The sequence below is a fragment of the Lygodium microphyllum genome, chromosome 1 (genome assembly GCF_053477565.2).
Source record: "Lygodium microphyllum isolate KBCC chromosome 1, Lygodium_microphyllum_v1.1.10, whole genome shotgun sequence".
NCBI lineage: Eukaryota > Viridiplantae > Streptophyta > Polypodiopsida > Schizaeales > Lygodiaceae > Lygodium > Lygodium microphyllum.
Genome location: NC_141135.1, coordinates 40,421,946 through 40,494,034, shown reverse-complemented (window position 1 = coordinate 40,494,034; position 72,089 = coordinate 40,421,946). Strand labels below are relative to the sequence as shown.

The window sequence follows — 72,089 nt, the reverse complement described above, 5'->3', positions numbered from 1 at the left end:
ATGTCCTATGAAAAACAAAAAAAAATGCAATTTTTTATTACAATGCGTTTAACAAAATATGGGTTGATCTAAAAAAGGTGCAAATTGCAATGGTTCACATGTATAAAATCACAATAGAAGAAAGTTATGGTATTCTAAAGTTTGCCTTGAAGTTGGATGAAGCACAAATTCAAAAGGGACAGAAGATAAAAAGAATTAGCATTTGCCTCACGAACATGGCATTGGACCATAGCAATGGTGAGGGCCAAGCTCCATTGCATAAGATTCAATCCGAGATGGAGATTTGGTGGATTGGTGCAGCCCAGGTACCAATTGAAAATCATCAAACATTGAAATGGTTGTTCAACCATACAGGTATTCCAAATATCATTAAGTCTCAAAGTGAAGGCGAAATGTTGGTAGTTGATGGGGTTGGTAATTTTAATGTGGAATGGCATATGAGTGCTGATTTAAAAACTATCAAATGTATGCTTGGAATATGTAATGGTGCAAATGCAAAATATCCTTGCATTTATTGCATGGAAAGTATTGGATCCAAAGATTGGAGTAGTTTGCGACCATTAAGAAGAGCCCCAAATAGAGACTCTATAGATTTGAGTAAATTTAAAAACATAGAAGACATCTGGGATCCCATTCTTTCAATCTCTCTTAAGAATGTTCATATTTGTACTTTGCATGCAGAGATTAGAATAATCGATAAGCTTCTCAGGTTGCATCTTGACTACGCATATTCCATTAAGCCATTAACTTTATCAGATGAGTGTATTGATAAATGTGAGGCATTACTATCGAAAATGGGATTTCATGGGGGCCAAGTTCACTTGAGAAAGGATCCAATAGTTTCAGGAAAAACAAGAGATATCTTGGCCGATGTCTCTATGGGAGGCTCAAAAGCTAGACGATTCTTAGGAAACCATTCAGGAAAGCAGGTGAATGCGGCTTGGGAGTGTTGGAGAGAGCTATGTGAGATCACAACAAATGTTGCAAGCACATCGAGGCTTGCGTTTCTTAGAATGGAGGTCTGGATACACCTTGATGTTTTTCTAAAACTCCTCAGGCAACATAAGACAACATATACATATGCAGAAGAGTTCAAAAGATCAATCACAAATCTTGTTCAGGCGATAAAAGAGGCATGGGGAGAAAAAGATGTCACTTTTTATCTAGTAAAGTAACAATTATTTAATATGGATTTATTTTGACAGGTTTTTCAATTGGTATAAAATTAGTGTTACTTTGTATTGCAGCATATTCTTCATATTCATGGGCCTTACTTTGTGGAGGAGCATGGCCCCTTAGCAACTTATAGTAACCAAGGCATGGAAAAATCCCATTATCAAGCACGCACAAGTTATTTTCGAAGCACAAGGCATGGGGGAGGAGTTACAAAAAGCAATGCTTTGGAGGAGCTATTCAATTGGTTTTTTCGATGACAACTTCAAAGAATGCAGATAAAAGACGGCAATGACACATGAGCAATCGCACTTTTATATATAAGAAAGAATATATACAAAGCTAGCTTTCCAAAACTCTCACATTCTCTTCCTCCTCTGGAATCTTTCCTCTATAATGTAGAAATTTTTTTATCTTGTAGCCAGCTATAGATTTTACATCAGTTCGATTTGCAGCCAAGGCGTAGGATGTGAACGCCAAAAAGTATCCTGCTCTAGAAGCAGAGTAACCTGGACCGTAGCCAAAAATCCTAATTGCTGCAGTCTTTTCCAAAAACATTACTTTGTGGGCATTATATTGTAATCCTAAGAAACCTAGAAGCCTTGTAAGAGCTTTAATACAAAGTATGGGCCATGCTACATCCTCTGAGAAACTACTATGAAGTACTAAAAAGGAATCAGGGTCAATCCTAGCCAAGTAGTGGCCGAGTGCAATGTCTTTCAATGTACTACCACCAGCTCTCGATCCTTTGCCACGTCCCAAGAAGTTATCTGTATCAGCAATCTCCAACTGCAAATAAAACCCATACTGAATGAGTGTGAAATGCAAACCTACCAATGTGTAAAAGCAAATTCAAAATTATCTTACCACTTGGTTTTCATCGTACTCCAATTTAGCTGGATTCCATAAATTTATTGATGATGATGTCTCATTGGTGTTAATCAATTCTTTAACATATTCAAACTCCTCTCTTCCAAAATTGGAAATCCCAAGTTGGCTTTGAATGCGATCGAAGTCCTCATCAGTAATACTCAACTCTTTCTCAGCTTCTTTGGCCTTTTCAAAGCAAAGAGAGAGGGCCTCACCAGCATCAATAAACTTATCGTCTAGAGTTTCTTTATCAAGTTTGAGTATCTCTTCCTTTGATTCATTCTTTGTGTCAATTATCCCATTTGCAGCATCAGAAGCCTCTGCAATAATTGCTAAACAACAATCTTCCCTGAGATTGAAAAGTTTTTGAATATCTGACAGTAAAATGTACTCCTTCTCCTTGAAAGGTATAGATGGTAGAGAAGGAACAGTATGGTGAGAACTCTCATCAGTTGGAGGGTTTGTATCTCCTTGGCTCTCCTCAATGATAGTCTCAGCTTTGAAGTGAGCAACATCCAAATTCTCAGCAATAGAAGCCTCAAAATCTGCATCTATAACCTCCTCTGTTTCCTTTTCATCTACCAGATCATCTAACATGCAAAAGCTAGCAGACTTTGCTTCTTCCAACTGTTGCTCATCAGCTTTCAAAGGATATTTGACAAGGGTGAAAACAATAAAAGCAGTAGATTTTGTCATCATCTTGCAGTTTTTGGAATGAGTGGAGCACAATAAGTCTCTTGCATAAAACCTGTCCAGAGAGTGGGCACCACACTTCTTAGTAAACACTGACTTTTCATTTTCTGTTGACCCAATGGGAACATGGACATATTGTACCAACTTCAATAGAAGGACCTGCTAGATTTTCAAACTCCAAAAAGTCCTCCAAGATATATTTTTTACAAGATTTCAAAACACTGTCAAGGTCCCAATCAGGATTAAAGACATTCTTCACAACTCCATAGAAAGAGAGATCCATGCCATTCTGAAGGATAAAATCAAGAAGCCTCTCTGATGGAGTGATGTCAGTAAGCTCTGATACTCCAAGACCTCTCATTGCCGACTTTCGCTTCCCTGGAGATGTGCTTGGCATTCTGACACTGGTGGCAGAGCATGGAGAAGAAACAGAATGCACATGCTTATCACAAGTTGAAGCCCTTGAGCCTTTTGAAAGCCTTCTTCTTTTACCAGTTCCTGGCAAAACCTTGGAGCCTAGAAAATCTGTGGGTTCAGACATGTTTCCAACTTGTGCTTGATATGGCATGATAAGACTCAAACTCTAGACACGAATGTTCGTACTTGCACCGTATCGGTAATTCAAACCAACAACTTTTACCAAAGGGCCCCAACCGTAACGACGCGAGAAGAGAGAGCCAAAATCAGTGATCACGCAACCTCGGGCACTATCAGCTTAGGAGGCACGTCGAAGGAAGACTCTGGAGAACAAGAAAGCCCAAAACGACGCGAACAGACGAAAGTGCGAAAGACAAACACTCACTCTCGCTCCGTATCAGGAGAAGAGACAGAGGTCCACAAAGAAAGTGAAAAAAGCCGTACGGATGAGGGACACCCCCTTATGTAGGCACGCAATAATGCCACTTGGCACTATCCGTTGGGCTTCGACACGTGGCACTAGCTGTTGGCCAACACGTGGCCAACAAACACGTGGCAAACACGTGGACCGATCGTTAGTCGACACGTAGCATATGCATGATATACGAACACGTGGCACAATCAGTGCCAGACACATGTCTGACACGTGTCATGATTGACGAGGGTATATAAGGGGTTATTTTGCCTACGTGTACACTTTACATTTCTCGAGCTCTTGCGCCTTGCTTGCCGATACGGTGCGATCCAAGTGTTGCGTCTACTGCGTTTCTATTCTCTCGCATCGTATCGGTTATCGTCCTTACTTCAGAACAAGTGTGCCTCTTTGCTGATTTCCTCACTTCTGTGGTCTTCAGTCGGTGCACCGATATGGAGCGAGGACGTCCTTCCGTAGTTTTCGTAACCTCCATCTCGTGCCATGTCGGCCTTCTTGTCCTCTCCGATACGGAGCAAGGGTGTCCTTCCATAGTCTTTGCAATCTTCATCTCGCGCCATATCGGCATTTTTGTTCTCATCTCTGATATGGCGCGAACGTGATGATTCGTTTGTTTTATTTGTTCCTTCTTGCGCCATATTAGGCCTGTTGCGTTTTGAGTAATCTCCTATATCACTTCTTCTCCTTCTGGCTCTTCTATTTTCTTCTTTGTATGGCAAGGACAAAGCAAACTGCAAGAAGAGTGTATGTGGATAGGAAGGACAGTGGGGGTAGAAGAAAGTTACAATTTGATGAGTCTGAGGAGGAGCCCTCTTCAAATATTGCTGAAGCTGGGCCATCATAGGCCCTAGAGCATTTTGCCACAGAAATCCCCCCTACACCAGGTGTTGGCCTAACATCTTCCATGGATTTAAAGCATTTCAGTGCAGTGAATGTTTCTTCTCTTGAAGTTGAAGAAGCAAAGGGTGAGACTTGCCCTAAGAAGGATTCATCCCCTCCAATTGCACCTGAGCCTACATCTGCTGAAGCCACTGAGCCTCCCAAGCCACAAAAGAGAAAGAGGAAGTCCCGGTTCTTCTACATGCATAGGTGTTTCAGTGAGATTAGAAAAGCCCAGAGAGCTACAGAGCATGTGATTCCAAAGGCTGCTTTCATAAGAGTTGTTAAAGAGATCTCTGATAGATTGTCTCAAGTGGCAACTGTCTCTGGTCTAAATAAGAAGTGGCAACTCTCAGCCATTCTTGCTCTACAAGAGGCCACAGAAGATTTTGTTATTGATTTCATGAACGATGCTTACATTGCTGTTGCGCATGCTCATAGAATTACCCTTATGAATAAGGATTTCAGCATCATCAGCAGAATCAGGTATAGGTTCGATAAAGTGCTGAGGCCCTTGCCTTCCAACGATCAAAAAGCCCTTGAAATCCTTAACATTCCCCCGAAATTGTCCAGGAAAGGGAAAAAGCTAAAGGTTGAGGATGTAACTCACCTTTACTCTACAAGGAGTGCCACCCAGCAGGAGTCTTTCTTGAGTGAAAAAATTCAGGAAGTTTTTGAAACTGAAGACGAAGTTTACAAGAGGAAAGCCGCATCACTTGCTCCCATCAACAATGAGAGGATGGGTAAAGTGTATGGACAAATACTTGTGAATGTTTCTGCGGAACATGAGGAGGAATACCTTAGTATATCTCCCGAGGAGAAGCCCATGTTGGAGAAAAGGGATGTCCAACTATCTGACTCCGTTGTTTTTTGTTGCATAAGGTAAGGCTTATATTTTTTGTTTTTTTTCTGCATAAGGTAAGGCTTATAGGTTCAAGTATATTTTATATGTAATTTGTATTGATTTTGATCGATTCAAATAGCTTTTGCTATTGACTGTAGGGCATTGGTCTCCTCTCTCACTCTCGATATCCGTAGAACCATATATATTGTTGATCCACTTCTCTCTATGAAACTGTTTGCAAGATCTGGGTCTAATATTGCACCATTCTTTCGTACTTTCGATAGTGTGACAAATTACCACATCTTTTTTCCTTATGTAGAAATGTATTTTTCTTTTCTGTAGAGGAAAATTTATATTCATTTTCTTTCACCCTTCTGCTCACCTCTATTTTGAATTTGCAAAGGGCATTGGAGTCTCATCTATATTAATTTTCTTACTAGAGAAATTATCTTTAAGAACTCTCTCAGCGGTGTTCATGGACAAGCACGAATATATGTTGAAAGAAAATTACTTGCTTTGATTTTATTTACAAAAAATATTTTGAACTTACAAAGCTTCCTTTTGCAGTGCTGGTAGACTTGTTTCTACATTTTTGGATACTACATATGAGGATCTTGCTGATCCTCAAAAGCCTTATATGTTTCTTCTACAAGAAGTTCCATTGCAAAGCGATGCACATTCTTGTGGATGGAGAGTTATATCAAATATTTGCAGAACAGTGGATTCAAAGTTGTTACAAATAGAAGGAGTGAATGTAAGTTAATTTCATTTTATTTTTGTGTAACCCTTATCATGATTTCTTTTCACTAACTTATAACATTTATTCTTACAGTGTAGAGACTATCCTGATTCATATGTTTGGTGGATAAGGGAGAGATGCATTGAGCTGATTTTGGACAAGGTAATCACACCATATGATCCTGACTCCCCTCTTCCTCCCAAAACTTCAATGGCCAAGGGCACAAGCAAGGGAAAGGGCAAGGGAAAGGGTAAAGGCAATGGTAAGGGCAATGGCAAGGGCAAGGGCAAGGGCAAGGGCAATGGCAATGGCAATGGAACCACTGCTGCAGAGTCTTAAAAAAAAGGAATGCCAATGCTTTCTCCTGTGAAATTTGATCCATCCCCTCTTAAACCCCAAGAAAAGAGACTATATGTAAAGGTGAAATTCTTTCAACAATCAAAGAAAGGCCCTGTGAGAAAAAACATCTTTGAAGAAATCGATAAAGAAGCCACAAAGCCAACAAAGGAGAAGGCAGCAGATAAAGAATCAAAAGAGAAAACATAAGCATACACGAGCCTTATTATTTTGGCTTTGTACATTTATATGACATTTTTGTACCTCATGATGTAATGAAATTTTTCACTTATAAATCGAATGTAATGTACATTTTATTTATATACATTCGAAAGGAAACTTGCTTCATGATAGCTTATGAGTTCCCACTAAAAAATATCTTAAGGACAGTCTATTAAGATAAATTCCTGCAAAGTTTTCATTCTCAAGGCTCAAAACTCACAATTGTGGGAGACAAACAACTCATACAAGAGAAAGAGCGCTCGGCTCTTTTACCAATTGTTACGCCATTCACTTTGAACTTATATCTAGGGGATGTATTGTCTAGAAATTCCAAGGTATCCCTCACATCTTTCAGACTCCAATTGGAAGTAACATTCACCTTCTTTACTTCTTCATGCGGCAAAACGTGCACCGCAAGTTTATATGGTGTGTAATTTGTATCGGAATCCAAGGGAACCCAAATACCCAATCTTAGTTTGTATCTCCTGTAATCAAAGCCTAAAGCAAGAGTTTGGTGAGGGATACTGTAAGCCAAAGCCAAGGATTGAGGGCATGCACTGCACCTCAAGATATCACCCTTATGGCCGCACTCTCTAGATTTCCAAAGCGTCCCTATAGTGTTGTCCAAATCCTCTTTCGAAAAGTTTCTACTTAGCCAGGATACCTTTGTTCTTTGTAAATTTGATGTTTTGAAGCAAGCCATGAAGATATGGAGGGGTACAAACCATGATAAACGTATTCTTCTTGAGATCCTTCTAGTTGTCATGGACTTTTTAATATCCTGAGATATTTTGAATTTGAAACTCTGCACCGTTACCTTATCAGGAATCTCCTAGTTTAGAGATGAAAGACTTGGCAATGGCAAATCTTCGATATTCCCATACCTATCCGCTTTAGAGGGAACCACATACTGTGCATAATATATAAAAACCTTGCATTCACTAAAAAAAGACACAGTTTGATCGGCATAAATAATGTCTACCAATACCTTACGAATGGCACGGAAAGTCCCACTTAGGCTTTCCACAGGTTGCCATTCAATACTTGTTGATGGAAAGATATCTACAATGACGAACCGTTTGTTAGAACTTGCCTAAATGGAAAAGAATTATATATGTTATTCAACTAATAACTTACAATGTGTTTGTTGGGGAACACATTCGTTTGGAGGCAAGTGCATATCCTTGGCCATGTAAACATGTTGCACCTTGACAAACCAGCCTTCGGGCATAATTTTGAAGGCAATGATACGCCCCTTCCAGTGATGTTTTATATCATCTCGTTTTCTTCTTTTCACCTTATAAGAGCCCTTGCAAGATGGCAGCATGGTAACCCAATTGTTTACAGTAAAGGTTTTGGGCTCCCAATTTCCATCTGCTCCCTGGCTATAGACTATGCAAGAGTGTATTAAACGATAAGGGCGCCTAGAGGAAGCCATGAAAAGAATGAAAGCGTAGAGAAAGAAGCTCAAAGAGGGGTGAATGAACTAAAAAGTAGTGCCAAGAACACAAATGAGTATGTATTGGGTGCCAAAAAGAATATTGAAAGATCTCTCGACTTTCAAAAAACTCATTATTAATTTCATCACATCTCTATCACGTATTTTGTCAGATTTGTAAGTAAATAACGTCTTTGGGACTCCAAAACATGTCAAACTTTAGGGATTTTGGCTAAAAAAGAAGAGAGAATCACGAAATGGACTCCACTATCTCTAAAAAAGAGGAGACAAGAATACCATATTCTTATACACGTGGCGAACTCTCTTTGGCCCTTTTCTTAATCTCGTGATTAACAAAAGTGCATTTTTTGAAGCGTTTTTGGCCCTAATGAATTGATATTTGTACTTTCTTTGTAATAATATTTAAGATATGAATGCAAATATCCATGTAAAACTATAATATATAATTAAGGATGGCAAACCATGGCTTTTTCCATGGGGGAAGTTGGGCCCAATCGTGTGTTTTTCTCATCTTTCTCAATCTATTGAGTTATTCAAATCCTCTTATGTATTATGATGTGTCATAATACATAAGAGGATTTGAATAACTCAAATTGTTATTCAAATCCTCTATTATGTGCGTCATAAAGTTGTTTATGATTGAGATTTGATTTGCTAGATTTTGCATGTGTTTCACTTCATAACAACAGGGCATGGGTCCATAAACAATAGAATGCACAATAGCCAATGGCTCACCTATGTGTGACACACCAGACTTCTTATGCAAATTCTTAGTCTGCTTGCCATATAAACAATGATCACATGACTCAAAATGTGAGTAGTCAAAAGGCAAGATATACTGCAAAGCACGAAAGAGTAGAACCACATACAACCAAGGGATAGAGGCTGCTAGACTTAGCACCTCTTGCAAGAACAAGCTTGCCACGAAATTATCTTCCATACAGAATCACTAAATCATATATTATAACCTACATCATCATGTTTCCCTATAGACATAAGGGTTTTAGTCAGTGCGGGTACATGGCGTACATTATGTAGAATAAAAGTGCTATTACAATGTAGTTAAGAAAGCAGAGAGTGCTTGGCAGCTTTGGGATAAGATTAAGAACCTCTATGACAAGCAAAGTCCTACAAGTCAAATCTTTTGGCTAAAGCAGCTTATGGATCTACACATGAAAGAGAATGTGACCATGTCAGCTCATCTGAGCTAGTTTCATGCTATTCTTAAGAACTTGGTTTTGTAGGGCATTGATTTAAAAGAGGATGTCACCCCATTATTCTTGCTTGGAACTCTTAATGAGTCTTGTGATGTATTCCGCACTGCCTTATGTGCTTCTGCCACTACTCTAAAGCTATCTGATGTTGAGAGCTCTCTTCTGTAGGAAGAGATAAACTATAAGAATTTGGATGCCTCTTGTGTGTCTCATGCTTTGATAGTTAGAGGTTGACATGTCACCGACTTGTTAGCTACAGATGCAGTTGGTACACCGCCCATGAATAATAGCTAGATGATAGCTATCCTTATCTACTCTAGTTCGTGGCTTAGTTAGTATGCCACCTTAGTTAGTTGAGTTTGGTTTGAGACCCATATATAGGGTTCTTCTATTTCTCTATACTAGAGTTCTTTTGGCTTACACAACTAAGAAGAGGAAAACTGTTTTCAGCCTCCACCTTTGTGTGTATTCCCCCATTGTGTAAGTGAGAAAGCTACAAGTGAGACTCCTTCCTTCTCTCCCATAATCTTGACAACATTGACATGCAATCTCATGTCCACTCGATAGCTTGATGACGCAGGATATCATGTATCTTTTGGATACTCTACATGGAAGATTACTTGTGGAAAGCTTGTGCTTACGAGAGGTGCCAAGGCTAGTAGCCTCTACCCCTTAGTTGTTTCTGGATCTACAATTGATCATGCTTTGTAGCTTGGGAAGGCAGAGTACAAGGGTGCAGTAATGGCTGTATGTGTGGTAGCTTGGTTGCATAAGCTACTTTATGATATGCATCAGCCTACAAATGGGCCAGTTGTCATTTATTGTGACAACATGAGCAGTATACACTTGGCAAATAACCCAGTCTATCATGCTAGAACAAAGCACATTGAGGTGCATTATCACTATGTGCGGGAGAGGGTTTTACTAGGTCTTATTGATCTAGTTTATGTCAGCACAGAGGATCAGATAGCTGACATATTCACGAAGGCATTGGGCACAGAGAAGCTGTGCAAGTTCAGAGACCTACTTGGTGTGTAGGAATTGGGATTGAGCTCGAGGGGGAGTGTTGAGATATCGAGCTCCACTCGTGATATGCAAGGGTGATCGTTGTGCATTTATGTCATCGACTTGTTAGCTGCAGATGCGGTTGGTACACCGCCCATGAATAATAGCTAGATGACAGCTATCCTTATCTAATCTAGTTCGTGGCTCAGTTAGTATGCCACCTTAGTTAGTTGAGTTTGGTTTGAGACCCATATATAGGGTTCTTCTATTTCTCTGTACTAGAGTTCTTTTGGCTTACACAACTAAGAAGAGGAAAACTGTTTTCAGCCTTCACCTTTGTGTGTATTCCCCCATTGTGTAAGTGAGAAAGCTACAAGTGAGACTCCTTTCTTCTCTCTCATAATCTTGACAACATTGACATGCAATCTCATGTCCACTCGATTTGATGACGCAGGATATCGTGTATCTTTTGGATACTCTACATGGAAGATTACTTGTGGAAAGCTTGTGCTTACGAGAGGTGCCAAGGCTAGTAGCCTCTACCCCTTAGTTGTTTCTAGATCTACAACTGATCATGCTTTGTAGCTTTGGAAGGCTGAGTACAGGGGTGCAGTAATGGCTGCATGTGAGGTAGCTTGCTTGCATAAGCTACTTTATGATATGCATCAGCCTACAGATGGGGCAGTTTTAATTTATTGTGACAACATGAGCAGTATACACTTGGCAAATAACCAAGTCTATCATGCTAAAACAAAGCACATTGAGGTGCATTATCACTATGTGCGGGAGAGGGTTTTACTAGGTCTTATTGATCTAGTTTATGTCAGCACAGAGGATCAGATAGCTGACATATTCACGAAGGCATTGGGCACAGAGAAGCTGCGCAAGTTCAGAGACCTGCTTGGTGTGCAAGAATTGGGATTGAGCTCGAGGGGGAGTGTTGAGATATCAATCTCCACTCGTGATATGCCAGGGTGATCATTGTGCATTTATGTCACCGACTTGTTAGCTGCAGATGCGGTTGGTACACCGCCCATGAATAATAGCTAGATGACAGCTATCCTTATCTACTCTAGTTCATGGCTTAGTTAGTATGCCACCTTAGTTAGTTGAGTTTGGTTTGAGACCCATATATAGGGTTCTTCTATTTCTCTGTACTAGAGTTCTTTTGGCTTACACAACTAAGAAGAGGAAAACTGTTTTCAGCCTCCACCTTTGTGTGTATTCCCCCATTGTGTAAGTGAGAAAGCTACAAGTGAGACTCCTTCCTTCTCTCCCATAATCTTGACAACATTGACATGCAATCTCATGTCCACTCGATAGCTTGATGACGCAGGATATCATGTATCTTTTGGATACTCTACATGGAAGATTACTTGTGGAAAGCTTGTGCTTATGAGAGGTGCCAATGCTAGTAGCCTCTACCCCTTAGTTGTTTCTAGATCTACAATTGATCATGCTTTGTAGCTTGGGAAGGCTGAGTACAGGGGTGCAGTAATGGCTGCATGTGAGGTAGCTTGGTTGCATAAGCTACTTTATGATATGCATCAGTCTAGAGATGGGCTAGTTGTCATTTATTGTGACAACATGAGCAGTATACACTTGGCAAATAACCCAGTCTATCATACTAGAACAAAGCACATTGAGGTGCATTATCACTATGTGCGGGAGAGGGTTTTCCTAGGTGAGAAGCTGCGCAAGTTCAGAGACCTGCTTGGTGTGCAGGAATTGGGATTGAGCTCGAGGGGGAGTGTTGAGATATCAAGCTCCACTCGTGATATGCCAGGGTGATCGTTGTGCATTTATGTCACCGACTTGTTAGCTGCAAATGCGGTTGGTACACCGCCCATGAATAATAGCTAGATGATAGCTATCCTTATCTACTCTAGTTCGTGGCTCAGTTAGTATGCCACCTTAGTTAGTTGAGTTTGGTTTGAGACCCATATATAGGGTTCTTCTATTTCTCTGTACTAGAGTTCTTTTGGCTTACACAACTAAGAAGAGGAAAACTGTTTTCAGTCTCCACCTTTGTGTATATTCCCCCATTGTGTAAGTGAGAAAGCTACAAGTGAGACTCCTTCCTTCTCTCCCATAATCTTGACAACATTGACATGCAATCTCATGTCCACTCGATAGCTTGATGACGCAGGATATCATGTATCTTTTGGATACTCTACATGGAAGATTACTTGTGGAAAGCTTGTGCTTATGAGAGGTGCCAAGGCTAGTAGCCTCTACCCCTTAGTTGTTTCTGGATCTACAATTGATCATGCTTTGTAGCTTGGGAAGGCTGAGTACAGGGGTGCAGTAATGGCTGCATGTGAGGTAGCTTGGTTGCATAAGCTACTTTATGATATGCATCAGCCTAGAGATGGGCCAGTTGTCATTTATTGTGACAACATGAGCAGTATACACTTGGCAAATAACCCAGTCTATCATGCTAGAACAAAGCACATTGAGGTGCATTATCACTATGTGTGGGAGAGGGTTTTCCTAGGTGAGAAGCTGCGCAAGTTCAGAGACCTGCTTGGTGTGCAGGAATTGGGATTGAGCTCGAGGGGGAGTGTTGAGATATCGAGCTCCACTCGTGATATGCCAGGGTGATCGTTGTGCATTTATGTCACCGACTTGTTAGCTGCAGATGCGGTTGATACACCGCCCATGAGTAATAGCTAGATGATAGCTATCCTTATCTACTCTAGTTCATGGCTCAGTTACTATGCCACCTTAGTTAGTTGAGTTTGGTTTGAGACCCATATATAGGGTTCTTCTATTTCTCTGTACTAGAGTTCTTTTGGCTTACACAACTAAGAAGAGGAAAACTGTTTTCAGCCTCCACCTTTGTGTGTATTCTCCCATTGTGTAAGTGAGAAAGCTACAAGTGAGACTCCTTCCTTCTCTCCCATAATCTTGACAACATTGACATGCAATCTCATGTCCACTCGATAGCTTGATGATGCAGGATATCATGTATCTTTTGGATACTCTACATGGAAGATTACTTGTGGAAAGCTTGTGCTTACGAGAGGTGCCAAGGCTAGTAGCCTCTACCCCTTAGTTGTTTCTGGATCTACAATTGATCATGCTTTGTAGCTTGGGAAGGCTGAGTACAAGGGTGCAGTAATGGCTGCATGTGAGGTAGCTTGGTTGCATAAGCTACTTTATGATATGCATCAGCCTACAGATGGGCTAGCTGTCATTTATTGTGACAACATGAGCAGTATACACTTGGCAAATAACCCAGTCTATCATGCTAGAACAAAGCACATTGAGGTGCATTATCACTATGTGCGGGAGAGGGTTTTACTAGGTCTTATTGATCTAGTTTATGTCAGCACAGAGGATCAGATAGCTGACATATTCACGAAGGCATTGGGCACAGAGAAGCTACGCAAGTTCAGAGACCTACTTGGTGTGCAGGAATTGGGATTGAGATCGAGGGGGAGTGTTGAGATATCGAGCTCCACTCGTGATATGCCAGGGTGATCGTTGTGCATTTATGTCACCGACTTGTTAGCTGCAAATGCGGTTGGTACACCACCCATGAATAATAGCTAGATGACAGCTATCCTTATCTACTCTAGTTCGTGGCTCAGTTAGTATGCCACCTTAGTTAGTTGAGTTTGGTTTGAGACCCATATATAGGGTTCTTCTATTTCTCTATACTAGAGTTCTTTTGGCTTACACAACTAAGAAGAGGAAAATTGTTTTCAGCCTCCACCTTTGTGTGTATTCCCCCATTGTGTAAGTGAGAAAGCTACAAGTGAGACTCCTTCCTTCTCTCCCATAATCTTGACAACATTGACATGCAATCTCATGTCCACTCGATAGCTTGATGATGCAGGATATCATGTATCTTTTGGATACTCTACATGGAAGATTACTTGTGGAAAGCTTGTGCTTACGAGAGGTGCCAAGGCTAGTAGCCTCTACCCCTTAGTTGTTTCTGGATCTACAATTGATCATGCTTTGTCTGTGGGGTCTTTACCTCATGTATCTCTTTGGCATGCCCGTTTGGGGGACATGTCCATTAAAGGAATGAAAATGCTTTCTAGTTTGCAATACTTACTACCCCTTGACTATTCTCATTTTGATTCTTGTGATCATTGTCTTTATGGTAGGCAGACTAAGTCTACGCATAAGAAGTCTAGTTTGTCATGCATGAGTAAGCCCTTGGCTATGATTCATTCTGATTTTTGTGGGCCCATGCCCTGTCAGTCTATGGGTGGTGTGAAGTATTTTGTTACTTTCATAGATGATTTTTCACCTAAAGTACGGGCTTATCCCATAAAGCAGAAGTCTAATGTATTGGCAGTTCTTCATAGATGGCTTGCGTTGGCAGAAAACCAAGCAGAAAACCAGTCTAGGAACAGGTTGAAATTCCTAAGGACAAATAATGGGGGTGAGTATGTCTCACGTGATTTTGAGCAGTTATGTGATGAGGGGGTATTAAGTATTAGTTGATTGCCACCTACACCCCTCCCCAAAATAGTAGAGCTGAGCAGATGAATAGGACCATCCAAGAGAGGGTTCACAGTATGTTTAGCCATGCAGGCCTATCCCATCACTTTTGGACTGAAGTAGTTATACGACTGCCATGCATATCATTAATAGATCACCCTGTAGTGCCATTGATTTCCAAGTTACAGAGGAAGTATGGACAAGAAAGTGTCCCCCTTATGCACATTTACATGTCTCTGGATGTGAGGCATTTTGCCATGTGCCCAAGGACAAGCGTAACAAGCTAGATCTTAAGAGTGTCAAATGCATATTTCTTGGCTATGGAGATGTAGGAGAGATGAGTTACCATCTATGGGATCCGTAGGCACAGAAAGTCATCTGCAGCCATGATTTAGTCTTCCATGAATACAAGATGCATAGACATCCTGAGAAGATAGTGGAGATATGATGGGTTATATTTCATGAGGAGCCACGAGCTCCCATACAGCCAACTAGACAGCCTACATCAGCAACAAGTACTCATAGCCAGGGTATTGGACAGAATGTTGGGTAGGTAGTAGAGCTTCTTGCAATGTGACATTCTACTAGAGATAGATGCCCCCCTAATAGATTTCAGTCCTCAATGCATTATGTCTTGATTACAGATGTAGGAGAGCCTTTCACTTATGATGAGGCTATGCATAGGGATGACAGTCACTCCTGAGAGAGGGCTATGTAGTTTGAGATAGACTCCTTGCATAAGAATGAGACTTGGGATTTGGTTTCCTTGCCTAGTGGCAAGAAGGCTCTACTATGCAAATGGGTGTACAAGTTGAAGAGAACCCCTGGACACCCCAAGAAAGCTTATAAGGCAAGACTTGTTGCTAAGGGTTTTAAATAGGAGCATGGAGTTGACTTTGGTGAAGTTTTTTCTCCTATGGTTAAGATGACCACCCTTTGCTTAGTTTTGGCCTTAGTTGCGTAGCTTGACTTGGACTTGTATCATATGGATGTTAAGACGGCAATTTTACATGGGGATTTGCATGATGAGATTTACATGGAGTAGCCTAAGGGCTTTGCAGAGCCTGGCAAGGAGCACCTAGTGTGTAGGTTGAAGAAAAGTATTTATGGCTTGAAGTAGGCACCTAGGGAATGGTACCATAAGTTCGATGCTTTTATGCAGTCACAGGCCTATAGCCATAGTGCTATGGATTCGTGCTTCTATAGAAAGAAAGCCTGTGATGGATCTTTGCTTATTTTGGTACTCTATGTGGATGACAGGCTATTAGCAGGGAAAGCTCATGATGAGCTAGATGCTCTTAAGGCTCAACTCAAGAAGAGCTTTGAGATAAAGGATATGGGACATACCTCTCACATACTTGGTATGTGCATTAGACGCGATAGGCATTAGTGATTCCTCTACTTGTCACAAAGGGAGTACATTCATAAAGTCCTTGAGTGCTTTTGCATGCCGGACGTGAAGCTTATTGACTATCCATTACCTTCTTATGTGAAGGTATCACATGCCGATTGTCCAGAGATAGATGAGCAGAGGACCAAGATGGAAAAAATTCCCTATGCATCCATAGTGGGTAGTCTTATGTATGCCATGATAGCCACTTGTCTAGATATTTCCTTTTTGCCTTCCTGACACGAGATTGATGGGCATGGGATGCGATGAAGTCTTTTCTCATCCTGTTGTACATGTGTATATGTTGTACTGTCTTTTCTTTTTCTTTTTCACTCCTCACTAGGGTAGATTCGCCTTTAAGTGGGAGGTTGTTGGAGGTAAGGCGCCTCCGCCTAGTCGCCCGTATATTACTACATTGACAATACCCGCACCTGTAAACTGCAGGTGGTGGGTGCCCGTCACTATCACTTTATTCTTTATTATTTTAGTGACAGATGAATAAAGGGAAGGCTAGTCGCACATTGTGACTATTGGAGTTCCCACATTGTGACTCTCTCTCTCTCTCTCTCTCTCTCTCTCCATGATGTTGCAAGTCCTGATCATTGTACATCGCCTCGACCAGGTCGTATAATGCACAGGTCGAATCAAGGGCAGCGAATGTGCCCAATCTCTCTCTCTCTCTCTCTCTCTCTCTCTCTCTCTCTCTCTCTCTCTCTCTCTCTCTCTCTCTCTCTCTCTCGCCATAGCTGGCTCTCGTCAGCGAACTTTTGCGAACTGCAGCATTCGTTAGGATTCTGCCAATCCGTCTCGAATTCTTGTCAAACTCCTGTATTGCTGCAGTGACAAGCATGGCTTGTAGCTTTTGATAGACCATTGATCGGCTTTTCGTACGGGATTGACGCATAAATCATAGCTTTTTTTATGAACGCGTGGAGCAGAACAGTGTAATAAGATCCCATTGATGAGCTTCGCCTAATGCCTTGTTTGAACTTGTCGGCAAAGGAATCCCTTGGCAGAGTGGCGCATCGTAATCCAAAAAGGATAAGCAGACATTGATAAGAGCAGCTTACTTAACTCATCTATCCAGCACAAACCAAAGAGGCCTTCATTTGCAAATCCAGCCGCGTATACTGCTGCCGCAAGGAGGCCTGCACAATGACCGACTTCTCGGCCTCCCCTGGTGACCTCCTTTGACTCTCCTCCTTCGCCAGGGTGACCATATCAGAGTACAAAGGCGAATCCCCTACAGCTTGCGCATTGTGGCTGAGATCGCAGCCAGGGAGGGCTCTGCAGGATGGAATGATACACAGCAGTTCACAAGACAGTTCGAGCAAGCTGTTTATAGATAGCAGAGGCCAGGGCTTGAGAAGGGAAGAAAAGACCCTGCGCTGGTCTGACGAGAGGTCTCAAACAGATCAAACGGCTGTTTACAAATAGACGAGAGCAAGGCTCAAACAGGGCAGAAGAGACCCTGCACTGGTCTGACGAAGGTGTCAGGCAGCGCTGGAGGTAGGCGACATGCGGCTTGAGCTCCATAACGTGGAGCTTCTAATCAGCCAGGCTATCAAGGAGGCGAAGAAAGATTTCAAGAAGGATGCGGATAATGCCTTGAACCAAGAAACCCACTGGCTCCATGAGAGGATCCGGCGATTGGAGGAGACGGTGAAGACACTCACGGAAGAGAAGAGGGATCTCAAAACCGACCTGGATAAGCTACAAACGGAAGTGTCACATCTACGGGAGGCAAGAGAGGACGCGGATTTCAAAGCGGGCCTCTGAGAGGCTATCACGAAGGAATGCCGAGAGGACCTCCAGGTATGCATTAAAACTGAAGTTGAGGCTTCGAGAGAGGGATGGGAGGAAAAAATCAAAGCAAACATGAAGGAAGAATTAGAAGGGAATAAGGAGGGGTGGATTGAGGTAGTGAAGAAGAACATTAAGAAGGAGGTCCAGGAAGAAAATAAAAAGGAGGAGGTAGTCCGGGTTCAGGAGACCTTAGAGGAGGAGAGGCTCAGGAACGCGCGTAGATTGAACGTGCGTATTACCGGGCTCCCCGAAGGGGCCTCTCCGGAGGAGGACGCATGCGGGCTATGCACCTGACTAGGGTACACGAGCATGCCTTTTACTCAGGCATGGCGTGCAGGACGAGATACTACCAAGGTCAGAGCTCTGATATTACATATGAGCACACCAGAGGACAGAGCCGCTTTCTTTCGGAAGCGGATTTCGCTCCGAGGGATGACTGGGGCTCCCATCTTCATGGATGAGGACCTGACTCAGATGCAGATTGCACACAGACGAGCATGCATGCCACAGATACTCCAAGCACGTAGAGAAGGCCGTAAGGCCTTCTATCGAGATGGCCGGATTTTTATAGATGGACGCCCCACCAAATAGGGGGCGTGGCCTATGAGACGGGGCAAAGGACTGTACAGGAGATCCCGATACGTGTGGCAGTTTGGAATTGCAACAGGTCCCTATGGTCACGACCGGACAGACTTGAGGAGATTTTACCCGACCATGATGTTATATGCCTCACAGAGACACATGAGAGCCTAGAGAGAGGGCTTCCACGCATTACAGGATTTGAGTGGGTATCTGCATACCGGGCTACAACTAGGCAGAGCACATCCAGGGGCTCAAGAGGGGTGGCAATTCTATTCCGTCAAGGGATACATAGACATATCCAATTAGTGAGACAAGATGAGGAGGCCAGTTACATATGGATCAGAGTGCAGATATCAGATGAGAGATGGATCTACATGGCAGTATGCTACTTTCCACCACGAGGGTCCAGATATGCTACTATGCAGAGTGATATTCAGGCCAGAGATTCCCCCTCCCCTTATTCACAGCTCTAAGAGGACATTATTCTGTATTCTAGTTTGGGTGAGGTCTTCCTTATGGGGGACTTCAACGGGCGCACACAGAGCCGACAGTGTGAGAGTTTTGATATGGAGCAGCCAAAGATCATGAGAGCATTAGACCCTGAGGAGTTGGGGATCAGTCGGGAGTCAGCAGATACTGGACCAAACACCACAGGGTATGGAGGGCATTTACTTGAGCTTGGTAGTAGACATCATCTCGTTATTTATAACGGGATGGCATGATGGCCATATTCAAGAGGTCTTACATGCTTCCCACATGGGGGGGCGAGAGTACTGTAGATTATCTACTCGGACCGATTGATGGGATGCATACTATCGAGTCCTTTGGCCTTGGAAGACTTCCACTCGGTGCCGATCACACATTTCTCAGTTTCTCACTCCTCACCTCATTACCATCACCACCTGCAGATATCATATCCCACATGCATACTACCACACACTTCACTCATGAGCTCTCACATGTTTACTCACAGCATCTGGAGGAGCACATCACGTCACTTGATCCATACGCACCCCTTGATACACTGACCACTGATATCACATGCATTCTGCATGATTCTGCTACACTCAGTTTTCCACATCACACATACACGCACCCCCCTCGGACCGGTACCATGCCACAGAACAGGTGGTATGATGATGAGTGCAGAGATCTACGTCGACAGCTACGCGATTTGGAGGTCAGAGGAGAGATCACACACAGACAGGCGCAGAGACGCATGCACTGCTTGACCCACCGTAAAAAGCAGGAATGGGAGGAGGAGAGATATTGGGATATATACCACCTTCTTATGAGCAGAGATTGTGTAGAGGCATGGAGGCAGATCCGAGAACCACGCTCACCCACACCGATACATGACCCTACAGTATGGCATGGATACGCACAGAGTTTATATCATGTACCTGCACAGCCGTTGATACCCACACCATGTACACCGAGACCGGGTATTTCATCCTTTTTCACCACTAATATGGTGAAACATGCTATCTCACGGTTACAGCATGGCCGTGCTCGAGACCAGTTTGATCTTCAGGCAGAGCATATTATATATGGCAAAGACACATTGGCTCCACTCATTGCTCACCTCTTCAACCGTGCATTGTCTGAGGGGTTCCCTAACTCATGGACAGAGCACACCATTGTACCTATCCACAAGTCAGGGGATCCTATGGATCCTAACACGTATAGGACCATCATGATTGGGCCAGTTTTGGCCAAACTTTATGGCACGGTGATGGAGGAGGAGCTCAGCACGCTGGCAGAGAGAGAGTGCATGCGCACACCCGGACAGGTAGGGTTCAGACGGGCATTTTCTACCATAGACCACATCTTCACTCTCCGTTGTCTGATCGACTAGACACGAGTGAAGAAAGAGAGATTGTATTGTTGCTTTGTGGATTTCCGCAAAGCCTTTGACACGGTTCCGAGAGAGAGGATTTATGCACTATATGAGCGGGTTACTAGCAGAGTCAGATGTCCAGGAGGTATATCAGATCCTCTTGTGAGCACCATTGGTGTGAAACAAGGATGCCCACTCTCACCGACTCTATTTGGGCTATACATTGATGAGATAGCAGAGTTTATTCAACAACGAGCCAGTGGAGGTATAGATCTCAGTGGAGCCACAGTTCATATCTTACTATATGCAGATGACATTGTGTTGGTCTCAGATTCAGCTCAGGGATTACAGCAGCATTTATTAGCATTGGATGATTTTTGCATACAGAGAGGCATGACAGTGAACCTTGGTAAAACCAAGGTTCTTATATTCCATACATCAGCTCAGATACGCAGACAGAGTATTTTCATGGCAGCAGGAGGGAGTATTGAGGTCACTGGATCATGTGTATTTTTGGGAGTCACCTTTACAGCAGCTTCAGGGATTTTCTCAATGACACAGGTAGCTCGTGACCGCCTCACTAGAGGATACTCAGCATTGGCTCTTATGGAGCGACAGTGTCATCAAGCACATTTCCAGGAGCCCCGCACCAAGGGGTGGCTCTTTGATACTCTAGTCACTCCAGCACTGATGTATGGAGCAGCTATATGGGGGCCAGGCCTTGCCGATTATGTATGGACATTGATGGAGAGACCTCAGGTGATCATGATATCTAGATTGATTCGTAGCAAGGCCTCAGTCCCACATGACATTGTGCGAGCAGAGCTTGCCACACTGCCCATGCTAGTAGAGGCACTATTTCAGACAGTCTGCTTCCTACACAGATTTCAGGATATGGACAGAGATCGCATTGCATACAGAGCATATATGGCATCTCAGGAGATGGCTCAAGTGGGGGATACCACATCATGGTATGCACAGACTAGAGCTTGGTTTGACAGACATGGGTTGGACATTGATAGACTCCCACCTCTTCTATATGATACTCAGGCTCCCACTTACACCCTCTCTCTCTCTGAGAGGAACAGAGTCATCAGACAGGAGATATGGCATATTTATATACAGAGGACATGGGTCAGCCCTGCACAGCCACTGCCATCGAAGATGGCACATTATTATACACAGTTCTTGAGCATATCAGAGCAGGGATTCATAGAGATTCCAAGATATATGCAGATCTATATGCCACATCGATTGAGAGTTCTTATTGGACAGCTCAGGGTATCATCACATCAGCTTATGATTGAGAGTGGCAGAGCTAGTAGCATCCCACGGGAGGAGAGCATATGTCCCCTTTATAGATCAGAGGTGGAGAGTGAGGACCATTTTGTTCTCAGATGCCCGACATACTCAGAGTTGAGATCTAGATACACATTGAGCAGCTCACTTCAGGGATGTATGACTGATATGGATCAGAGATCATTTGGCCATTTTCTGGGAGAGGCATGGCACATCAAAGAGCAGAGCACACAGCGGGTCCCAGTCAGAGAGGGGCCCACCCAAACGACTATTACACAGTTCTTTCAGACAGACAGAGTGAGAGCTACTGTACCAGCCTCCAGCCAGACCTCCGGGCTCACACTACAACAGGCTGAGGACCAGCGTACCCGACGCCGCACGAGGATCCGTGGGTTTCGGATCCCACAGCCACACTGACAGGAGATCCGGAGGATTCTTGATCTACATCGACAGCAGACTGAGATCCGACGACACTCGACACACTGGATCTCAGACCTCCAGTTTGCTCTTTCTCCACCGCCGATGTACCACATCCTGCATCTAGGAGGGATCACCTGCTATTAGCGACTTCGACGACTGCTACTACATCCCAGGATAGTATATCTCCCTGCTTCTATTACATATACACATCGCACCACTTTATCACAGCCGACAGTTGTTCCCCTATCACAGCCGACATTTGTTCCCCTTTTGTAGCCATTAACTGGAGTACCAGAGCTACATACGCACATACACATACACGACACTTATCACACTCACAGCACCGTATTTTCAGTTTCCAGTTTTTAGCTTTTCATTCAGCACTTTTATTTTGGATAGCTGGACCTCATCAGTTGTCTCACAGTTTGTCTCATAGGCCAGTTTTGGTCTTTAGAAGATGTTAATATAACTTTCTTTCTTTCTTTCTTTCTTTCTCTCTCTCTCTCACTCTTGCTTTCCCACCATAGCTCTCCCGTGCAAGCTTCAATCCTTCTTACCTTTCAAAGGATGCAAATTATCCTGAAACTCAATACCTTGTTGAATCATATTCTTCATGATAGAATGAAATTGACTAAAGTGAGCAAACAATGGGGTCCCCTCCTTCATGTGGAGATCCATCAACTATTTAAGCCAATACATTTGTGAAGCAGGGCTCTGCTTTGCATAAAGTTCTAGAATCTTTTCCCATAGATTCCATGCACTCTAATCTTCATCTTCAACAACATTATCATGGACCTCTTCAGAGAGTGATAAAATGATAGTGGACTTGTATAGTGCACCTAAATTAGCCCAATTATCATCATCCATATTCTCGGATTTAACACCTTTGTTTTTTAGTGGCTTAATCTGCAATTGCTATACTAAAACCTGCCATATTTGAGATTTTCAGTAGCCATAGTTGGTTCCATCCAACTTGGCAATGTTAAAAAAAGCCATATCTTTGAGATGACAAGCAATAATGAGTCAAACAAAGGTAGACTATGCAGAAAACAGTCTTTTGTAATTAGCACTAAACATGCCAAAACCACTGCCAAAACAAGTTGAAAATAAGAGAAACTGTTAGAATGACCAGTTGTCCACCAAATAGTACCGAAAGTACATCAAAAGGACATGATTAAGCTTAGTAAATACATCGTAGTCCGCATAAAACAACTTGATTTAATAAATGACATCAATGAGTAAATGAGAGCAAACAATGAGCTAATAGAGATCCCATGACAACATTGACTACCGAGTCCAAATCTACATCAAGCGGGTATAACAGAGGCACTATGACAGCCAATGAACATGAGCTAAACACCGAATGTGTCAAGAGAGTTCATCAGTACAACCGATACATCCCGTGAGTAATAAGCACGATGTACACACCATTGGCAAGACCTGACAAAGGTCGGTGTATGCTCAATGAATATGGATCAAATCATCTCATAAGCATCCAAGAGCAGACATGGAAGCATCTGCCAAGCAAATATCATAGTCAAGGGCGTGTAAGAGATCCAAAAATCCAAGACCATAAGCTTAAAAAAGTCAATTGCAAATGAGCAACCAAGTTCAGAGATATCATGTAAATATAGAAGACATCTCATAGCCAAGACTGTACATGATGAGAGCACCAAGAGCATGTAAGCAATCAAGCATTTGATAGCATCCAAGTACATCATGTATGAACCCAAGTCAATCTCTAACAAGCCAAGAAACATCCAAAAGAGGTTTCAAATTATCCAAGTACAAGCCTAAGTAAAGTTCCAAGTGGCAAAGAAGCTCAAACAATGTAGGTAGCATGCATCACTGACATATGCTTCAAAGCATGTACCAACGGGTCATGCATAGACCATAAGTATAACCTCTGTCACAAAGCGTTCCAATGTACTCCAATGTCAAGTAAGTGCCAACCAATACAGAGCTCAAAGGAGGCTCAAAATACATTCCCGAGCCATTCAAGACATTTGCCAACCTTCGTATACATCCGTGTAGTCATATGAGTCACCCGGGAAGCACCCATGACGAATAGGTAGAGCATACACTAACCAAATAGGATTTAGCCTTGGTTATTACATCAATAAATTCATTGTCAAAATTGAGTAAACCATTCCTCAAATGAAGCTCAAAGCCACTTCAAATCATGGGCATATGATATACCAATGTACTAGCATCGATAATACACATCAGGAGTGCATATAGAACACCCAAATCATAGCCATACGCAATAGGCACATAAAATCCCTATTAAAAGAGGTTCAATCCTGTTGTATATAGCAGTGAATACACTGTCAAACCAAGCTATTTTAGTACCAAAATCAGCTCCAAATCCAACCTATAACATGGGCATAGAATTCCCATACATGTAGACATCACTTCAGCATAACCGGGCATCATAAAACCAACAAAGCTGACCATAGAAGCATCAAATAGAGGGCTACCTTGTATTTCCATCTAGCAAACCTCAACCAAAATAGAGTAAATGAAGTGGTTAAATCAGTCCAAAATCAACTCCAAGCAATGACATAGCATCCTCGAATATATAAGCATCAATCGGAGCATAACTGGGCATCATCTAACCAATGGCAATGAGTGTAGACATCAAAGGTAAGTGCTTCCCTATTTTATGATATAACAGTCCAAAACTAAAGCTTATCACTCAAATGGAATGCCAAGAGTGGAAGGATCAGCATGCCAATTAGACTACTATCTCCTCAGGCTATAAAAGAAAGACCGCTCTAAAGTCATTGTCAATCTATGTTTCACCGAGTCAAAGTTCTTACAGCTACCCTTAAGCTCTTCACCTATCATGTACCTAGATTGCCATCTAAGCTTCACAATGGAATCACACTGGTGGATAGAGCCATCTTTATATCAACTCATTTGAAATTAAAGCAATCTATGTTCTTCTCATATTTGTTGTGTGCTTTCTACTTCTTGCTCGAATTTTGTCTGTTGTGCTGTGTAATTTCTACAATAGCCAAAGCATAAGATAATCAATAAAGAGCTCAACCCTACTCTTCTCAAAGCAAAAGACTACAAACAATAGGAAGAGATCATTGTACCTAGGATTCTTGCAAAGATGGTGAAGATGATGATGGAGCCAATGTCTTTTTCTCCTCACTTACTCCTCTTCTATCTCTTCTTACTTCTCTCCCTCCCTCCCTCCCTCCCTCCCTCCCTCCCTCCCTCCCTCCCTCCCTCCCTCCCTCTCTCTCTCTCTCTCTCTCTCTCTCTCTCTCTCTCTCTCTCTCTCTCTCTCTCTCTCTCTCTCTCTCTCTCTCTCTCTCTCTCTCTCTCTCTCTCTCTCTCTCTCTCTCCTATCAAATAATATGGCTACTCTTCTTTATTCCCTAAAAGCAAATAGTAGGAAGCTTTTTCTCCGAAGCAAAAATTCATCACATGTTGTAATGAATTATTTGAATTACAAGCATAAGAAAGATCTCCTTTTCTTGTCTTATCGATATAACACAATCAACTATCCATGATATCTTAGAAGGACACAAAAATCATACTTTGACTCCTCATTGTGCTCACTCTTCAATGACCTTCAAATCACAAACCCAATGCTAATTCATTTCTTTCCAAGCTCATATGCCTACTCTTTTCTCTATTATGCTCTGAGATAGTCTTATACATGTGGCTAAGTATAATCTTGTGATGGAGTCTCATGGGTTTTATAATGAGTTATCTAGAAACAATAGACTCGTATTTTTTGGTATTTTTAGTATTTTTGAGTTTTTATGTGTCATTTTCTATTTCAAAATCATCAATCCTATCCTGATATATTCAAAAAACCAAACAATAAGCAATCCAACAAATTGATACCATCTCATCTTTGTAAGCTAGTCATGAACATTTTAGAGTACCTCCATTATTGACGAGTCTCATGTTTTGTCACATGGTAAGAGTATATGTATCCTAACAAATTGATATCACGTCATATTTCTAAGCTAGTCATGAACATTTTAGAGTATCTCCATAACTGATGAGTCTCATCTTCTATCACATGGTAAGAGTATATGTATCTTAACATGTTGGTTTGTCTCTATCCTAGCAATAGGGATAAAACTTTTGGTCTGCTTCTCAATGGTAGGCTTTGATGAAACTCTTATTGGTTCAATAGCTTTAATTATATTGGCTATGCTATCTCTCATCTAGCTACAACCACACTTTCTCTATCTAACCAAGCATTCATTGATCTACCAAGAAAATAAATGTGCATGACTAGATTCAAGATATAGGGAGCTCACCTACTCACCTATTGCATTGTAGTCTTCGTCACTCGATGGCTTGCAAATGGCTCGATAATCCAAGTGTCGCCTCTCGATACACTACTCCATGGTTTCAACTTGATCCACACATTCTCCAAGTGATTATGAATGAAGAGAAGATGAAGAAAATGGCACAAGGATTGGAGAATAGCTTCTCCAATGGCTCAAATGGATAAGATAGAAGCAAGAGAAAGAGCTCTAGAAGTTGCCATACACAATAATAACCTCTTGTTCAAATTTCAACATTTTATACATGGACTCAAAATTTAGGACCTTCCCCCAAAAGTTAGGTGACCTATCATCTTGATCGGTCCTTATATTTCATGCATACATTTAGAGGTTTAACCTTGAACTCTCTCCTAACTGAGAAGTGATATAATTTTGCACATGAGTGAGCTTGGCTCTTGAATAGCACAATTGAAACTTAATAACTAATTAAAAGTTGCAAGTATTCCAAATTCAAATTGATAAAGATCTATCACATCTATCCATATAATTGACTCTTTAAAAATTTTCACTTCTTTTATCCTTCAACTTTGCTCTCTAAGCATTGCTCTCTAAACATGAGCTTAACACACAACCACATACACATAGACACATCCCTACTCATCCATCCATACACATGCATACACACATACAACACATGCACATAGACATCCACAATATGGGATGGGAAAATGTGTAATGTCCCACTAATAAACACATTAATACACATATTAAGGGGACAATGATATCACTATATATAGGGTTTAAGGCATGCAATTGAGAATAAATAACCAATAAAATATTTATGAACTTTGTAGAAAAACATACAACTGGTAAATTTGAGAGTCCAACATCTATAGTAGTTTGTGCCTTTGGTTAGAGTGGTGGTAAGATACACTTTATTCATAGGTCTATAGTGGATGTTTCCAGTATCTATGGATTAGCAATTTTCCATTATTACTTTAATAAGCATACCCACAAGTTTTAGCCATCCTAATGTAATCCTATAAACTCTAGAATGTATCTAATACTTAAATTTAATAATAGAAAGATATGTTATAGTTAAGGGTGATGAATGAGTAGTAGTAAAGACTAGGGTTAAGTATCCATTATAGTTGCCTATTTCCTAGTAGGATCACAGAACAAAAATGATAAGGAACTATGATAATTAGAAAATATTTGTAATAGCTGTTGATTTTTACATTCAACTTTAATTCTAGATGTAATAGTGTAAGTGTTTTCCAAGGTTGATTGAAACATTGGTAGAGGAAATGTACAAATAAGGAAGCAAGGAATATTGTATCAGGTGTCAAATAAAGAAGTTAATAATAACATTAGCTTTTTTAGGGTGAGTTACTAATAACCTTATCTTTTGTACCTATGCGCCCTGCTTGGTGTAGAGCTTGGGGTATCAAAGGAAAAGTTTATCAAAATGTAAGGCTCTCAAAGCATAAGCTATTAAAGCATAAGATTTTGAGAGCATAAGCAGGTAAATATCTTTTTCCTTGTTTGAATCATTGACTTACTAAAATAATTGAGCATTTATTTGAATTGTTTGGGGGAAACTTATTCCATGTCATTCCAAGAGGTCATGGGTATTGCTTAAAAGAATTTTAATTGAAGGATCGTAATAAAGAAATTTAACTCTAAAAAGAAATATTTTCCACTATTGTTTATTGATTTGTTTTTCTTAAAGAACAAGTAATAAACCTTTTGTAAAGGGACAATACAAGAAAATTGATTTTATATATTTAACAATTTATTAATATGTACTTCTATAACTAAAGGATGTTCAAGTGTCTAGTATGGAAAGAAAGTGCATAATGGTTATGACATCCTTATCCTATAGAGAGGTGAAACCAATTAGTTAAATGGCTTTAAATGTGATCGATCATAACTATCTAAGCAATGATTATAGGACCCAGCTTAGTAGTGTTTTAGGATAATGAAGTATGTTTGAGTACTAGTCCCAGTGGCTATAGAAGTCTAAAAAAGAGCTCTACTCACTATGAACCAAGCGTGACATTAGCCCACTCTCATCTTTGATTGTTTACAAAGAAACCCTTCTTGCATGGGTGTTAGACTGCCATCTAGGAGACTTTAGAAATTTAGGGAACCTCAAGTCGATCCTTTGAGTTGAGGCCTTGTCGCTCATTGTGAGGTAGAATTAGGTGGTGAGGTAGATTCACCACCTAAGTCCATGCATCCTAATTGGTTCCAGACAGCACTAATCATGGAGAGATGTCCAAGACACTATTGTACATTTTCTTCTCTAGCATAGCTAGGGGTAAATACATCATATTCATTAACTTCAAATGTCACTCCTCTCTTGCATCAACATTCTCTTAATATTATACTAGGGGTGTATTCATCCAAGCACCAACTGAGACAACACTCAATGGTCCTATATACACCGTTGTTCTTAAATTGCATTATGACTATGATAAGGAGGAGGAAAGAATGAAATGAGACATGGATGATGGGTTGCTAACATATACTCCATTTTTCTTAAATGACATTATGACTATGATAAGGAGGAGGAATGAATAGGATGAGACACAGTTGATGGGTTGCTAATATATACAATGTACATAGAGCCGCAATAAGTAAAAAATGATAGATGTGAGTGAGTATGTTTGTATGTTGGAAAGTAGTTAGAGACTAGTTATCACCACAAATAATATATTTTAGTATGTTGAAAAATAAGTTAAAAATGATAAATTTGAGTGAAGAAAAAGAAGGTTATGTTTGTTGCTCGTATGTTGGAAAGTAGTTATAGACTAGTTGTCACCACAAATAATATATTTTAATACCTTGAACAACTCGGCTTGTATATTACTTAAAAGGACTTGCTCTTTGGCTACCTTTAAGTAATGAGTAGACCAATTTTTGACTACTTTACTAATTGCTTTAAAGTAATCATGTTGACCACTTCAACATATAAGGTGACAAATTTGAAGTGGTGTGGGAGACCACTTTCAACTAATTTTTTACTACTTCTAGTACAACAAGAAACTAGGTTGAAATGAAATAATAAGTTTCCAAAGACTAATGAATGACCAATGATAGAACTTAAAAGTGATTAAGAGTGAAATGCAAAAAGCTTGTAATACAAGCTATTGAAGTACTGGGTTACAACTCAGATGTAATTGACAAGGGATTATTGAATCAAACCTTCGTACTAATGTAATAAAAATCATTTTATCTTAATGTCATCTTATTCAACTCATTTTTCTTAGTTACATTTCAACATATGAAGATAGCATTTTATATAGAAGCTATGGATAGTCATCCTAAAATTCCAACATGAATGGGGTTGATTGTACTGATAATAATATTTTCAATGAAGGACGAATTGAAATTGTACTTTTTTAGGACAATGAACATTAGAGCGAATTTAGAGGAAAAATAGGCCATTTAATTACTATTCACTAGTGATTAGATTAGTGAATAGGCAATGAAACATTGCCATGTGTAATCCAATGTAACATTTGACTCTCTACTAGTAATTCAGCCAAACCTCTTCTAGCACTACCAAAAAGTTGAAAATGAGCCTCCAAACTTAGCCTTAAGAGGCAATTTTAACCAAAGAACTTGTTATTGATAATAATGTTTTTTCAAATCCTTTTTATTAGTTTCAACACTTTGATGTGACTTTTTGAAAAGTGAGATCCTTTAAAGTAATCTAAAAATGGTAAAAATTAACATTATTTTAAGTTTTTTCTTGAATTAAGGGATTTTAAAAGTTCTTGTAGCTAGCATCATTCTTATCTACATTCTCTCATATCTCTCATTGTTTTCGTACCTCATCTCCTCCAAACTCCCTTTTACATCACCTCTAATCTATTCCAACCTCATTTCTCATCATCAATACCTTAGACTTCTTCTTCATTGACTTCTTCTAGTTGTCCATCTAACTGTATATAGATGTGTACATGCTACAAACAATAGAGGATGATATATGGTATCCTACAACATACAACCTCAATGATTGGATAACAATGCTTCCCTCTTGTAAAGATCTGCACAAGACTAACAACTAGAAAAGAGAAATGTGAGCTTTCACTAGAAGGGATGAATTATATTGTTTAAGGTATAGGTTTAAAAATCATATGTAAAAAATTAACATGTTTATGCTACAAAGGATCTTCACTTTGCACCTTCCATGTGGTGCCACTTCCCATCTCACTGTAAGGCAATGAAATTTACCTTTCAAGAAAGATTAACATTTTGTATGTCTTTTCATTTTAGTTTGTATTGTTGCACTCGACTTGTAGACTAAGTTTGAGTACTTTGTGAAGATGTGTTTCCATCAACAAGCATGAAATAGTTGCCATTGGATTCACTCACAAGTACATTCAACGTCGTGCTAAATTTGGCAACCTTATTTACCCTGATCTTCTGCCATCCTTCTTCATTGAAAGGAATGTATATTTTTTATTTGCAACTATTCCAACAAGCACAGAAGCATTTGAAAGGTTGGAAAATCTTGCTTCACCTGATCCTAATGGACTAACAAATTGGCGATGGATTATCTAGGGCTTCAAGGTAAATATTATCAAATATATTCAAAGTTCTAAGAAGATTGGGGGATTAACAAGGAGAGTCAATTTATCGTGATTCCTCCAATTGATATTTTTGGATCAATCTTTCAAGAAATAGGTTTGCAAAGGAAAAAAATGGTTGGGTAGAAAAATCTCGTCCAACACATTAATTAAAATAATTGGATTAAATAGAAAGTCAATGTGTAGAAACACAAGGGTATTTTGTTTTTGTAGGAATGTTCAGAGGATATCATTACCTCATCGTACAATATTCCAAGGCAAGCACTACATCTTGCTTTCTAGTACAAACGATGAAAGAAGACAAAAGGGTGCATGGATACCTTTGGATTTCGAGAGGAAAGCAATGATCACTTTGATATGACTATCTACTTGGAGGATGAGGATCCAAAGTAATTATCAACAAAGCAAGAAATTGGCATTAGCAAATGTCAGAGAAGCCCTTCAAATTCTAGTTGCAACCATGGATATAAGATCTTGTTTTAGGGCTAATGGAAAATTGATTTGGAAGAAGGGTAGAAAAAGCATATACATGTGGCCACATGCCCTAGAAGGACATTGTAAGATTTTGAAAGCCTTGAACTTACCACTTTTTTTGAATTTACTCCATGTCTCATTTTATTGTTTTAGTTTATTTAGGATTAGCATGCTTAGAATGAGAGATGTTCAATTGTACATAGTAAAACTCATATTTTGAGAGAGAAAATATTCTCAAAACTAATAATTCGTAGAAAAATACGAGAAAAAATGAGCAAATGATAAAAAATCATTGAGCTTGTATTGATTTTTTTTGTATACAATATGTTATGTATACATGCAAGGATATTTTTCATATTTCTTTCAAATATCCCTAGATGGGGTATTATTGGGTGTCTAGGATACCTTCTAGAGAGGATGTGGGTTCACTCTCCTTCTTTGGAGTTTTTAGTGAGGACTTCTAAGGGGTCTTCTCAACCTTTTATGGGGGTCTTTTCTAGGGCCCTCTAAGGGGTCTTACTTGGACTCTTCCTTGAGCTCGTCCTTTGGGCCGCCCCTTTAGAGTTATTTGCCACGTCTCATCTTGTGTAGCCATAAAGCCCATTTCTTCACCTTTCTTTTTTTTTAAATTGGCTCCTTTCTATTTGCACCCACATTTCCTCAATGATCCTCTTTCACTTTTCTTTTGGAGGGTCCTTCTTAGTATTAGTTATAGTTGCTTTCTTGGTTATAGCTGGCTTCTGCAACTAGCTTCTTAGCTATAGCTAGCTTCTTAACTCCAACTATCTTCTTAGCTACACTAACCTTCTTATATGTAACTCTCTTCTTAGATATGCAACTAGCTTCTTAGTTGCAGCTAGCTTCTTAGCACTAGAGCTACCCTTTTGGCTATAGACTCTCTTTGAATTTCTAGGAAATTTGGGCATGGAGGAAGTTGACCATGGTTACTTAGGATCAAGCGTACTCCACTTGCCTCTAGGTTGTGAAATATTACACGGCGCAGCGAACAGAATCTGAGAAAGAGATAGAGAGTACACAACAGATAAGAGGAGAATCAGTAAAATTCTTTAACTCCAAACAACTGATACAAAGATGGCTCTGTCCACCCGTGCGCTTCCACTGTGTGAAGCTTAGATGGCGATCTAGACAGAAGATAGGTGAAGAGCTTAAGGCTAGCTGGAACAACAACTCTGACTGGGTGAAAGATGAGTGTAAGATGGCTGCGAAGGGGTTTAGCTTTTATAGCCCGCGAAGGTCGTTAGGTCGGCCTGCTGACCGACCTACCATATGAGCCTCCACTAGTCGGCCAGGGAATATTCCAGGGAATATTCCCTTTACCATCGGGCCGGGGGCGCTGCCCCCGGACCCCCGCCAGGGGGGCCGCTGGCCCCCCTGGGACCCCCCAGCCAGGGGCCGCTTCCGCGGCCCCCGGACCCCACAATAGGGGCCCCTTTTAACTCCCTTACCACGCAACTCAATGCAATGTGCCTCGAGTTGCTACCAGCTTAACCACTCCGTCTAACCCAAAGATTAGACCCACAATGGTCACCTTTTTGCCATCCGGTCACATAGACCTCATCTGATATACAAGTCAGGACTCCACCAATGTCCGGGCTCACACTTGGCTTCTCCTCATAATGGGGGCCTTACAACTTTGAGCACCATGGATCATTGGTAGTACCTAATGAGGGTGGGGCATTGATCATATCTAACACCCCCCCTCAATGTCCACTCATAGGTGAACTATCTCCTCGGCCCAATGCCGAGTCTCTGAAGATGAACTTGAAGCAGATCCTTCGTAAGTGCTTTGGTGAAGATATCTGCTCCATTCTCCTCTGTTGGACAGTAGACCAATTCCACTATCCCATCCTCCATCAAATCACGCACATAGTGATACTGGATCTCTATATGTTTGGTGCGTGCATGAAACACTGGATTTTTGGCAATGGCGATGCAACTCTGATTGTCACATCTCAGCACAGTTGGTTCTTCATCCTGCACTCCCATATGCCATAGAATCCTTCTCAACCATACGGCCTCACATGCAGCAAAACAAGCTGCCTTGTACTCTGCTTCGGTAGAAGACAATGCCACTGTTGGTTGCTTCTTACTAATCCAAGAGAAAATTCCTGAACCCAAAGAGAAACAATAACCAGAAACTGACTTCCTGGAATCAATGTCTCCTGCCCAATCTGAGTCACAGTTCCCCACAAGATAAGTTCCGAAACTGTATGTGATACCATAGTCAAGAGTTTTCTTCAAGTATCTGAGCACCCGCATCCCAGCCTTCCAATGACTCTCATGAGGTTTGTTTGAGAACCTGCTCAAAACACCAACAGCAAAACTGATATCTGGTCTGGTGTTACACAAGTAGATTAGACTGCCGACCAACCTCCTATACCTCCCAATGTCTGCTAGTGCTGATGTATCCTCAACGGATAACTTTACATTCACCTCCATAGGTGTAGCTATCTCCTTGCACTCGGTCATACCAAATGCCTTCAAGATCTCCCATGCATACTTCTTCTGAGAGATGAAGATCTTTCCTGGCTCTTGCCAGACTTCAATCCCCAAACAATAGTGCAGCAAGCCCAAGTCTGTCATTTCAAACTCAAAACTCAAAGCCTTTCGAGTTTGGTTGATCATATCTTCATAGTCACCTGTAATAAGAAGGTCGTCCACATATAGGACAATCACTACAGACTTTTTACCATCCCTGTAAACATACAAGTTAGCATCTGAGGCACATCTTTTGAAGTTTAGGTTTAAAAAGAACCTATCTATCCGCTGGTACCATGCTCTGGGGGCTTGTTTCAGCCCATACAATGCCTTCTTCAGTTTACACACTTTGTTCTCAGAATGGGGGGCCTCAAACCCTGGTGGCTGAGCCACGTACACCTCCTCCTTGAGGTCACCATTTAAGAACGCTGACTTAACATCCATTTGGTACACTGGCCACTTCTTGTGGGCAGCCACTGCAAGTACCGTGCGAATAGTGGTCATTCTGGCAGTTGGGGCAAATGACTCTTGAAAATCAAACCCTTCAACTTGTGAAAATCCTTGGGCAACCAGTCTAGCTTTGTACTTTTCTAAGGTACCATCAGCCTTGTACTTTACCTTCCAGATCCACTTGGTGCCAATAATCTTCCGCTTTGCTGGCCGATCCACTAGCTCCCAAGTGTCATTCTTCATTATGCTGTCATACTCCGCCTGCATAGCAGCCTTCCATGATGGATCTGCAAGTGCTTCTTCTAAGTCAGTTGGCTCCTTTACTTCTCTCATAATCTCAACCATCAAGGCCATGTTGACTATGTGAGCAGAAGCCCTCCTTTGCTCCTCTATTCTCTGAGACCTCCTTGGTCCGTCTGCCTTCTCCTCAACAGATGCATGCATAGGATTATTGTGGTCATAGAGCTGCTTCACCCAGCGCGGCAATGGCTTTTCCGGTGGTGTGATGTCAGGTTGGTGAACTTTTTCCTCATCATCTGAAGATGATGCTTCCTCCTCCTTAAGGATAGGGATAGCTCTCGGGACAGGTTCATAGTGGACTACTTCTTCGCTTGATGATAAAGTGGAAGACCTTGCCTTCTCCTCCTCCACTGTATGCGGCTCCTCCTTGAACACCACATCACGGCTCGCGATGATCTTCTTTGCCTCTTGGTCATATAACTTGTAAGCCTTCTGCTCATCACTATAACCCAAGAAGATACATTTTCTGCTTTTTGGTTGTAACTTGTTTCTCTTCTCATCTGGAACATGTGCATAACATTCACATCCAAAAATTCTGAAATGTGAAACAGATGGTTTCTTACCAATGTAAGCCTCATGAGGTGTTTTTCCCTTGAGAGCCTTTGTGTAGCTCCGATTTAGAATGTAGACTGCAGTATTAACAGCTTCAGCCCAAAAATGGTTAGGCAATCCCTTGCCCTTTAGCATGCATCTTGCCATCTCCACAATGGTACGATTCCTGCGTTCCACAACACCATTCTGCTGAGGTGTGTGAGGCGTCGTCAATTGACGCTTGATCCCTTTGCTCTTGCAAAAGCCTTCAAACTCCTTTGAGTTGAACTCACCACCACCATCTGTTCTAAATTTCTTCACACTTTTCCCTGTTTCATTCTCAACAAGTATTAGCCATTCTTTAAACTTACCAAAAGCTTGAGCCTTATCACGAAGGAAGTACACCCACATCTTCCTACTGTAGTCGTCGACAATCAACATAAAATAAGAAGATCCCCCCAAGGCCTGTGTAGGCATCTTACCACACAAGTCAGCATGCACCAACTCTAGAGGAGCATGTGCTCTATTCTTGCTTTCTTGTGGAAATGCCTTTCTCTGTTGCTTGCCCATCATACAAGCTTCACATGGTTCCTTCAATTCAGTTATTGTAGGTAGGTGAGCAACCATACCTTGCTTTTGCATCTCCTTCAATACTGCAAATCCGATGTGTCCAAACCTTTCATGCCAAAGCTTACTTGTGCCCACTCCAGCGGTGGCTGTAAGAGCACTTAGCTCATACAGGTTGTTCCTCCTTTCTCCTTTGCCAACAATTGTGCCAGCACTATCAATAATTTCTGCACCTGTCTTCTTGAACCTTACTTCATGACCAAGATCAGTTATGGCAGCAACTGATAAGAGATTTCTTCTGATTTCAGGAACATACAACACATTTGAAAGCTTTTTGACTTCACCATTTGCAACAACAAAAGAAATAGTACCTGTGCCCGCAGCAGGGCATTTAGCATCATTTCCAACCGTCACAGTGATGGATTCTTGTAGAGGCTGCATAGAACTGTATAGACCTTTCTTGTTGGTCATGTGACGGGAGGCCCCACTATCCAACACCCAAGAGTCAGTGGTAGATTCTTCTTGCGCCGAGGAGCACACTTCCTCAATGGTCGCCATGAATAATTCCAACTCTGCTTCAGCCGTATTGGCTGTCTCTTTCCCTTTAGTTTTAAGGGTACCATTCTTTTCATCTGCCTTCTTGACACGACAATCTGCAATTGCATGTCCTTTCTTCTTACAGTAGAAGCACTCTCCTTGAAACTTCTTCTTGCCGCCCTTTTTCTTTTTGTCACCATCATTTTTGGTGGAGGAAACACCTTTGCCTTTTGCATTGGCAGAGAATGCAGCATCTCCATTGTTGCTTCCTTCTCGGGCTTTCAGCCTCAACTCCTCCTCCATTAATAATGCACAAAACTCCTCAAAAGTCAAAGCTTGAGGTCTCACCTGAGTATTAAGGGCAGTTACTAGTCCATCAAACTTTTGTGGACAAATCCGAAGACACCTCCGAGCTAGCTCTTCGCTAGTCTTTTGTATCCCAGCGCCAGCCATCTGGTCGCGCAGATTCTTAATCCGAGTGATGAATGCTTCAACCGTCTCTCCTTCAGCAAACTTCTCCGCTGCTAGTTGATTCTCCAAGTTTTGAATCCTTGTTTGGTTTCGTGTTTCATACTGACTCCTTAGTACATTCCAAGCCTCTGACGCTTTGGTTGTATGCTGAATCAGAGTCAAAACACTGTCAGAACAGCTTGTAACTAAGGCACACAATGCATCTGCATTCCTTCGTTTCCAAGCTCGTAGAAGATCTGCATTCGGAGGAATCATCACACTAGGATTTGATGGGTCGGGGGTAGGCTGTGGTTCTGCGTCAGTCCCCAGCACAGTCTCCAGAAGCTCATAAGAATCAAGGATAGTAGTAATTTTGAACTTCCACAAGGTGTAGTTTGTACCATCTAACTTGCCTTCGCTGAAGGTTGGTGGACGAATCCTCAGTGTTTGAATAGCCGGTACAGCAGCACCACCTCCTGCACCGCTTCCTGATGCGCCAGAACTGCTTCCCGGAGTCGACATCGTTTCTCTTTGCTGTTGAAGCCTTTGCCTCTTGCACTCTCTCCGATCTCTAGAGCCCCCTGGGCTCTGATACCATGTGAAATATTACACGGCGCAGCGAACAGAATCTGAGAAAGAGATAGAGAGTACACAACAGATAAGAGGAGAATCAGTAAAATTCTTTAACTCCAAACAACTGATACAAAGATGGCTCTGTCCACCCGTGCGCTTCCACTGTGTGAAGCTTAGATGGCGATCTAGACAGAAGATAGGTGAAGAGCTTAAGGCTAGCTGGAACAACAACTCTGACTGGGTGAAAGATGAGTGTAAGATGGCTGCGAAGGGGTTTAGCTTTTATAGCCCGCGAAGGTCGTTAGGTCGGCCTGCTGACCGACCTACCATATGAGCCTCCACTAGTCGGCCAGGGAATATTCCAGGGAATATTCCCTTTACCATCGGGCCGGGGGCGCTGCCCCCGGACCCCCGCCAGGGGGGCCGCTGGCCCCCCTGGGACCCCCCAGCCAGGGGCCGCTTCCGCGGCCCCCGGACCCCACAATAGGGGCCCCTTTTAACTCCCTTACCACGCAACTCAATGCAATGTGCCTCGAGTTGCTACCAGCTTAACCACTCCGTCTAACCCAAAGATTAGACCCACAATGGTCACCTTTTTGCCATCCGGTCACATAGACCTCATCTGATATACAAGTCAGGACTCCACCAATGTCCGGGCTCACACTTGGCTTCTCCTCATAATGGGGGCCTTACAACTTTGAGCACCATGGATCATTGGTAGTACCTAATGAGGGTGGGGCATTGATCATATCTAACATAGGTACATACATAAATTCACCACAACCAAAAACATGTTAGTGATTATAACTATATCGCTTGCTAGACCATAACTCCTCTTGTAGCTTGCCATTCAATGGTAGACTTGTTGATCAAATGCATTGCTATCTTTATAGCTCCAGCCCAAAATTCATTGGTGAGACCATCATTAGAGAGTCAAGAAGAGCATCAATTACTTGAGCCCTTATTGGCCAAACATGATCTTGTTATAACAATCTTCAATAAACATGGTCTTGTTATAGTATATTTTGTACCATTTAAATATTACAACATTTCATTGAAAAATGTTCCCTTTGAGTGTGCATAGCACACCATTGAGTAAATGTTTTGGTGAGAAAAGGGAAGCACTGTGAAGTGAGCTAGGCATCCCTCACAAGCTTCACAATGACGCCAAAGATGAGGAGTGCAGTAGTGGTGTGATCCGTGCCTTGCCAGCTAGTAAAAATATAATACCACAATTGTAACTTTTTGTTATAATCTTTATATAGGTAGAGCACTCTTGTTGGCACTCCATGTTGTGTTGACAGGCTAAGACTGGCTATATACTAAATGATGGATGCCCAATTTATAGCTTTTAACCAATCAAAGCACTTATTTAGAAATTGGTGTGTGTTGTCCCTTACATAGGGTAAGGACATGACCTGTGTTTACTTGCTAAGTAGATGAACTCCCCACCCACGTTTGGATGGGGAGTCTCTCCTATACATTTTATAATGTGATGGAAAAGGGTGCACTTTTTGCATTTGGAACCAATCTAAAATTTTATTTATTTATTATTTTTCACTCTTGTACAAAATGTGTCCTTTTGGTGTAGAAAGGTGTTGTGCCCATGCCTGCACCCAGTTTCAAAAAGTGCATGCCCACACTTTGGGTGAGTGTTGAGCATCTATCACTTGGTGTATAATGAGCCTCAACTACCTTGAGCCTTTGACTTCCTTGTAATCATTGTGTTCTTATGTGATTAGGTTTGTTTTTTAAATCAGCTTACGTGGGCCTTGAGCTTATATGTGTGTGCACATACACACACACACATATTATACATAAATACATATAAATAAATATATATGTATGTATGTATACATACATGCATGTGTGTATACACACACACACATATACATATACATATACATATACATATACATGTGTGTGTGTGTGTGTGTACAATGTGCACATGCGTGCACACACACACACACACATGCATACAATAGGAAATGGCAATGTTGGAGAGAGGACAACAACAAGTGATGCAGGCACCATACAAGAGGGGAAGCAAGGCCTATGTTTTGAGCATCCTTTTTGAAAGGGTTTGGCAACACTTCTTCACCATTAGTAAAGTGGTGAAGAGGTTGAAACATGGTGCATTATTTGCAAACTTTTACTTCTCGAGGTGTTTGTAGGTGGAAAGAAATCACACATCTGACAAATCTAGTATATGTTGACAAATATGCAATCACGCTCCTATGATAGTCTCTTTTTATGGAGCAGTAAGGCAAGGAACATGCAAGAGTCTAGAAGAGCTGCCTTGTATCCCATAGGCATAGTGAGGGAAAAGTAGTACCATCCTACAATTATAAAAGAGTGTACTTGACAATCATTTGAATGCAATGCTATTGTACTTTGTACTTTTAGTCTATGTCTTTGTCTACTCAAGATTGTGTTTATGATTCCAAGTTAATTAATCTTGGAACCTAATTGACTTGAGTAAGAATCTTAGTCATTATGCTTCTTGTCTATAATTTCCAACCTCCATAGCTATACTTTGCTCAAGATCCATGTTTCCAAACATGGTATTAGAGCAATAGTGAGCTTGGTTTAGCTCTACACACTTCTCCTCTAGCTCTCCTCAACCTCATCACATCTCAACTCTAGAAGAAGTCTTCATCTCTTCACTCCATCTTCACTCTACTCTTCTTGACCTCCATAGCCAGCAGCACCCTGCTCACTTGGAGTAGCTAGATCTCTTCATACAAAGGATATCTTATTGAGCTTCCTTTTGGAGATCTCCTCCTTTACTCCTTGCACAAATTTTTGTCATATCACAGCCTGACATTAGGCTATAACCACCTCAGCATTACATGTTTCTCTCTTTGCTCGCTGTATTTTGCATGTTGCTGGTTGTATAGTTCCCATTGTTGATAGTACATACTCCAATGTCACCTATGACCATAGGATATTCAAAGCCTATGACTTAAGCTACCTCCTCACTAGAGATCTTGAGGAATGGTTGCCTATACATGTCGCTACAAGAAAAAGATCGATCAAGTTGAAAAACCCTAAAGAGGAAGCCATAGCCATTTGACCTCAAACTTATAAATCTCTTCATTTTCTCACTCCTCTCACCTCACACATGTCACTGACATTCTAACTTGCTACAATAATCAAGCTATTAAAAAAAAGGATGGGAATTCAACTCGAAGGTCAAGCATCAAAGTTCAACATTGATCTCAACAAACATAGTATCTTTTGATACTCATTTAGTGCTTTTTGGCACTAGTACATCTTCTGTCTCTTGACACATCCAATTTCAACTCACTTGTTGGTTATTTACTGATGTCCAAACTTCTAGAGTGGGCAAGGATTCACCCTCTTGCTGCTTCAAAGGAGTTGGCTTCCACATGTGGTAAACAAGGATCAAATTGATTCTTATGAAGAAAGGTTTGTGGTTAGTAACCAGTGACTAGGGGAAGAAGATTAGAGATGTTGCTCTTCTAGCAGTATGGCAAAAGAGTGATGACAAAGCCCAAGCAATCATCAAGCTTGATCTTGATGACATTTATATCCACCATATAGATGCATGTGATACATCTCATGCTACTTGGGAATGATTGGACATGCTATTTGGTGCCCAATCTAAATCTTCAAAATATGGATTGTTCATTGAGTTTTTCAGGTTGGATATGAGGGCTAATACGTCCCTTGCAACTCACCTTAAGTATATGGAAAGTCTGCTAACTCAAGTTGCAGAGATTAACTTAAAAATGGAAGAAGACATATGCATTGGAGTCTTGCTCAAGAGTCTTCCTCTAGACTTTGGTAATGTCTCCACCACACTACTTATATATGGAAAATCCAAAGCTAGTAGACATCAAAGCATCAAAAGAGAAGAAACTCAAAGATAAAAAGGAAGCAAGCACTTCAAAGGAAGAACAATTGCTTTATGTTAACAGTAAGTACAAAGGGAAGAAATATATTTTTTGTGACTTTTGCAGAGGAACTAGGCACATTGAAAAATTTTGCCATGCCAGAAAAAGATCACATAAGGCCTACCTTGCAACTGTCAAAGAAGAAGCAAACCATGAAGAATAAGAAAAAGAAGAAGACACTCAAGAGCAAAAGTACAAGCCTCATCAATCCTTCTATTCCCACTATTCAGACCAACTTTTTTAAGCCTTGTATATACTTGCACTATTGCTCCAATCATAAGCCTTGAAACCCTCATGTAACTTGTGCACTATAGCCTTTGCACACTTAGGGAGGCCTTGTGATAGCCTCTAGTTTATATGGTTGGTTTTTCCATGTCTACACTTAGCAAGGTTCTACTCATGACAACCTCAGTATACTCAATGTTTTTTATGGTTGTGATTGAGGAGGGGTGTTGAGAAATATGCCTCTTTGTATGGAGCAATAAGGCAAGGAGCATGCAAGAGTCTAGAAGAGCTGCCTTGTATCCCATAGGCACAGTGATGGAAAAGTGGTACCATCCTACAACTATAAAAGAGTGTACTTGACAATCATTTGAATGCAATGCTATTGTACTTTGTACTTTCACCGTCTTTGTCTACTCAAGATTGTGTTTATGACTCCAAGTTAATTAGTCTTGGAATGTAATTCACTTGAATAAGAGTCTTAGTGAACATGCTTCTTGTCTATGATTTTCAACCTCCATAGCTAACCTTGCTCAAGATCTGTGTTTCTCAATAGTGTATGGGTTCAAATGCACCATGGAAAGGGAAAATATTTCCCTTTTTTTTTCTTATTTTGGCCTTCTTGCAACACTAAAGCATGCTGTAACTTTGACACCAAAGGTTGGGCTTTAGGAAAAACTTAATGACACCTTGGTCCCTTTTTGTATGGTCGATTCCAATACCTTACCATGCACAGTAGAAGCTTCCATCGTGAGATAGGTCAAGTGGAGTTTTCCCCCATGCCTTAGCATACACAAGCTACGCAAGCTCAATCCTTCAAGAGGTGACCACTCAGGGTCAACACCTTCCACCATGGCATATCACCCATTTTAGGTTTCTTGATAGGTGTGAAGGAGGAGCCTTGAGCAAGTTCTGTATGTGTCATCGCTTATGTTCTTATGGTGGGGCTCTCATGGACTCTTACTATTGTATAACCTATATTTTTGGCTACAATAACTATTATATTATCATTCTAAGCATGTTGAGTTAAACATGGAAGAAAATAAATAGATTAGTTGATAAGGCAATGAGCTGAAGCATTTACATGTAGGAACTCATTCTACATAGATAACAAATCTCATTTCAAGCTTGGGCTAGTGTTATTGCATGTTATTCCTTGTAAGTATTACAAATTACTCCTTGTACATCCATTTAAGTTTTATAGTATCCCAATAAGTTGATACAATCATACATGGAGCAAAGTAAATAAACACATTTGGGAGTTTCCTTTGTAAAGTCACATTTCAAACATTGAGGTGAGATCTCTAACTTTTATTTTCCTATCATGATGGACCTTATCAATTGACTATGATGTCCACAATTGATCATGAGCACATACAACCACACTTTTTATTACACTTTTCTTTCATGCTAATTTATGCTTGTTTTTTATATCACATATTGTGGGAACTTGCCATCTTTATGCTAAGAGTCACAATCACTTAAGGTCTATCTAAAAATTCTTTCTTGTGAGCCTCTTGAAAGTTGACACCCAAATTTAGAGCAAGGCTGTCAAAACAACATCTCTCTCTCTCTCTCTCTCTCTCTCTCTCTCTCTCTCTCTCTCTCTCTCTCTCTCTCTCTCTCTCTCTCTCTCTCTCTCTCTCTCTCTCTCTCTCTCTCTCTCTCTCTCTCTCTCTCTCTCTCTCTCATGGTGTACATTGAACGATTGTAGGAGGAGAAATTCAAGACTGCAGGGCAAGGAAAGATGAGAATCAGAGGGTGGTGGGGACTCAAACATGGCCAAAAATCCAAGCGCCATGGGGTTTGATGAAGGTAGCACAACCATGAGCTCCACTCGAATGGCCTAGTGGTGGCGAGGTTCAAAAGGTGAAAGAGACAAAGCATAAGCACTTTTTTAGGGTCTGATGTTTGGCCAAATAACCATGTGTACACACAATAATCAGCAATGGTGTTTCGTGAGGGTCATCCCCTTGTTGTCCATGAAAACCAAAAAAAAACCCCATGTGGCATTGGGAAATTTTTGGGTTTTTGTATGAAAGCCTCTAAAACATCCCTCGTAAACAACTTGCACAAGAACAAATCCTTGGCATTTTTGAGTGCCCTCCTATGGGGGTCAAGACTTGAAGGTCTTTTGCACATGACAATGAGCGATTGGGAATTGAGGATCAAGCCCAATCAAAAATAACTCAAATGATTGCATTAAAAGAGGGCAAAAGGAATGGATCACTTGGTGTATAACTAGTCTCAACTCCCTTAACACTTTGATTACCTTGTAATTGTTTTGTTCCTATGTGTTTTTGTTTGTTTTTAAAATTTCCTTGAGCTTATGTGTGTGTATGTGCATACATACATACAAACAAATATGTATGTATGTATGTATGTATGTATGTATGTATGTATGTATGTATGTATGTATGTATGCATACACACACATATATACATATACATGTGTGCATGTGTGTGTGTGTGTGTGTGTGTGTGTGCGCGCGCGCGTGCGCACAAATGCATGCATACATGTGCACGTGTACGCACACACACACACACAAATGCATGCATACATGTGCATGTGCACGCACACGCATGTGCATGTGCACACACACACACACACACACACACACACACATGTATGCATACCACAAGCAATGGTGACATTGAAGAGAGGACAACGAGAGGTGATGTGGGTACCATATGGGAGGGGAAGCAAGTCCTACATTTGAGCACCCTTTTCAAAGGGTTTGGCACCACTTCTTCACCATCAACAAAGTGGTGAAGAGACTGAACCATCTTACATTATTTGTGAAATTTTTCTCCTTGAGGTGTTTGTATGTGGGAAGGAATCACACATCTAACAAATTTGCTATATCAGTTCAAATGCACCATGGAAAGGGAAAACATTCCCTTTTTTCCTTGTTTTGGCCTTCTTGCGATGTTGGATGGGAAGCATGCTTTAAATTTGATGCCAAAGCTAGGCTTCATGAAAAATTTGATGACACCTTGATCCTTTTTTATAAGCATTGTTTTGACACCCTTGCTCTAAATTTGGGCATCAACTTTCAAGAGGCTCACAAGAAAGCATTTTCAAATAGACCTTAAGTCCTTGCAACTCTTAACATAAAGATGGCAAGGTCCCACAATATGTGATACAAAAAACAAGCATAAATTAGCATGAAAGTAAAGTGCAATAAAAGGTGTGGTTTTATGTGCTCTGGATCAACTGTGGACATCATAATCAATTGATAAGGTCCATCATGATAGGAAAATAAAAGTTATGTCAAGAATCGCATGGTGGAGGGGGTTGCTCAAGATGCTGCGCCGAACACACATAGAATGCACAAGGAGAAGCTCACTCAAGAGACAAGAAGAGAGATGGAGGCCATAACGTTTTCTTGCTGATTTCTTCTTCTTCTTCCACACTCTTTACAATGTACACAAAGTATAGATAAGATACAACATAAAAGGAAAGTGGCCTACTAAGTCAAACAATGCATAACCGACTACACTAGTCGACTGGCGCTATAACTATGCCAGCTGTAAATAGGTGTAACAACCTGAATATAATAAGTAATGAGTCAGTGGCCATGTGAGAGTCATAATGACCACCGACGTGCGATAGACGTGTGAACCCATCTAACCAGGCAGTCCATCATCAATGTCCGCATGTGTTGAGCTTGTCATCTCAACAAGTTAGAGATCTCTCCTCAATGTTTGAAATGTGACTTTACAAAGGAAACTCAGAAAAGGTGTTTATTAACTTTGCTCTCTAAATCCTAAAGTTGTACAACCACGTATGATTGTATCAATTTATTGGGCTATTGTAAAACTTAAATGGATGCACAAGGAGTAACATGCAATACTTGCAAGGAATAACATGCAATAACACTAGCCAAAGCTTGAAATGAGATTTGTTATCTATCTAGAATGAGATCCTCCATGTAAATGATTCAACTCACTTCCTTATCAACTAATCCTCTTCATTTTCTTCCACGTTTAATCAACATGCTTATTAGAATGATAATGTAGCAATTATTGTAGCAAAAAATATAGTTTATACAATAGTGAGCGTCCATGAGAGCATGCCAATCATAAGAACACAAATGATGACACATGCAAAACTTGCTCAAGGCTCCTCCTTCACACTTGTTGAGATGCCCAAAATGGATGATGTGCCATAGTGGAAGGTGTTGACCCTATAGTTTATACAATAGTGAGCATCCATGAGAGCATGCCAATCATAAGAACACAAATGATGACACATGCAAAACTTGCTCAAGGCTCCTCCTTCACACTTGTTGAGATGCCCAAAATGGATGATGTGCCATAGTGGAAGGTGTTGACCCTGAGTGGTCACCCTTAAGCCCACATGGCTTGTGTTATGCTAAGGCATGGGGAAAAAATCCACTCAACGTATCTCATGATGGAAGCTTCTGTTGTGCATGCTAAGGTATTGGAACTAATCATGACTTGAGAGAGTGAGCTATAGGGCCTTTTCATATGAAATGCGACACTTGAGACCATATCCATGGCTCGGTGGAATGGGAGACCATATGCACGGCCCAATGGAATGGGAACTTCTTAGGAGTTCATCACATGGGTGCTATTCCCATGAGGATTTTCCCTTAGGAGCAGTCTTGCAAAAGTTTTAAGGGCTAGATTGGTTTCCATTTTTACACAAAAAACCCCCATCCTAGATATTGTTTTTAAAAACATCTCCCTAAAATATTTCCCCGAATTGGTACCTTTGGCCAAACTCCTATCTCTATTCTATAGAGGATACCAGATATAGCTCCCACAACTTGAGGAGGATTCTATGTGTGGCTGCCCTGATAACGTTCACACAGGCTGTTGCCACCAACACCATTTCTCTCCCTCTCTCTATGTGATGATCTTTTGATTGTAGTGAACATGAAAAAATTTGGATTACATGCATTTGCAACATGCACAGCAAAATTTTCTCTCTTTTTGTTTATGTCTCTATTTGTCAGTTTGTCTGTCAGTTTGTTTTGTCTATCTGTCTCTCTCTTTGTAATTGTGTTTATTGAGTGATCACATGAGAATAATTTTAGGATTGCAGGGTGAGGAAAGATGAGAAACCAGGTTGGGGGTGGGTCTCAAACACAGCAAAAGAACCAAGCGCCAGGGGGCTGATGAAGGTGGCACAACCATGAGCTCCACTCGATGGACTTGGCAAGGTTCATAAGGCAAAAGAGGCAAAGCATAAGCACTTTGGACCCAACAGGGTTCATAAGGCAAAAAGACAAAGCATAAGCACTTTTTAAGGGTCTAATGGCCAAATGACAATGTGTGCACACCATAGGGTAAGGGGGCCAATAGATTGACACCTAACTTGGCACCATGTAAATGATCCCTCATGGGTCTTGTGGGTCCCTTTGAGTGTCCAGGTTGCTTGATGGACACTTGGCCTAGGTGGAGAAAAAATTTGGGATATTCAAAATAAAAAAATAAAAAAATAAGTTGTTATCAAAACTAGTGTGTGCTTTTTGACCCCCTGATAGAAGACTATGGAGCCCATATAGATTGACTTCGTGGCACCATTTCACCACCACAAGAGTGCCAGTAGAGTGACGGTCAAGGGTCAAAGGTATGCATGCAAATAACGAGGACATGGGATTTTGCAGTCAGGAAAAAGAGATAGGGTGAATTACCTGGGCGAAATAGCTCTCCATTTACATCCAGAGGAAATTCACATAGTAGTGGTCCTTTGCCCTTTACATGTGCAATAAGGGCTATAGGAGGAAGCCCTCCTTTTTCTCCAAGACAAGCTGATGATCTCACGATATAGTATGCACTTCATGCATGCTCTCATTTTTCTTAGCCAGCAAGGTGGTGTGAATTTGGTTACTCTTCCCTGGCTCTAATAGAAGTAGTGGTTGTCAGACATGGCTTCTACTGCAACAACAAGCTATGCATCCAAAACTTGGTTTTGTCGATTGCCTTCAAAGCAACAAGGTATGTATTTTTAATCAATTGTATATGTTTCTCCCCCTATTATTTCATCTTTTCCTCCTGGATCTTTGAGCTAGGGTGTTAGGACTCTATTCTCGATATGGGAGCATCTTCTTCATCAGATTAGCCTTTTCTGCATCACCGAATGTTGTTGTGTCCTTGTATATTGCTAGCTTTCCACTCCACATAAAAAGATTTTGCATGTTGCTTTACATTCTTGTGCTTTGAAGTCCTCTTGTGAAGCCAATCATCAAAGTTTTATTGTATCCATCAAGATTAGAAGACTTTTTTTTCTACTTGGAGTGGCACCGAGCATGATGATGCATTATTCTAGGCATGTGGGCAGTTTTGCATATTGTTAATGCTTCATCCTTCTGTGCTTTAGTTCTATCACAACTTCACTGGTGCGAGAACCCCATTGCAAGGAATTTCCATGAAGAGATGGTTGAAATACATGAAGGAAAGGAAGAAGGAGGCAACTCGGACACACAATGCATAGGTGCATGTAGCCATGTCTGTTGCAGGTGTTGCTATGGCTATTACTGCAATCGTCGTTGCCATAGCCATGACTTCAAGTGAGGATACCCAAAGCAAGACAAGTATGGCAATTGCATTTGCTATAGCATTAGTGGTAGCTCAGTGTGTAGAGGTAGCTGAGAGCATGAGGGCAGACCGGGATCAGATATCTTTAGTGGTTAGCTCAGCTATCAATGTGAAGTCACCCAGAGATGTGATGACCTTGACTGTTGCAGCTGCTATAGGTATGCAAATTTACTGTGCTCAATTACCCCATTCAAGTAGATGGTGTTATGCTTTATACTTTTCATCACAATCAAGGGAAAAAGATGCAGTGCATGCCATGAAAGAAGGGATTGCCCTATTGAGCATTGTCTCAATGTTGATTATGTCTCATTCTCACAGCCCTTCGTGGAGCCGTTACTTTGAAGGCTAGGGCACTCAAGAACAGCCCACACTCATGCTACAATAATTCCATACATGAAAGAGGAGGCAACAATGTAATGAATTTTAGTGGGGGGAATTAGCATTAGAAGATAGAACACTATATTAGGGAATTTGGGAATTCTCATATAGTTTGGGAATTCCCAATATAGTTGATATTTGGCCACTTGATCAAATCTTGTCCCCTTACTTGAAAGTGGAGTCTACCCTAATAAATATATAGTTTGTCTTTCCAAGTCCCACTTTGAAGTATGGGTTAAGATTTAGCCACATGGCCAAATCTTTATCCCTTATTTGAAAGTGGGACTTGGGAGATTCCCAAATTCTCTAATATGGTGTATAGTGAAGTTGAGTACTGCAATCAAGATTTTTTGAGAAGGGGTTGTGAATTTTTGAATCAAACAAGGGTGAGCTTATAAAGAAAAATTTCCGTTACAAGTCACATGCTAGGCTTTCATGTTGTTCATGTGCTCATATTAATAGCTGGATACTAAAGGAAGGCCTTATTGCAGGGGATCTGCATTGGAGAATTGTTTTTGTTTATCTAAACAAACAATCATAGGTAATGTTCCCCCCTCCCCCACCCACATCCATGTCATATAATTGTGGCCATAATTGTATTATCAACTTTTTCTTCCCTGGTATGCAGGTTTTTGTAAAGTCACAAAGCAAGTATCTGGGTGAGACTAACACTAAGAGCAAAAAAAGTGAGTGATTCATTGCTCTTTGTATGCTAATAAGACATGAAGTCTAGCCAATTCTATAGTGGTTTAATTGAAGTAGTTCATTGTGACAGTTTCCACAATGTTTTGCAGAACTTTCAGGTGGATACTATCATAGATGTATTCTTAAGATCTCATTTTGGTTTGGCATTCTCCTTTGACAATTCTTTTGTGGCATAAAAAGCATCTATTTAGTAATCTTAAGAAGTTGGGTTATTGAGGATATTAAGATAATTTTGTTTCGGAATTCAGTGTGTTGCTAATTCTAGTAACAACTACATATCTAGTGCGTTTTTACGTGCACTGCAAATTTGGTGATTTCATGGCTGGTTGTTCATCGTGCACTTGTATGATAAGAAGTAGACCAGAATGTACTCATCACGTATGATCAGAAGTAGACCAAAATGATCAGAAGTGGATCAGAACTTGTATGATTTCAATACTCATCATGTGCTTCTATGATCACAATTGGACTACATAATTGCAAATCATGTAATTGTATGATCACAAGAATTGGACTAGAGATTTAGGTCATAGATCTAGACCGCATAGGGGTAAGTAGCATGAAACAAAAATACAAGGGAGCTAGGATACCTATTGGCTAACCTTGCATTGGTAGCATGAAACAAAAATACTATTCCTGCTGATATGCGACCATCAACTAGTACACAAAACCATGCTATCCTCTTACAAAATACCATTGGCGTGAGCATGCCATTACACTGGTGCTCCTTGCCTCTTTTACTTCATTACATGGAGCCATGCTACCCTCCTCAATCGAGATGCCTTGGTAGGAACATGTAGGGGTTGCAAGCATCCGTTGTCCACCACTAACCCATCCCATAGGATTTCCCTCATGTGCCTTTTGAATTCTATGAGTTGTGCCTCCCATCACTTCCTTTCATCCCTTGCAAGCTTTTCATTTTCTCATTGCATCCTCTTAGATTCAGCGGCGGCAGCAATCTTTGCTTGTTTTTTTGGCACTCAATTCGTCTTTCCTCCTTTTGTTATTTCAATTCCAGCTTCTTGGCATTTTTTTGCCTTCATAGATTCGATATATTGGTCAGATGTGAGGATGAATGAGTGAGAGTAGTCCACAAAGGCCTCCCCATTGACCCGATTGATAATGACATTCTCCCTTGGCACTCGTAGGAGCTCAAGTAAATTGGGTGTTGTAGTTGAGGTAGGACTTTGCAAAGGATTTGATGTCAATGGCGGAATGATTTTTGGTTCATGACTGGTTGCAGCCATGCTTGAAAGCAACTCGGCAGCTCTTCCCTCCAATTCCTCAAGCATAGGGGTGCCGGGCACTTCACTACAATCAAGATAATCTTGATCAGTTGTATTCTCCCTTGCATTTTGTGTCTCTAAATCTACAACCACCTCATGCACATCCATGTTGTTGCATGGCATGTTCTCATATTGCAATGTGTCATGATTTAAAGGCCATATTCCAATAGCACAAAATCCAAATTTTATGTTGGACTTAGTGCATGCAATTGCAAGGGCCCTTGAGGCAACATCAACAAGCTCTCCCTTTGATGCTTGAGTAGAGTATGTCCGCAGCTGCCACAAATTTCTATCTTTTGAGTAGAGTATGTCTGCGGCTACCACAAATTTCTATCTTTTGTGAAATAGGACTTAAAGGGTTTGAAAACTGAAACATCCAAAGGTTGAAGCTTGTGAGCTGGAAGAGTTACAATATCTATGCCAACATCTTTTGCCTTTTGCACAACTTCAAGCCTCGTGTGGCTACCATGTCCATCCACAATCAACAATTGCCAACATGAAGGAGAGGGTGGGGTTGGGATAGCATGCTGAAAATGCTCCAATCATGCCTCAAACAAATGCCCTGTCATCCATGCTTTGTTTCGCATGGACATTACAGCCCCTTCTTTGCACTCCAACAAATAATTTTGCATGGCTTTCCTTCCTTTGAAGATGTAGTACCCTGGCAAAGCATAACCAGTTCAACATAAGATATTCAACCACTCCCTACTATCCAGAGTCATGCCATATACATTTTTGGACCCTTTTTTAGCTAAGACACGCATACCCCTATTCTTGCTTCCTTGCACTCCAGCCTCATTGGCATTCCAAATATGTTGAGGAGGGTAGTTATGTTGATTATACAATATGGCCAAGTTATCATGAAAGGTTTTCACCACTTTCGGCCTAACAGTAGTAGCTCAAGACCTATCAAGACTCTCACACACACAAATTGTGAGTTCTTGATGTCGCCGACGAAAAAAATCCCACCAACTTTTCCCTAGGATCCCATTAGTGAAAGGGTTGGGTCAGGATTGGACTATCTCAGCTGCCTTCAACTTTAAGAAATATATAGATAAACCATGACTAGCAGTTTGCATGCCAAAGGCCCAATCCATAAGGGACCTTTCTTCTTCAGCATGTAGTATGGTAGGTGGGCCCTTCATCCTTTTCTTTGTTCTCCCATAAATCCAATTTGCCATTGATGTTGGATTGATTCCAAACTTCCTACTGGATTCTCTAATTGGCATACCTTCTTCATGAGTTGCAATTTCCTTCATCAAATCTTCTTGAGACCATTTTGGTTGGTGTCTCTTCTTGGCACCACATTTAGATCGCCAATGTAAGTTTGTCCTCTTGCTCAGCATGGTGGGAGGAGGAGTAGACCAACAATGTATTAACAAACACAATCGATAAGAATGTGTTAATAAACACAATTGGTGGCTGCAAACTATAACAACAAAAACACAATGTTAGAAGCTGAGTAAATGTTGAAAAAAAATTATATGTTGAGTCTACATCATGTAGTGAATACCTTAGTCAAGTAAAAATGAATAATCACGGTAGTGAACTTTCTTCTTTGGTTTTTGTTCCAAGGGTGGAAGTTTGACTTCAACCCCTTTAGGTTCGGATAGCTTGGGGAGCTTTGTTTTGGGCGGTGGAAGTGGAACTTGCAATTTGGGAGATGGTGGTGGCTTTGGGGGTTGGACTGTAGCTCTCAATTACTTCTTGACAAGGCAAAATGTAGGAGATGCTGTGTGGATTCCTCCGCATTGACAAAATTTTCCCCCTTGCTTGTTTAGTAGTGGATTGGTGCATAAAATATGGGAGACAAATGGATGTCTAGTAGCAAGACATGCCTTGCACTCACGCACAGCAGATATGGCAAGAAACGATTGAGCGGTAAGCAAGCTTTGTAGGAGGCATTAGGGCATAGTAGATGAGAAAAGGGGTTAGATTTCTTGTAGCATAGAATTGGTTTGTAGTAGTAGGGAAGAAGTAGACAACTTATAGGACAGTAGGCCTATGACACACAAGTAGGAAATGTTCCTGGGAGAAAAGTAGTAGGTTTGCAATTTGCAAGTACTTTCTAGGAGTTGGAATATTTGGAGGAAAGAAGTGAGTTTGCAAGTTTGTCTATAGTAGATTTTGTCTATAGCAAAAGCGCTTCCAAAAAGCAAGCAGGGAATGATGTGGATAGATGAGAATATAGAGGTAAATGTAGGGGGATTGGATGCTCAGTTGCCGCTAAGATAAAAGGACAATATTTGAATTCAAATTAGAGAGTGTAATATTATGACTAAGGTGCAATAAAGGTAGGATATTTCTAAATTGTGGAGCAGGTCATGGTTGGGTAAGTGGGACTTGTGGACTAATATTGTGGTATTTAAGGACGTGAAGAGGGGCAGGGAGCATGGAGTTGAGAGGATGAGAAGATGAACACTTTTTGCGTTGCTCTAAAAGAAGGCGTGCAACATAATAGGGCCCTAGAGAAAAAGTGCCACAGGGAGGGCACGCTTCTCCAAGGGCCCAAGGGTGCACCCTAGTTTTGGCCATCTTTTGGGGGCCGCACACTTTTGGCCCCCCTACCCTAACCATCAATGGTGTTTTGTGAGGGTTCAGGGGCCAAAAGTGTGCGGCCCCCAAAAGATATTTCTGAAGTGTCTTCCAAGCCTACTTTTTGAAGGGCGTCATGCACATTTTTAGGTCCATAGCACGTATTTTACTTTCATTATTTTAATATGCACGTCACCATTGAAGTGTATATATTTCATATGGGCATCATTTTGACGAGTAGAGTTAAAAACTACATGTAAAATTTGATACAAGTTACTAATTAACTTGGGGTGCCCACTACCCATTGTCCATTGCTCGATGCCTAGGCCCTAGTGCCCATTGCCCACTTCCCAAAGCCTACATAGTACTACCATTTTGATTCTTAGGGTTCCAACTTTTTGATTGAGGTACATGCCACATGGTACACTTGGTGACCTGCAGGCAGCATATTGAGCCTTCGAAGTTTGGAGCAGTGAACAATGAGCACTGAGATTTGAGACTCAAGACTCGAGAGCCCCTTGGCCCATGGACTGTGGAGGATGGCCACTGGACTATGGTCTACCTACCTCATGTAAGGTACGCTCAGTCCTGAACTGACCCTCCTGACAGTGACTCCTAAGTCCTGAGTTCACTTTTGTTACACGATGCAGGTGGATGCATCATGCATCATGCCACATTGCCAAGTTCAAACTAGATTACATCTTGGACCTCGATTAATAGTGATCAATCTACCCTATGATGTGATGGAGTCATGAGCCTATTACTACATTGCTCTCCTAAATCAACTAGATGCCTGGTACGATGGCCCCTCTTGCATGATGACCAATGCATCATGTTGTATTGCATGTTGGAAGGACCTGAATACTGAACCTCATTGCTAGAGAAGCCAGCAGTTCTGACTCATGAGGATGGGGGAGAAGGGGAAGTGACAGACCACGGTGATCCATCATCCGAGGATGGGGGAGAAGGGGGAGGTCGCGGCAGTGCGGCACTACTATGGCATCTTGGTAGCCTGTAGGTGTAGGGTTTAAGGAGGGGGAGAAGGGGGAGCCTAGAGGTCAAGGTAGGGTGAGGCAGTGCGGGTTGTAGTAGCACGCCAAGGAGGCGGAGCCTTGGAGCTTGCTGCCTGAGGTTGGGGGTAGGCCACAGGAGGGAGCCTAGAGGCATTGCGATCTGGAAATGATGGTCATTGGTGAATTGTCCCTACCACCTGGCATTGGAACTTAGCAGTGAGCGAGAGGAATCAGGATGATGCATTGCAGAGACCAAAGCATGCTATGTGGACACACCATCTGGGGTGACCTGGAAAGACGCCAGTTCAAATGTCACCCCTACTAATTATCCTCATGTTTGGATCGATGGAGGTGTTCCCTCGATGTTGCCAGCTACTATGTAGAGTGCACACACAAGAGCATGTCCTCACCATCTCAGGTTTGAACCTGCAATTTGTGAGGCAGGCCATAGGATGATTTGTTTAATTTTGACCTATTACTTTGATTGTAATGGTCCAGGCTCCAACTGTCCATGGTCCATGGATAGAGAGAGAGAGAGAGAGAGAGCATGATGTGCCCACTGGCCACCACTACCCACAGTTGCATATTTCCCAAAGGGACTCCCGACTCCCTAGAGATTAGAGGCCATCCCTAGCCTTCCATGATCCATGGTTTTAATTTTTAATGAGCCTAATACAATTTACATTTATTTATTATATCAATTGTTGTAAATTGTAATGAATAGAGAGGTTGTAAACACAAGTGTATCTAAATTTGATGTGATCTTCATCTTATAGGACTTTCCATTGGATATTGAGGGTGAGCTTTTGCGGATAATGACTTTGTGGAAAGGAGGTGATCCATAATCTCAAAGGGCTTTGACCATATGATATTCTTACTTTTGAGATCAAGGTACAAGATCTAATCTTCATCGCTTATTTTTTTAAGCATTGTAATAAAAGTTCATGCAAATTAATGCTTCATAATGTATGTGTTTTAGTATAGATTCTCAATGGCACCCAAAACAATGAAGAGGTGAAGGGAGCTACAAGCTCAACCCTCAAGACCTACGGACCACTTATTGGTTAAGCATTTCAAGCCAAGCAGCCATGGCTACCTCTCACATAGCCGACGCACCCTCCCTACCTATGGGGTGTAGTGAGCTTACCTTGATGCCCGATCGAGTACCCTCCTCTCCTGTGCACACAAGTAGCTCCACGATCCTTGAGGCAAGCTCAAGCAACCTCAATCCCTCTCCAACAAGCTCCATCCTCCATAGCTGTGTGAGATAAGAGAAGAGTAGAGAAGAGCAGAAGATGAAGAGAGGAGATAGGGAGCTTCTTCTCCTCGGTCCCTCACTCTCACACACTCACTCCCTCACTTCCTCACACTCACTCATTCCCTCTCTCAAGCACAAGTAAGAAGGCAAGAAGAAGACAAGAAGAAGAAGAAGCTTTTTGCCACACAAGAATGAGCTTCCCATTCACTTTTCAAGTTTATATACATGCCCTACTTCCCACGAGCGGTCATCCTCAATTTTTACATGGCCGGCCATGGCCTAAGCCCTTTTTCTCCATTCTTTCACTTCCTAGCTAGTCCTATCACCCTTCTAAATCTACAATTCACACAGGAGGGAACTTGGCGCTCTTTTACAAGGATTTGAGAGCACCTTTGCATTTAAAGGTGCACTTTCTTGCTTTTAACTCCTCCAGACTTCGGCAATTGCGCCTTGGACTTTTGGCAGTTGTTCCCATGCTTTTGGATTTTTTTCAGACTTATTATTTTTTTAGGCGCATTCTCCATGTCTGCCCTACACCTTTTCCTGCTTCTTAGATTTTTCTATTTTCTCACTTTTTTCCTGTTGTTGGTGTTGCAGTAAACATTACCCCCCTCCTAGCCGAGTGCCAATCCCATGGCACTGATGGGTGGTAGCTTAGAAGGTGGTAGTGTTGGTGGCCAGGTGGCCTTTTGAGTTTGTATACATGCCCTTGTTGAGGATGGTGTTGGAGGGATTTATCCTTGAAATTGAAAATGGTGTTAAATTGGGTGCCTCCGTAAAGGTGTCTTGACAAAGATCTGCTTTGCCTTGACAAAGAACTACCCTTGAAATTGAAAATGGTGTTGGGGCGGATCCATTGGTTGATGTGCTTTCTCCTTGATACGGCCTGATCTTAACCTACAATGCAAAGTTGTGCACTTCCTAAGGGGTGTGTCTGCCTCTCCATGGTGCAGGTAGTGCACATGGTGTGGAACTGGGAGTTGGGTCGAACCTTGGGCAAGCCCACGGTGTTGTCCCACACTTGAGGACCCAGTTTGTGCATCGTCATGGGTGCAGTGCAGAGCTTAGGGTGACAAGTCTGGTAGTCCTACCCTTAATGTGCCCTAAGTGTGAGGTGGGGAAGGGGCTAGGTGGAAACCCTAGGTGCAATGAATGTGCCACTCCATATGTTTCATGGGGAGCTCAAACCTTTGCTTTTCTCTTTCTTGCACCTTTTTGTCCTCTAGTGCCCTCTTTCTTTTCATTCTTGGTACTGGCCTCTTTTCTTTTTCTTTTTTCTCTTTCTTTCTCTCCCTCTCTTTTTCGTTTTCTCTCTCTCTCTTTTTTGGATGAATTATTGATCATGGCTGCGACTGGAATACAAAAAGAGTTCTTATGCTATATTCCTATCATCCTTGGATGGACCACAACATGGCCTTAGGCACTTAGTCAAAAATGCGCGGCTTTGTAGATATTCTTTGATGCTAGCTCTTACCTTCAAAGGTGTTGATGACAAAAAGGGATGGTTACACCTCGTGAAATGGGTATCGCTCATGTCCTCTAGGATTTCTGTGCAGAAGGAGGGGAGTAAGGTCGCCCTCATCATGAGCCTAGCCATGGTGCGACTATCGATGCCTAAGTTGATATCAAAAAAGAGCAGGGGAAGGTGGGCTTCCTCAGTTGTTGCAAGCTTTTTCTTGAGCAAGAACTTAATGAGCCTAAGGTAATTACATGTTACTATAAATGTCAGGTCTATACATGAGGAGAAATCCTCGAGGAAGCGGTTAATGGATGGAAGGATATCCTCCAATGTCAGGTCTACACATGGGGAGAAATCCTCGAGGAAGCGGTTGATGGATGGAAGGATATCCTCCAATCTAAAAACCAAGCATCCCTCACGAGCCCGTGCATTGACATTGTAGATTGTTGGAAAGTCAAGGGGCCCATGCAAGTTCTTGTCATGGTCGACTCCATGTCTGCAGGGGTAAGGCATCTAGATGGGGTCATTCCGCTCTTCAGGTAATGAGCTACAGAAAGCAGTCGTGGCATCAAAGTTGGTATCCCAAATCCTCCTCCTCCACTTCGGCTGCGCCTCATAGCCTTGGACGGTCTTGGGAACCTGGTTCACCTTGTCCTACCAATAATCTACTTGTTCCTGCCTCCATCTAGTAACTACAATGTTTCTCTCCTCTATCCATTTGTTGGCGACATCATTAGCCATTCTATTGATTCTTGCCACCGTCTCCAAGGGTAGAACACAATCCAAAGCTCGTGGATAAGAAAAGGATAGCTCAAATGGTCGTGTCTGGAACTCTTACTATTGCCATATAATCAACTCCTGAGACCAGTTTAATGGGATGGGGATCCTCATGTATCGACATGGGCTCTTCAAGGAGTTGTTGTGGTCGTACTCTCGCTCTCCTCTAGACTTGCTCCGCAAGCTCTTGCCTTCTTCTTCGGGCTGCTACCATGTGTTTAGGAATTTGTGCCCCTTCTGGCTCTTCTGGTGGCAATTCAGGCAATGGTAATACCTGTGCCGATTGGAAGGGTGTGTTCTTGAAGGCCGTATCTCAAGGCATGAGATGTCAATTCTAACTTCCTCTTCATCCTTTCCATTGAGTCCTTGCATTCAACTTGGGTGACATTTAGCACCGTGCTCAAGAAGGCTTGTCTCTGAGTGTCTAAGCACACTTCGACAGCCTCTGCTCTTGATTCCGTGAACATTCTTTCGCATTCACTCGCCGCCAGATGTTCTGTTAGTCCATGCACTCTTTCGAAGTTGTGCCACTCCCATTTCCGTACCTTCTCTTCCATCTTTTTCCTTCCCTCCTCCATTTCTTGAGACAGTTGCGAATCTCTCTTACAGTTCTTCCCGGATCTATTGATGGCTTTCTAACTCTACAAAATTCAGTCTTCTTTCTGTTATTGCCATAGCCATGAGAGCTTCCACATCTCTTTTTGTGTTTTTCCAAGTCATATTTTAGCTCTTGTTGCTTCTTCCTGCGACATCCTGCCTTTCTTTCTCTAGGACTTGGATCTCTCTTTCTAGTCTTCCTTGCTCCTTCTATTTCATACCACAGCCAGAATGCCAAGTTGTCCTCTTGCTCTTGACGTTGCTCTTCTGACTCTTGGCTTTTTTCCTGCTGGTGCTTCTCCAAGTGAGTGGTCCTTTCCATTAGCTCATCATACTACTGAATTAACATTTTTTGACTCTTTAGATGAGCTAGTACATCATGTTCTTCCTCCTCCAATCTTCGACTCAAATGATCCTCATTCTCTTGAGCTTCCTTAGTCTTGGCATCCAACTGCTCTTTTAGGGCCTTAAGCTCTTTTTGATGATTTGTGGCTTGCTTGGACACGTTGAGCCTCAAAGTTGCCGACATTTCCTTTTCAACGTCCAGCTCTGCCAAGGCTGCTTTCTTTTCCTCTTTGGCCTTGCTCAACTGAGTGAAGAGTTCAGCCACATATGTGTCGTAGTCTGTTGTTGGTGAAACTGTGAGAGGGGCCATAGTGGTTGATGCTTCCAGCTTTTTTCACTTAGGGTCTTGCCGTGATTCTGCATCTACTGCGGCTGGTCTCTTTGTCCCTACTTCAGGGGCAATCTCCACCACTTTGTTAGCTAGGAGTTGTATCATTGCCATTAATTGAGCCGTGTCCACAGTTGGCACCGACTCTTGTGTCGTGGTGGGTGTGGTTTCAGTTGGGAGTGGCACAAGGGAAGAGGGGAGGGGGTGCAGTGGGGCCTTTCCCTTTCTTGCAACCACCGGGGCTGTTTCTACACTACCACCAACTCCAGACAATCTTGAGGCTCTTTTAGCTCATTCAAGGTTATCTGATAAATATCCTCTGTAGTAGTGGACCCTTCTTTAGATCCATCGCTCGATGAGGTCTCACTACCAGATGGATCATCTACTGTTTCTAGTTCAGTGGAGGATAATGGAGCTCTCTCACTCTGAGAAGACTCAGGGTAAGCATCCACTATTACACGATGGGCACCTCGTCCTAGAATCACTCGTCCAGCAGGTATATCGACTTAACAGTCTGTCCGTAGAATCCATGGCCTGCCTAGTAAAACTCGATAGCTAGGACGCCTTGCAAACCTTATCACCCTAAAGTCCAGATAGTATTCCATGCTCGCAACTATAACATGGACCTTAGTAATGCAACCTTCTGGTTGTCTTAGACTATCATCAGCCATCCTAAGAAGTGTGGAGCCATCTTTTTGGATCTCTAGACCTAACCTCTCCATCAAATCTGAACTCATGACATTGACAGAGAATCCAATGTCCACGATAGCGTGCTCCACTAATATTCCATCCACATATGTTGGAACCCTAGGGAAATGCTTTTCAGCATGATCAAACCAATCTTCTCCTACTCTAGCTATGCCCAAAGGTTCTACAATATACCCTATACGCAGGATTTTCTTGAATTCCTTGTATACTCTTGGAGAAAGTTTAATCAATTGTAGGAGATTTACATCTAGTTTAACTTCTCAAAGAGAACTTGCTAGGTCAAAGTCATGGTAGTTAGCCAAAGTTCTCTTCTCACGCCAAACCATTCTCTCCTTTGGTCTTTCAATCGGCTTTGGTGCCTCTTTTTTAGCCTTTACCTTCTTTCTCGGCAACCCTTTATCCTTCTCGGTATCAACTTTACTATCAAAAAGTCTTAAAGGTCCACCTTCCATATCAAGATTCAGGACTCACTTTTCCCTAGCCTCTTGCTTAGGGCTTCCCTCGACATGTTTTACAATTCCTTTGTCACCCTCTTTGATCTTTTGACCTCTTGTTACAGCTCGTAGATTATAAGTTTCAGCATCGTTGACACATACAGCCTCAATAAGGCTAACTCCACTGCCATGAGGCAACTCCTCTATTGTAGCCTTTCCTCGTTGTAGTATTTGTCTTGGTCCCTCATCTTGCTGAAGATTATTCCCTTGTGTGCGATGGTTAATTGGACCTGGTTGTTTACTCCCTTGTTAGAGAGAACTAATATTACTCCAACAGGTAGCAGCAGAGTGGCTAGACTTTCCACAAATATCAGTACATTTGACATTCGGGCAATTCCTTGGGTAATGTTGGCCACCACACCACTTACAATCTTGAGGGGGCATCCTCCTCAGGGTGTCGACTCCCTATCAAATTCTACTACTTCTTAAGAAAATTGACATCCATAGCTATTTGTCTGTATCGTTTAGAAATCATATCGGCATAGTGCTTCATCATGTCCTTAACTTTGCCAAGGACATTAGAGGCACTCAACTCATAGCCACGATCATCTATCTGTCGTCCCATTGGCCTAACTACTTGATTAGGAATTGGCCCCTGGCCTACTGGGACAACATTAGGAGTCATTGTTTGGCTTCCACCACTATTTAGTGAGGCCGCTTGACTAGCCATGGGCATAGTCATACTAGGAGGGGCCGGTAACATAGGCAAATTCGGCATGCTACTCCCTCTTCCATTAGCGTTTGACATGGGATCCCCTTGACTCCCATTGATCAAGGCCAAATTATTACCATTTCAATTTATCCTTGCTGCATAAGCCACTTGCAAGCGCTACTCTACTCCTTTTGCTTGGGTAATAGCAGTGTCAATGTTGGCCAAAGCGACACTACTAAGCTGCACTTGGATATTAATGTAGGAAATATTGTAACTGTCCAGCCCCGCTGGAATGGGAATATAAGTATTAAGCTTGCAAAGAACTTGCTTTACTTTCTTGGCATAGGCCTAGACATTCTCATTTGGCTCTTGGCGTGTTACATTCAAGACATGCAACCAATACTATCCACCCTTCTTAGGAGCAAACTCTCTATGGAAAGTCATAAAGAATTGGGCACTGCTAGTTATGGTTTCGGCTTCTAGACCTTGATACCATACTACCGCTCTTCCTTTTAACCTCATGTTGAAGAACATCATTAGGTGTCCTTCATCTTGGATTCGATAATTAAACATGAGCATTTGGAACTCCTTAATATGGAGTTCTCCATATTCTTCTGTTAACCCATGAAAATGGGCAAAGGTGCTCCTAATGTCAGTAAATCTGGTGTACCTGCTGGAATTGCGATGGGTTGTGCCATGGCTACAACCAGATTGACAACGGGAATTTGTGTAGGTGCAACTACACCCCCACTTGTTGTGAGTTGATTAACTAGAAGTAAGGAAGTACCAAGACTTCCACTTGCACTCGAAGAGCTACTCGCAACACTTAGGTTACTAGAACCACTACCGCTTATGCGTAACGGGCTGCTCCTTTGAGGAGAATAGCATCTTACAATCTCCAACCGTCGTCTAGCCCTCTCAGCATGTTCTGCTTTTTGTATTTCGTCTTGATGGTCCTTGTCAGAAGACATAAACCGAATATTTGGTCCCTAGAAACCCTAGATTTGAGAACCGCCACTTGTTTGCGGCTCCCGAGACAGACGCACCACTGATGGGACCTAAAATGGGCCGGCACTGGCTATAGCACTAGTCCAACCGCACGGACCTCTGACATGCACAAGACAACCCCACGGCCTTGCGGTCAGGAGCGTCTACAAGACACATTGCCCTGCCATCGTACGTACATTTTGCATTTGTATCGTGTTTATAGTCCAATCCTTAACCTTCTCAGACTCCTCAAAGGGAGGCCCTACACATTTTGGTGTAATTCACCACGTAGAACAACATAGGAGACACCCCTGGGGGATGATTGCCGTGGCCTCACAGCAACCCTCCTACACCTTGGGGATTGGCACCTCAATGCGTCGCTAACACATATAATACATACGAAATAGACTCCACTCTTGGTACCAATATTATATCGTTCTAGGAATGTACCAGTCCTCACTTACTTGTCCCCTTGGACCAACCGTCTAGACCTACAGCTTGGGTGCCTTACTCTCTCAAGCATGGGTCATTTATACTTCAACCAATTGCTATGCATGCCAGGAATAGATACCATGTGTGATTTTTCTTGATTTCCTTAACATTTCTGATAGATCATAGCATTGACAACCAAAAACAATCATTTTCAACCATTTACCAATGGAATTTATAATAAAATAATTAAATTTATGTCTTACTCATAGAACCACATTATACCAAGAGTATCCATCACTGATTGGGGAGGAAGAGTAATATAATCTGAAGGAGATGGTAAAGGGATAATAGGAGAATAGTGAAGAGGTGGGTAAGATAAATCATAAAATGAAGATATCTGAAGAGATAATGAGGGTGGAAAAGAAGGGAAAGAAAGTAGGAATTTTTGTAGGGATTCTGCCGAAAAAACGAATGGAATAGATTGAACAACAGAAGTACTTTCAATAGGAGTAGGTGAGGATATAGGATCAACAATAAATGGGCATGTAATAAAAGCTGGAATATGAGGGGAAACAACAGGGGTAAAAGATAAAAGAGGGATATTATCTAGATTAGATCGAAGAATGACATTATACAATGGTAATTGATAGGACATTAAGGAATATGATAGGATATCATGAGGATAAATGGAACAATGGAAATCAAAAGTTGAGAAGAAATCCTCATTCAATAAAGGATTTTTAGTAATATGGTTTAACAGTTGGGATCTCAAGGGCTGAGAACATCTGACTTGTGAAATACACTCCATCGACGACAAGGCTCCAGAACATCATCCTCCAAAGGATAATGCCAAGCATAGCCTTTATACCATAATGTTTGCTGATGATGATAAGTCTTCAGGCCATCAATCATATTCATTTAAGCTAAATGGACATACATAATTGCTTGTAAAATCACATCTCCTACATAAAAGTTCATATCCTCCTCATTAGGGATGTGTAAATCTCCTCGAAGATACATAAAAGATAAGAGTTGAGCTTCATGAGAGATCAAGTCATCAACAAATCTATCAAAAACTGCTTTTAGTAAATCTATTGACCACATATTCAGCCACCCATCCTCTGGAGGTTCTAAATCCACATTATTCAAAGAATATACAATGCAAATCACTGATGCTAATACTGAATCTAAAAAGATGAAGGTGACACCAATTTAGCAAAATGGACAAAATCCAACTGGACACAATTCATGCACTACTGAAGGCATTCTACCTTTGCAAAAAATCCATCACACAATTTAGCCTTTTGGTTCAAATGGTCTAGTTCTTCTTTAGACAACAAAGAAGACATCATGGGGGCTGGAGGAGGAATAGAAAGAGTAGCAACTTCCTAATTAAGTTCTTCAATAAACTTCTTTTGCAACTCTATAGTCTCTTGAGAATGTTGCAACAACTGGCCTTCACAAACACCAAGTTTCAAGGGCGGCATCCTTCTCTTTACGTAAGGACACATTTGCTTCCTCTAAAGTAGCAACATTAGCTTCTAACTCTTTAATCATGGAGTGCTGTGAATCCATCAAAGTCGTAGTAGCTGCAGTCCTTTGGGTATGGATGTCACTTAAAGCAATCTTTTCCGAAGCTAAATCTGCAAGAGCTTTACTAAGCTGATTTGTCAAAGAATCCACTTTATCTTGCAAGGAAGTATACACTCTAGTATAAATTGTTTGAAGACAGGAAGTCATTGAAGCCTCCAAAGCATTCTGAACACCCCGAAACTAGTTATGATAGCATAGATCCAAAAAAGACTTTTTGTAATGAAGAAGGAATCTGTGGATCAAGTTGTCCTTCCCTTTGTGCAACAAAAAGATTTGTACATGATAAGAATGAGGGAATGGAGCTACCAAACACCTCAAGAATCGGAATTTGTATCACAGGGGTTGGAACATGTAGAGGATCAGGATCCTGTGTGTGGCATTTCTTTCGAATGAATCTGGTAGGGGGTTCATGTGCTAGATCGAAATGGACTTCCATAGGAGGAGAAGAAACATGTGGAGGGATTATTGTGGAAGGGGAACGTGATCAGACACTAGAATGAAACCTGGGGGAGGTGCCAACTGAATGATTTTCTATAGGAAGACTCCATAGGACACATTACTAAGTTGACCTTTCGTGACTCGTTGAAAAGGTTGATCCATCTTGGCCAATTTTCCAATTAAGTTTAACCCCTTCTAGAATCTTGAGAGAGCCTGTGAAGAGTTCTATGGACAAACACTTTGAAGCAAGCTTGCTTGTGGTCCTGGAGGAATTGGCATAATCATTTCCGTAACAGAGAGGTAATATGTGCCATTGATACTCCTTAGCTAGTGATAACTTCATGTGCTACCAATGGAGTAGGGGTTTCCTTCTGCAACAAGGCAAGGATCTCTGTAGTGGATAATAATTGATTACCACTAAGCATAGGGAAAGATGCAAAAGGCAGGAACATGGCCGCATTGACAGTAACAGGAGATAGGCAGGAAACATGGCCACTTCTTATAAGTCTCCAAGAAAGAATGACAAAGCTTTGCATCCACTAGAGGGAACTTCAAGGCCACAAAAGGATCAAGGTCAGCCTTGTGAATACATTCAGTATCCAAGAGAAAGGAATAGTCATGAACTGGTAACAGTACATACTGGATAACAAGTGGGGAGTGGAAGAAGATGCCATTTAGACCACACTACAGTATCCACACACACACAAAACCAGGAAAAGCGGAAGGATTCCTACAAAACCCACACAAAACACTACTAAGATAAATAATAGGGGAAACAAAACAACAACAACAACACATTGACTAGACTCGACCAGACCTCCCTACGCCTTTCACATCCTATAAAAAATCCGATATGACCTATACACATATGCGACCAAAAGCTTTATGCGATGCATAGATTCAAGCATCTGTAAACCCCGTATCAGGCACTCAAAAAGAAAATTAAATCCCACGCATTCTGTATCCTACATACAATACACAAATCAAGACTAAACCACCATAGACTATGACCATCAATAAATATGGACAGACAAGATTGTATCTTTGAGCAAGAGAAATCCCAATCCCCGTAAATGTAAGGCATATACCTATGGTGCGATGAAGTGGGTGAGTGAAAACTATACAATTCATTTTATTAAATGATCAATTAATCTCAATTTATTATTAAATTAATTTGTTAATGCATGGTGAGTCGTTTGTGTAGCCCAAACCCAACTCATATTGACTTGACTAGACCGGGGTCTCTACAAATGCAATTCATTTTCAGGAAATTAAATGATATTTGGTGCAAAGCGCATGCCCGCATGACTTTGAGGGATTCATTATTAATTAAAAATTAATTGTGTGTATAGCGCATGTGTGCATGCACATGTGAATGGATTTTAAGTTACCAAATTAATTGAGTTATGGTGCAATTGTGCTCGTGCAATGGTGGGGTTCCTTTTATAACTTAACATCCGATTCATTTTAATTTAAAATTTAGTATGTGCATTCTATTAATTTTGTGGGTGCAACGATCAATTGATTTTTATTACAATTACTTGTGTGTTACGGTGCATGATGTGAAGGAGGGAAAGAGAAAGACATTGTGATGGTGTGTGGATACCTGCAAGGTCAGTCATGCAAAATCCCACTTGTAAACAATCCAAAACACAAGAAAAATCCTTGTACATAACCAAGAAGGCGACCAAGGAGCACTCGATCTCCTGGCATTTATAAAAAACCACATCCTAATATAAAAACCAACGGGGACAAAAACAGGTTTGGCATTTAGGTAATTATGTGTTAGCTTTGTGTGTTTTGTTTTATTTTTATTTTTATTTTTTTAAATTTTATTTTTAAATATTGGTGTGTATGTGTTTTAAGTTGGGTTTGGTTCTGTTTATGTTTTTGTTTGTTTTTCCTTTCTTAATCGATTTTGATATGGATGTGTGTTTAATATTTTTTTCTTGTGTTCATTTAGCCAAATGTAGGTTAAAAGCTAAGCACAAAATTCCAATAGCTTTTTCAAAAATTTTAGAGTCTTTCTAGCTATTTTTCAAAATTAAAAAAGAAATTTTCAAGAATATACATGTTTAATAAGCGTTTGTCATTCAATTAATTGACCCCCAATTAATTTTGATAATTTCAGTATATATGAATGATCCAAAAATGTAAAGTTAGTATGATTTTTTGGAAATTTTGGGATTTTTTTAACTTTTTAAAAAATTTTCAAGCATTTTGGGTAAATTTTCATAAAATTAAAGGTTTTAACTATTTTTTACCTTTTTTGTTGGCATTTTCAGCTAAGAAAATTTTTGAAAATGTTTGAAAAGTGTCAAATTATTTTGGAAATTTTTTAGAATTTTTTCATATTTATTTGGATTTTTAATGGTTTTTAAACGGGTTTTTATAATTTTTCATTTGTTTTTAAAGTGTTTTTCAATTTTGAAATATTTAAAAATGTAGAAAAATATATCGGGAATGGGTTATGTGTCAGCTACGTGTGGACATCAACTAGCACGTCACCCCACAAAAAAACTTCACGTGCATCCTTGCGCGTGAACGATCACAACCACACGTGACAAGCGTGCTATGCGTGAATAGCCACGAAAAACACAGAGAAAATATTCAGCACATCAACAAAGGTGCAAACATCTGCCAAGAGCAAGCCATGCAGAGGGTTGCGTAAGATTGAGAGGGCCGGTGTAGGAACATGGGGCTATGGGGGTGGGGGAAAGGGTGGGGAGGGGGGCTTGGGAAGGGGTGGGAAAGGGAATGGGTGAATGGGGACTTAGAGTAATGGGTTTGATGTAATGTTTGAGGTGAGTGGAAATGGGGGCAAGGCCCGCCGGGGACGTGGGGAGAGAAGAAGGTGGGGAAGGATAGGAGGAGGGGTTAAAGGAGATGGAGGAGGTGGAGGTTAGAGGAAGGGGAGGAGGAGAAGGAGGTTGGCCGGCAGAATGGCAGTGGGGAGGGAACGGGCGGTAGTGTGGCGCACGGGGAGGGAACTATGGCGGTGCAGGCGGGACCAGTGGTTCGACGACGGCGTGGTGGGGGACTGTGACTAGACCGGTGGCACACGGCAGGAGTGGTGGCGGCGACTAGGTGGGGCACCATGAGCAGCGGTGGTCATGAGATGGGTAGGAGGTGTTGAGGAGAGGAGAGGTTGGAGAAGGAGGGAAAAGGAGGAGGAAGAGAGGAACAGGGGAGATGCAAGGGGAGATGCAAGGGGAGAGGAAGAGAGGAGAAGGAGGAGATGGGGGAGGGAAGGGGACGATTGGGGGGGAGGGTGGGAAGGTGGGGATGGGGCTGGTAGGGGCACGTGGGATTGGGGGCGGTCATTAGGGGAGGGGGTAGTGAGGGGGGATGGAAATGGGGTGGGGGGTCACGATGAGGGAAGGGAGCATAGGACGGGGGTGGTGGAAATGGTGTGGGGGGTGGTGGTGTGTGTTTTTTTTTGTTTGTTTTTTTAAACGACCAGTGTCCCTCTTGTCCCATGTGTGTGCGTTGGGTGAGGGTAAAAAAATTTATGTGCCTGGGATTGAGAGGGTGTGCAAACACACACGCGGGCGGAGGATGGCATGACGGACGCATTAACGTGCATCAAAAGATGTAAACGGGGATGTTCGTGCACAAACACATGGAATAATGCTGAAAAATCTAGCCGCTAAAATGAGGCACGAAAAGAAGGAAAAATGTGTAGAATGACGTGCCGAACAGGCATGTTAGATGAGAACACAGTTTTGAGACAGTGATAGGACACATTCACATGGGAAGAACCGAAAAAATGCACCCGAAACGAAAAATAAAAATTAAGATAGAGAGATCCATCCAATGGCGTTAGGGGACGTTCACATGGAAAAAACAACAAAAACACACACAAAAACGGAGTCAAAAATTACTATGAGAAAATCCATGCATCGGAATGGAGCATCACAAAAATAAAAGATGTTAGAGGAAATTGGTAGGATAGGGTTGTCAAGTCAAAACATAGTTTCGAGGGAATTAGGGGGTGTTCACATGGGAAGAATAGAAAAATAAAAATAAAAATTCACGAAAAAAATTAATAAAATAAAATTAGCGGGTTGGAATAGGATGAAAAAAATGAAAAATTATGTAGGGGAGCAAGTCAGATGGGGCCATCAAATTAGAATTGAATTTCGAGGTGTTTAAGATAGGTTCACATGAAAAAAGAGTCAAATATGCACATGAAAATTCCTGAAAGAACTGAAAATTTAATAACAGACATCAGAATAATGGGTAGTAAAAGGGAAAAATGTCAAGGGGAAGGTATAGGTCATGATTGTATCATCAGATTGCTCTTTTGAAGCAAAAAAGATGTCTTCACATGGAAACATGTGAAATTGGTAAAAAATTTGTTAAAAATTAATAACTCATGATTCGTGACTCGGAACAGAGGAGGTAAAAAGAAAAGTGACCAATTCAAAGGAAAAAATAGGGTTATAAGGTTAGATTGTAATTTTGGTGAACATAGGGTGTGTTCACATAGAAAAAGTGACAAAACAAAGGAAAAAGGTAAACGATCAAGGAACAAACCCAAGATGGGTTGAAAAGAGGATAGGTGGGTGGAGAAGGGACTCCATTAGAGCAAGATCGGAATTTGGTATGCTTAGATCATCTGATAGGGATGTGTCCCATGAGGGTATGCAAAGCGGACGTGCAAGGACACATTCCCACACTTAAGATCTTAATAGATCAGATTCACAATGCAACAGGGGCCTAACATGGGATCATAACCCATACATGTGCATCCCCACATTTAAAACATGACAAAATCTTGAAATCAAAAGAGATAGGGTTAGAAAAACTTGGCCCAATTTGCAGATGGTCAAGGTGAAACGTCACTGACACGTGAAGAGTGGTGATTGTTAGCAGGAGGTATCAAGGCTCACCACATCACACTCGTCTAGTATGGCGGGGACCACTTAGGAGCACCCATGGGGTAGCTTTGTTGATGGAGTGTTGGTTAGGTTGTCGGTGGCAAAGTATCAATCACTCAGTCTCGATAGTCACTCATGTTGAAATGATAGATTAGTCGCTCACCCCATGGCTCACATCACTCGAAAAATAATGATTGAAACCCATGGCTCACATCCGGTTTAGAAATCGACAAAGGGAATGGTTCAGAGGGAGTATGCCAATGTGCACAGTTGATGGTGCATCGATGCATTTCAACCATTTTGGCATAGGTTCAAGAAGGAGGGCCAAGGAGTCTTATAGTACAGTGTGCCAAACAGAATGAGATGTATAGTGATGGCAGGGGAGGCCGGTCTCGTGTGTGTATATGTACCTATCTCCAAGTATCGAAACATCCCTCAATCCTCACCTCTCAGTTAATGAAAGGGAAATCAATCATGCTTAACCCCCCTATCTCATGCTCTGTTGATGATTATAGGAGGGCAACCGAGTTCCTCACATCCTGTTGATTGAATCCTCACTGCCACTCATGCAAAGATTGTATGCCTTGTGCGTAATTGATGGTGCAACAATGTATCCTACCCTGTGCCAACATACGGTGCGAGAAGGACAGCCATGGAACCTTATAGTGTCGTGCATATGAACAATTTTGTGCTTTGTGCATTGAGAGGCCCATCTCATGCATGCAACACTCCATTCACACATCTCACCTCTCTGTTGGATATAAAGAGCAAGGAATGGTCACTCACCCCACTTTCTATCTCACGCTCTATTGATTATTATAGAGGGAAACCCATACTCACATCCCCATTTAGTTAGGATGAAATCTCTCATTGCTCTACATTTGTTGATGAAGATTGGCTTCGTCTAGTTGATGATGCCAACTTGTATCGGTCAATGAAGAGGCATACCTAGGGAGGTAGCCAACAAGTCCAGTACTTGGATTGCATATTGGAAATATCATCTATTTGAGGAATCAAAAGCATAACGGGGTTGCAAGATTCAACACACCAAGGGAGGTGGATTTGGAACTTCTGCTGCAAGAATTCTGCTAGTAATTCAGTTGTCTTGGATTGGGGGGTATTACCACCTTTTCCACAGCCAGCTTTCCGTCCAAGGGTGTGTGCCACCTTTTCTTGGAATGAGGGCAGTTATGACATGGAATTTCTTTATTTTCTCCCATAATAATTTGATTTTTCTTTTCTTTTCTTTTGCCCTACTCTAGAGGGTATTTCCATATTTTCTCGATTCTTCCATTATCAATATATGTTTATTTATTTATTTTCTTATTATTCGTTGTGTTCTTTTGAAAGAGGATAATGGCAGAAACACCATGTATTGAAACCATCCTCGCCAAATCTACTAGATCATACAGAAAGGAAGCAAAGGAGGGGTGGAAGGTGGCTATGAGGGGCTAACAAAACAAAGACATATCATCAAGATTAGCAAAAGGGCTATCAAGAGCATTAGGTAAAGCCATATCGATCATCGTGCAAGGAATGAGGGAGCTATTAGCGGTGATTGTCAGGATTTTCACGGAGGGTAATACATCTTGAGGCAATAACCATTAATCAAGAAGGGATCATCCGAAGCATCGATTGTCTGGACTTGGACAGAGCCATTAGGGTTGACAACAAGTACCTTATAGGAGCATTAGGTAAAACCGTATCGATCGTTGTGCAAGGAATGAGGGAGCTATTATCAGTGATTGTCAGGATTCCCAGGGAGGGTAATACATCTTGAGGCGATAGCCATTAATCAGGAAGGGATCATCCGAAGCATCGACTGCCTGGACTTGGACAACAAAGCCATTAGGATTGACAACAAGTACTTTATAGGGGCCCATCCATTGTTATTGAAGTTTGCCTGGAAACTTGCCAAACTGGGAATCATAAGCAAGGACTAAATCTCCTTCTTTGAACTCCTTATGCTTGATGAAGTTTTCATGATAGGCCTTTGAATGAGTTTGTGTGGCTTCCATGCACTATAAGGCCATCTTGCGAGTCTCATCTAGACATTCCACTTGCAAGAGATGGCCTTGCAGGGACTCTCGCCATCTCCCATGCATTCTTCAATAGCCACACGCAAAGAGGGTAGCTCCAATTCAACAGGGAAGACAACTTCTGTACCATACACCAGTTGGAAAGGGGTTTTTTCTATAGCAGCCTTATGGGAGGTTCTGTATTCCCAGAGGGCCTCTGTAAGTCGATCGTCCCAATCATGATGATGTGCAGCAATCATCCTTGTCACAATTGAGATGTAGATTCACGATGGCGTATCTTGTACAGCTTTGTCAATTCTTCCATAATCTTGTTAAGAAAGTGAGTACCTCTATCACTAACAAGATCTAGAGGATTGCAACAATGGGTGATGATGTTCTTATATAGGAATAGGGCCATGCTATTGCTATTATTCCCCTTGAGAGCTTTGGCCTCACACCACTTTATCATGTAGTCCGTACAAACCAAGATGTATATGTTCTTCTTCCTTCTAGTTGGCGAATCGATTGGACCAATGAAGTCGATTCCCCACTTCTCGAATGGCTTCAGGGGGAGAATGGGCTGCAGTGGCGTGGGGCTAGATTTGGTAGGCTTTCCCATTTTCCAACAAGCTTCACAATGTTTGCAATAGTCATAGGCATTCTTGTGGAGGGTTGATCACCAATATCTTGTGAGCAAGGCCTTTCTAGCTATCACTTCTCCTGCAAAGTGTTCGCCATAGGGCTTGTCATGGCATGCTTTCAACATGATTTCAATCTCTTCTCCTACAATACATCTTTGCAGTACTTCATCTTTGTCTTTCATATACAAAGCACCACCTAATAGGGTGTAGGGGTCTGATTTCAATAAAAGCTTCTTCTTTTCACGGCAGCTTGCTATATTGGGGGGATATTGTTAAGTTGCCAAGAGGTTGGCTATGTCTGCGTACCAAGGATTAATAGTTTTGACTAGAAATAGGGAAGCACCAGCAAGGTCTACATCATCCTGCTCTTCGTCATTGCTTTGAGGGGGTTTGCGACAAATGATTAGCCAGGACATGGGAGCGACCGAGTTTAGTAACCACTTCAAAATCAAACTCCTGAAACAGATGGAGCCATCTCATCATTCTTCCCTTCACATCGGCCTTGTTCATGAGAAAGGACAGGG

At 41.6% G+C, this 72,089-nt stretch overlaps 3 pseudogenes; 2 read left to right on the top strand and 1 right to left on the bottom strand.

Moving 5' to 3' along the window:
- Positions 1-18,001: 18,001 nt before the first annotated feature.
- Positions 18,002-18,532, top strand: LOC148041026 (uncharacterized; annotated as a pseudogene).
- Positions 18,533-18,544: 12 nt separating this feature from the next.
- LOC148041025 (uncharacterized) lies at positions 18,545-49,110 on the top strand (annotated as a pseudogene).
- Positions 49,111-50,101: 991 nt separating this feature from the next.
- LOC148041024 (uncharacterized) lies at positions 50,102-58,701 on the bottom strand (annotated as a pseudogene).
- Positions 58,702-72,089: the final 13,388 nt, after the last annotated feature.